Raw genomic sequence first — 72,089 nt, forward strand, 5'->3', positions numbered from 1 at the left:
TTCACAAAACAGTGATATACACAATTCAGTGACATGCAAATGAGATATTCGATGATGTCCTTCACTCAATATTCCTTTTTTGTATTGTTTGAATTTTATAACATTTCATTTTTTACATATTTGACAAGGACCAACTTGACTGAATTATGTAGTATTAAACAATGCTCATTCAACATGTTCAGGGAGGAATTAATCGTTGTTTCACTTGACAATGAGGAGAAAATTAAAATATTTCATATTTTATATAATACAATACAAAAGAAATAGTGAGTGGATGACAACATCAGTCTCCTCATTTGCATACCGACTAGGACGTGCATATAACTGTTTTGTGAAATTAAGCAAAATTTTAAAATGTCATAACTTTCCTTTTTTACATCAGACTTTGTTGAAATTTTCAGTGTTATGCTTGTTGGATTTTTCTGTTTTTATTCAAATCAACTTTTTGTTGGAATGGACTTGTCTTATAAGTGTGTGTTTGATTTATACTTGTTGCCCGTATAATAACGTGGCTTTTTTATGCATGATTAAGGACAATAACAATCACATTTTTAATAAGGCATTTTACCCGAAGTAGATCTACAAAAAATGAATAAGACACATAAAATCACTATATAATTCATTCGGTTACAGCAACAAACACACACACCAAGAAAATACAAGCTTAGCCTTGGATGTCAGCGACTCAACAATATATTCGTTTATTATCGTTGTCAACAGACATTATGAAGCACATCTAATGATGCAACTTTGAATCAACAGGTTACGATACAAATAGTTCGTGGATCATAATTATATACACAAAGATTTCATATGTCTTACATATTTTTTTTCTTTCAACATGACAATTAGCAATAGCATAATATACAAGTTTTACAGTACGAGAGTATTTTTAATAATAGCGACTAGCTTTTAAAGCTATATAGATACAACAATTGAATACAGTGTACCGACACTATGGTCTAAAATGTGGTCGGAGGTCCTTAAGGTTAACGACGATGGGGTGCAATGGAGGGTATAGGCCCGGGGTATAGGTACATTACATCACAAACATAAACATGCGCATTATTTGTTTTATAAAAGTGGTCGACAGCATGAATTCAAAGCTGAGAAAAGGTCGAAAACCCCTACAAAATGACTAAGATCGCAAAAGAAAGAGGCCAATAAATTCCATAGTGTTTCTTCAAAAACTAACTATGGAAGGTCGCGAAGGATTAATTCACCGACGGGCGGCTTTTGGCGCTTTCACTTCTATTCTGGCTACATCCTGCACTCGTTTTAAATTTTACATGCGCACGAGTTAAATACGCATTAGAGTTAAGGCTGTGAAAGCTATCGTGCAAATTCTGATTGTGTATGTAATAGCCCGCAACGAGAGCGGATAGATGGAATAAAGTCTTGTCAATGCCCTTCTTAATAGCAGTACGCGCATCAATCTCTAAACCACACACACCCACGCTAATGCCCACCCACATAAAAATGCACTGGATGGCTGTATGCTATTGCACGAGTTTCAGAAAGAAAAATCGTGCAATATTATTATATTGTCCGCTTACAGCAAACTAGGGCTGAGTACGCTTTTAGAGGATCTAGGAGAGAGTCCTTAATCACAACATCGTTACCATGGTTACAACTTTAAACAACGCATTTACAGAGTATCAATGACCACAAGTTGTACAGTTTACTAATGCTGTAAAAAAAATCAATGACGATACCGGAAATCAAGAAAATGAATAGACAATTGTCTCAATATGGCATACAAATGAAAATTAAAGGGAAAACAAGCGCATGATAACTGATCTGAAGTAGAATATTGAGTGGAAAATGATAGGAAAATAAAAGGCGAGTATTGTTTACCTCATCCGTAAAGAAAACTGATATTCAGTCAAACCTGTCTATCAGGGCATCCAAAGTGAAACAAGTAATGTGGCCTTTATAGACAGATTCGCAGACCGGACAACGGCACTCAGTTTTGGGGTCTCCAAGACCTCAGATGTGACCCAGGAGAGTCCCTACTGGGTCAAATATGACGTCATTTGGGGTCACTTTTCGGACCCAGAACCTTTAGTACCTGGAGCCGACACTTTCCGGATAATATATATATATATAATATATATACGCAAACCTTCATTATGACGGCTGGCACTAGCTAGGGAATTGGAAATATACCACTACACTAAATATCTGATATTATATATATATATATATATATATATATATATATATATATATATTATATATATATATATGAAATTTGTTTTATCGAATACACATTATGTCCACAATGGGAAAAATGACACAATCTAACATTATTTGAGCTTGAATAGAATTCAATTGTCTAAAATGTATTCTAACTTGATAGCCAAAATGCTTTCTCATTTTGTCGTTCAATAATATTTGTTCGGGGAAGGGGGGGGGGGGGTGTTAAGATTTTGTTTGAGTTCTCATATACTTACTAACTAGTGTACATTTATTTTCACCGACAGTTTACTTCATTTCTACTAGAACTATGCTATTCATTCACGTCCAACAATATTTATTTTTAGAGTGAGTCCACTATAAATATTTACATTTATTCAGTATAAACGGGCTTTCCACATTTATTGTTTACAAAGGAGAGAGTGACGAAGCATATACCATTGTCACATGTTTCACAGAGAAAGCAACGACAATTATGTGAATAATAAACAATTAACTTTGATCATAATAAAAAAATAAATTTGCAGCATTATTTATTTTTACCTATGAATTCGATGTTAGCTAACACTATAGAGTCTGCATCATATTTAGACTCATCGAAATTTTCAGCCTCCTAAATTTGCACATTTTTCTACACATAACTTTCTTGACATTATACGAATTAAATGAATTAGGTGCTTATAGCTATCCCCGTCATTTAAATGTACAGCTTATTTGACATTTTCATTTGTACCAGTTAGGACCTCAGCAAGAGATAATAAAACTATTTTACACACGATGTCATGAATATCTGAATTTTGCCTTTTTTCTTACAAAGATTAGTCATCTCTTTCTATTCAAGCTTTGCATCATAATTTTTTTTAAAATGCATTAGGATCAGTACAAACCATCACACATCTTATTCATCTTTATTTAGTACAACTCTTTCTACGAAACCTCCAAGAAAAAATACAATTATTAGTATTACTCCAGCGATAATAAATCCTTGAAGTAAAATTTAGCAAAGCCATATGAATTATTATGAGCCTCTTTTCCAATATATATCAGCATGATTAAATTGGGATTTTTTTAAATAAAGAATTAGAAAACTTAAGTCATAGCGAGAGAAATAACAATTGTGTCACATTCATTACACATAATTGTACAGTAATCAAAGTATGCAGTATTCGAACATTCTTTGAATTAAAATTAATGTTCTTTTCTAAATCATAATCGTTGGATTTATATAGCTCTTTATAAGCGCAACTATTATTACCCAGAATAGCTCGAGCTTTAACTTATTCGTCACCGCTCAGTGCAATCAATGAATTAAGCCTGCCAGGTACCCATTCACCACACCTGGGTTGAGTGCGACACAATGTGGGTAAATTTGTTGCTGAAAGAAAACCCCCGAGGATTCGAACCCACGACCCTCAGTTTGTTTGATAGACGAGAGTCCGAACCACTAGACCGATTCTCCCACAAATACCAAGTTGAAATGCGCTCTCTCTCAAAAATGTTGATTTCAGCTCCCTTTTCTCTCTCCTTGGTAGTGACGCCAAGGATCACTCAATATGGAGTGAACTTAGAGTGATCATAAGTACTAAAACAAACGTTTCACAAAAATAACTTGTTAAAGGATAAAATTCACTAAAAAAGCTATATAGTGGAAGTCCCTCTCAATTTTGTGAATGGTATTCACTCCTTACTATGAGCGAATCATTCAGTCAAGTTTTTAAAGTGGAATGATTTGAATCTAAACTTTTTATTGATCATTTACATTGTTAACTTTATATTGATCGTCATATCAAATAAATACGGGTGCCATAATTTTTATCTGATGATTCCGCTTTTAATATTTATATAAACATAATGTATTATATTAAAAAATAATGCTATATTCCAACAATGCATCAAAATTATATAGTAATAACTACCAAAAAGCTGCAAAGTCAATTTTACTGGCAAGATAACTTAAACGCCTGTTGATGAGTATTCGTTCTTCAGTGCTTTATCTAAATCCACAAAGAACTCGATGAGATTGTTTGGTAGAGCAGACTCGACAAGCGACTGGGGCAACTTCCCACAAAGATCTGACTGTACTATGTTGACCACGTGACTCTTATTGCTCTCCCTATTAAAATATAAAGGAAGAAAATTGAGAAGAAGAAGAAAAAGAAGAAGAAGAAGAAAAGAAGGAGGACGAAAAGAAGTAGAAAATCAGTAGGAGACAAAAATGCAATAAATATTGAATATTAGTCATCTTATAATCAGTTTTGAATCATGATTCGTTGACAACTACGATCATCCAGAAGCCTGCTATAATTATATACATCTGCCACTCTCCACACAGGAATATTAAGGTACCTCTAAAGTTTCCCAATATTAAGACTGATAAAAAGAGGTGAATGTTTTCAACAGTACATTCAAGACCCCCAGCTCTTTACGCTTCATTAATAGCGCCCCCTCTTGTTGACAGAACTTGAATAAAACCCAATTCCTACGACCATACCAAGCTGAATATACCGGTTCGCGTCCCAATAAATTTAAGTGCCATCGATTTGTCGCGATGTCGAAATAATAACGCACCATGCCGACATGGCGAAATACGTAATCTCGCCGAGTTAAGGATGGTTATTTGATACAATCTGTTTGAAAAATGATGTCATGACCATGAGAGCGCGCGGTATGCATCGGTTCTATAACCTTTTATCTCCTTATTATCATATATGACATATAAGGGTGTCACGATGCGATAACAGCTTATATATATATATATATACACTGTTAGAACATTTATCCTTAAAATAAAAGAAGTTCCTGCAGCAGAGTCTCGAGAACACCTGTGATCTTACCAGATTGTGTAATCTTACGTTACTCATGTAAAGTTACAGGAAATTGGTATTTGATGTATGGAACCTTACAAATTTCCTTAAATAAAAGACAATTTCCCCCTTTTTAAACAGACCTGTTCTGTTATATTGTACACAAATTCCTGTTTTATGAATTTACAGAATGATTCTGTTATTGCTTTCTGCAAAATCTGTTTTTTCTGTAAAATCAGGTTTTTTTTAACAGTGTATATATACATGCATACGTGTGTGTGTGTGATTGAATGTAATTAATTACATTACATTCCCTTTCCACAGACCACTTAGCTGGGAGGACATGTACCCCCACCCCCCCCCCTCCCATTTTAAGCCCACCACTGCACATGGGATTTCCCCCCCTAAATCTGAAATATATTTCCGGAATTAACTTTTGCTTCGCCAACACAATCGTCTAGTTCTTTTCGCGTCTACACGATGTACATTTGTATGACTTCAAGTGACACGATATATCATGTAGGCCTGTATAGGTCGTAAACTCTTCGGTCTGTTTTCAGAAGGGCAGAGGTATTTCTGCCTGGGTTCATGTATAAATATAAATCAAGGGTGCTTGCAACATATTGCAGTATGGATTATTATTTTTGTCTTGAGTATCATAACTTACTCCGAGGACAAATATTATTAGGTACGTATGACCCTGCCCGAAGCACATTCCTCCTTCTTTCGATTCGGGGTGGTCGGAGGAGCTTAACAGCTTGTTCCTTCACGCTAAACTTAAAACAAGTCTTTACCTCGATGATTCACACTGTATTTTTGTGAGTTTCCCCTATCGCCCTCGCAGACCCTCCTACTACATCCCGTTTGCGCTAAACCACATGTCATAACAAGGAAGTCGGCACGTTCTTAAGCATGTTCAAGATCGAAGGAAATGCCTTGCTCTCTAATATAAACAGGCTGCGTTCAATTGGCTCTTTTTAAAGTTTGGACACACCGTTTTCAAAGCCGTTCATCTCAATCCACGGTAGAGTTTAAGTCATTTTCGCCGGATCTCTTTTTCGTCGTTTCAACGTCTTTGAAAATGCGTTTACAAACGGAACCGAACACTACCAAAGTATATTAAAATCAATAAAACTCAGCGGGCATCTGAATCACGATTCCGCCACTGGACTCCTTTCGGTTCGGGCTTGACTTCAAGGTACAAAAGCTAATGTAGAACCTTAAGGATTCTAAAAGAAGTCCTGCTTATCTAACAGTAAAAACGTTTTATACAACCTGGTCCCTTACATAACATCATGGTATAAACTGATAAAGTATTGTGTAAGCCTGGAGCTCCATAGTGTAAGTCTCAAACAAAATATTAAATATTTATACAGGAATGTTCAAGGTGTGATATTTATTGCTTCACAGTTGAACAATGTTCTCTCTTTAAACACTCAAGTAAATAGTTTGTTTAATTTCGTTTTTACAGGGATAGGTCAATCGCACGGCATGTGGGCAAAAGAGGAAAGTAGAACAGAGCATATCTGCCGATTGATTGTTTTCAGGCAAGTGCCTTTCTGGTGTCATCCCCCACAAAAAAAAGAAGGGAATAATAAGGCCTACAATTAATTACTTGCTCCCAAGATTACATTGATCACAACGGTTTAATGCATGACCGGTAAGAAATTTGAATATACCGAATTCAAATCCATACAAAAGTTTTGTTATGATCAATAAGACAGCACACTGCTAGAAACCATGAATAGCCCTTTGCGATGTTGCATTGCTATGGTACGACTTAGTACTTGTACACACTTTAGATCAATGTGTGATGATAAGTAAAGGGAAATGTTGGCTAGTCGCAACAAGCAGTGCACTTTAAGCACAAAACCTTCAGATCCCGTGATTTGTCATCGCGAAGACATAGCTATCCGTGCGTAAACTCACATCGTGAGTCAAAGTGAATCAGATTTTGTGGGACGAACGCGCAAACATGAACATGAATGCATATTTGGTGCTATTAGCCCGCTCAAGGACAGATACTTTTTTTTAATTAAGTCGATATTCGCTTTTGGGAGAGAAATCCACAGCAGGAAGCCTAAGCTTTATATCCACTGCCTTCCATTTCATTATCCATCCAAATGCTCCCCTTTTCTCGATAGTACATAGATTTATATCGAAAAGATGTTTGACACTTTATCCCATGATATGGTCCTATCGAAGCCTGATAACTTCATGGTACTTGAAGGGTCGCACTGGGTTGTTTTAACCATTGAAAATGGTTTACAAAACTATTTTATGTAGATTACCACAGGGGCCTATATTGGGACCCTTTCTTTTTACTTGAACGGATTTTAGTGTAATAAACTCTCTTTCAATATTCAATCGATGAAGAAAAAGTGAATTATATGGGAAGAATGAAGCTGATTGTCTATAACCAGCTGCAGTGGCTCTAAAATAGAACATCACACTATACCATACTCATGTTCGCAATGGTCTAAAAACAGGTTAGAGCATTTTTCGGAGCACTGGTTTTTCATGACATGATCCACACTAGCGACTGTTCTGGGAGTAGTGCTCTATGGAATACTAATACCGTGTTTACACAGTGACTCGACTCGGGGTTCGACACGCAAGCCGTACTCAAAACGGCAATTTTATGCTGTGTAAACGCGATCAGTTTGATCCACGAGCCGTGTCGAACACGGCTTTTTTATCCGCCAAACTCGTAGGTTTCAACCCGCGATCCGAGTTAGACTCGCCTATTTTTAGTGTGTAAACAGAAAGCCGTGTCAAACCCGCATGACCTAGGTCAAACACGGCATATCCGTAAACGTTTATTCTACTCCTGTTCGTGATCCGCGGGCCGGGTCGAACTCGCCTTTTTTGTTTCAGTATAAACGAGATCACAGTTGCCCTCTTTACAGCGTTCGGCACTGCTTGAGGATTCAATTCTCGAACCGATCGAGTCCTGTGTAAACACAGTATAAAATGTTTTGTGCATGCAGAAAATATTTCTTGAACTTTTGGAGAGTTGGCAGGGGGAACTTACTCTAAATTGTTTCCATCGTCCTCACTCTTAAGCGGGAAAACCGACAGGAAACGCACCCAAACTGAGATAAGTACCAATCACACAGGTGACATGTCAATGGAGTCTCTGCTCGTATGACTTCAATTATACTGTAAAAATAACCCAAATTTCAGACGAGCCTGACGGGGTTCATTCAATTTCTGCCATGGACTTAGGACGTATTAATTTCGGACGTATATAAAATTATGCCGACGTAATACGTTGTACGATAACATACGTCGTCGGCTCGTTGGTGCTCTCAAATTAAAGGGGGAGATGCTAGAGTTACAAAAAAAGAAACCCACTCCAGACCGAACAAAGCCATTACGTTATTTCGGATGGCACACCAATGGTAGATTTTAGAGACTGTTCGATTCTGTGACTTACAGTAGTATAAGAAACCGATTAAGACGTACCCTTCTATAAGAGCGCAGAAAGTGCCCCCGTGGTAGTTGATCCCTCTGACGCAGTCGTCCTTTGGCGGTATATCTTTCCTTTCGACACTCCGGGAACTGGTAGCTAATATTCCACGATTCTCGTAGTTCCTGACCGTGATCAGATCCACGAAGTCACGTGATGCGATCAGGCCCATGGCGGCTTTGTACGTTGCTGATCGAGCAATGATGAGATGCTATGGGGGATGGGATATCAGGATACAGAAATGAGTGAATGAGATTTTTCAGGGATTGAAAGAATACGAATATGAAGAAAAAAAGTAGAAGGAAAAGAAGAAGATAGACGAAATAACAGCAAGTAGCATAAGGAAAAAAAGAAAATAAGAAAATAAGGATGACGAAGTAAGATTCATTATAGTTGTGTTAGAAGTTATAGTGCATGCGAAGAAAATAAAAAGGTAGGGAAAAGGTGAGAAGGGAAAGGAAAAAAAAAAGGATAATAAAAAGGTATACAGTAAGAGATTGAGGATCATGGTAGAGAGGTAATACGTTGACAGAGAAAAGTGGCAGAAGATATTGGAAGTTATCGTTAGAGAAATTATTGAAGATAATGAAAGAGACAGAGGGTGGGAGACAAAGGAAGAAATAAAATCATGATAATTAATAAAATTGGAAAAGGTATAACAAATGAATTCTGTATAATAATTCACACCACGCAATTCCATTCGGACACATATCGTTATTTTTATTTTTTTAAAGCACACCTAGTTACCAAGAATGCTTATAGAATTTCCATTTATTTGAATGCAAGATAAAGGAGCATTGTCGATTGAATGCCTTGCTCACGGGCATAGGTGCCTCGGCCGGAGATCGAACCCCGGACTTGTATAGTCAGGCGCCTTAGACCACTCGGCCACGGCACCTCTCACTGTTGCAGAACGGATGGGATTAAATCGTAAATTTTGAAAGAGGCAGACATACCTAGAAAAATGAAGAGTTTAGTTGCAAAAGGGCTTAGGTCCACTTTGGACCATTCCGAGAAAAACCATGTTTTTTATTCTCACTTATTGCAATATTTTTATGAGAAACTAAATTGTCATGATGTACTGCCCTATCATGTGAACATAAAATTGGGTATAAAAGAAATCTACCTGTCTTCAATTTTTTCTATATATTTTAAAAAAATTATCATTGTGGACCTAACCCCTTTTGCAAGTAAACTGAAATGAATCCAATCTCTTTTGATTAAAAAAAAATGATTTTTCTTTGCCACTTTCATTCACGTTTGCATTTGAATTTCAAATTGTCTTTGGTATCATCAGAGTGACTAAAAATTTAGAGGTTTAGAGACAAAAACAATAAAATTTATTAAAAATGGACCTAACCCCTTTTGACAAATGAGTTCTTTAGAAGAGTTTAGTTGCAAAAGGGGTTAGGTCCACTACAAGAAAATAATTTCTTCAATTCTCCCATATTGCAATATTCTTATGCGAAACTGAATTTTCACGATACCCTACCATGAGAACATAGAATTGGGTATAAGAGAAATCTACCTGTCTTCATATTTTTTAAGATATTCTTTTCCAAAAAAATTCTGTGTGGACCTAATCCCTTTTGCAACTAAACTGAAATGGGCCTAACCCCTTTTGAAAAAAAAGTGAGTTTTCTTTGCCATTTTAGTTCACTTTTTAATAGGAATTTCAACTTTTCTTTTGTATCATCTTATAGAGCTACTAAAAATCTATACATTAAGACATCAAAATCAAATTTGATGAAAAATTGACCTAATCCCTTTTGCAAGTGAGCTTTTCAAATAAGGATAGCATGCCATCACCAGATAGGTGGATGGATAGATATATATAACAGAGAGATACATGTAGGTGTAGACTGGAAGAATAACAGCAAACAGAATTGAGATCGTATTTCACTGCAGTCCAAGAGTTCAAATCCGTAATCACTTCTATAATTCGTTTAGTGGGAAGGGCAAACCCCTCTGGACCTGTCCTTTATTGGCAACACATAATTGTATCAACACCAACCCTACGAGAGCTTTAAAGTGACATCGACTTAACAAGATGACAATATTTTTCTTTATCGCGCCATGCCGACATATTACCGGTGTGTTGGCTCATTTAGTAGAACGTCCGTCTCACAACCGGGAGGTCCGGAGATCAAGCCCCGGCAACGTCAGACCAAAATACGTTGCTACCTTGTTTGGGGTTCAACAACTCAAATGAAAGGGCTACTTCGATTTGGCGCTGCACAGTGGCTTCCAGACCAACGATCAATTGGAAGAAAATAATTTCGGATTATTTCTTTTTCAGATTTCATTTCGATTAATAAAATATGGATTATCTTGTTATGTTGACATCGCAAGATACGGCCACCATAATTATGTCTCACCATGTTGACATTCAACTGTTTAAAAGTCGACTTGACGAGATACACTATCTCGCCAAGTCGACAGTGATACAGAACTTAGATAACATTTCTCGCCATGTCAACATAAAACTCCAGGAAACCAAAATACAATCTTATCAGAAAGAATAAAATGAGAGGAGCAATCTAAAACTTGTTTTTATCAAAATCAGTTATACAATAAGCGATTTATGGAAGTTTGAAAATTCTTGTTGTACTTTCTATGGGGATCCTCAAATTGGCAAACGTGCTTCAAAATGACTGATTTTGTGGACAACTCTCCAATTGTTTTGTACACAAATTTTCAGATTTTCCTCATTATCTTTCAAAATGCATCTTGCCTCCTTCTGAGCACAACATATGTCATGGGAGATTATAATTCACACCAAATATTTATATGTCAAGGTCAGGAGGAGATAATGTGAAATATGTAAAATAAAGGGGAAAATCTGAAAATGTGTGTACAAAACAAATGGAGAATTGTTAACAAAATCAGCCATTTTGAAGCACGTTTGGCAATTTGAGGATCCCCATAGAAAGTACAACAAGACATTTTAAACGTCCATAACTTGCTTATTTCATAACCAATTTTGTTAAAACTTGTTTTAAATTGTTCGTCTCATTTTACTCTTTCCAATAAGATTGCTTCTCTGCTTGGGTTTAGATTTGCTTTAAGTCGACTCTTCAACTGAAGATATCTCGCATATCTCGCAAACTTGTGGGGTCAATGGCATTTTTAAGCTAACTTCTAAGCGATGACTTTAAAAGTCTACCTCAAACATATGACAGCTTTGCCCATTCAGCTCTTCAATTAGATCACATATAGCTTCCAGCGATACATATGATAGAGGAATGTGGACCCTAAAACATGCATTACACGTGTTAAAGGAATATACGTCACATGCTTTAAGATAGCTTGATGTCTTAATTGGAAGTATTGGCTACGATTCAAATACTGTATCATGATAGAAAAAAATAAACAGTCCATTATCGCTTATGACTTAATTTAAACATAAATGTCACAACAGACACTCTAATGTAGATAAAACAAGAATTATGAGGTAAAACTTGGTCTGATATTTTGCTAAACACGTTCGAGGTAATAGCCACGTTGGTAAAGAACAAACAACAAAACATAACAGGAATTTTCATTCATATTGCCCATTCTAGAATCGTATCTCCTATCAACTTTCTCATTAGTGGCGAACATTGAAAAACTTGTCAATGTACCCCTTCTCCGGAACTGTACGGAAGAATGTTTGCTGAAGTGGGGCTGACTCATCCTTGAGAAGGTGAAAAATGGAGGGAAATTGAAAGGAGAAAGAAAAATGTTTGTACGGGATCTTGACATAAATGTGAGCGTACTTTGCACTGTCTGCGTACTAGATTAGTCTACTACTCAAGGCCAAACCATGGCATCCGTGTCTTAAAAAAGACTTGGGGAAGCATCTCGACATCGAAGATTGCTAATCCAAGCACAAATGCGAGAGATCGGGAGCTTCTTTGCGCACGCAATTAGATTATACGACGAATCCCTAATCTACGAAAATTGATGAAACTAAAAACCATACATCAGAGCTGGTCGAATGAGACGGAGAAAAGGGCAGCTAATGAGAAAGAGAAGGAAGGAGAGGAAGAGGGAGTGACAGATGGGATGAGAAAGAGAAAACATGGCCCCGTCTTATTAAGAGTTACGACAGGTTCATTTAAACTTATTCATATTGGTATCTAAAACCTCCTCCATGTCCTAACTACATAATTCAAATTAATCGCAACGTCAATTTCATTTGAATCTACCGAAATTATTTTATATTCTTTGTAAAACTGGGCCGTGATCGGGCTAAAGATTGAATGAAGGCGGAACTTTTTTTCTTGGGGGGGGGGGGAGAAGGGCAGAAATTGTGGAAGATAAAGGACTGATAAGCAGGTAAAGTAGCGTTCAGGAGGAAAAGAAGCGAAAGAAAAAAGGGGAAAACAACAAAACAGACAGAAAGAGAGAGGGAAAGAAAGCAAGAAACAACAAAAAAGAAAGAAGGAAAGAAACAAAGAAAACAAACAAAGAAATTAGGAAGGAAATAAAGAAAGGGAGGAATAAAAAAAGGAATAAGGAAATAAAAATAGAAGATGGATACTGGAGATAGGAGAGGAATGGCAATAACCCCATCCAAACTACCCTCGCTTTGTGCGATCGATGACATACGCAAGACGTATTTTGGTTTATGAAAATGATATATTACCGCTGGCCTAAATGAGAAGAGCAGCCGCGGCGATGTTCGATGAAAAATCCTTTTTGATTTAATTCAGAAATATTGGGCGAATGCTTTCTGCAGATCATACATGAAATGTCATGTCTGGTGACTCTGGTCATAAGGGTAAATAAAGCAAGGGGGTATTTTTATTACTCCTTTGGCAATCTGTGCTAGCTGTAGTGACTTTTATCTCTAGTCGGGTTCACGGAGTCGTTGGCCGTAGACACAGCTGGCCAACATCGACCCTTCCGGTTGTGCTTTTAGAGTTCAGTAGCTAGGCATTTTCTCTTCATTGTTCTTTCTGGATGACTGCACAATTAATATATTAAAGAAACCACATATGTACTTGAACCCACATCAAGCTCCTTGCGCATACCCTCTCGCTGTACACTCACACCCACACACAAACCCCCCTCCACATTTCCCGCACATTCACAATTGGTTTGATTTTATTTTTCAAAGAGAACTATCGTTAATGTTTTAATTGTAAAATGCTTTGATATACCCTACAATATCCCCTCTTTAAAATAACAATTTTAAAAATGTCATATAGGTTGATCGCAAATTATTACACATTATTTTTTCCGCCCCTGCCCTTAACCCCAAAATTTCGGTTTGCCTCTACTTCAAAGTAAACAAAAATAAATAAATAGACATAAAGCAAAAAAAATCACCCTCCTAAAAAAACAAACAACAAACAAAAACAAACAATAAAGATAAAGAATAGTCATAATTACGTCATTTATACGTTCGATGACTTTTGAAGCTTTGACGTTCTTGTCCCATATGCCTCTCAGACCCTTTGGTAGTTGATGTTCACTTGTTGGAAGTATATATTGGATGATCTTCTCTGGCGTAGCATCTAGCGTACATTCTGCTCTATATCTGAATAGGCGTTATAAAACAAAATAACAGAAATATAATAAAACGAGAAAAACATTCTAGACTCTCAACAGAAAAATACAGTGGTATATCGTTTATGCATTAATACAAATTTTACATCTTTGAAAAATATATTTTGCAGTTGCGCCTAATGGATTCATTTATCTGACAATTTTTTTTCTTCAAAATTCTTAGAATCCCAAGCTTAATATCGCCTCTATGCATAAAGTGAATCATATGTTTAAACAAAACAATGTCTGGCCTTGCCAAACTCCTCAGTTGTCTAAATCCAGAATTGATACTTTAATTCCCACGTCTATTCTCCATTAACAAAGCTCGTAAAACAGCAATTAAATATCCCTGAAATGGCTATTCACCTCGCCAATTTCTTTTCCAACGCGCTCGCAATAGAAAGCTTACATCAGATGTTGTTTATTCCTAATTTATCATACTAAATTAGCCTTGTACTTGAGAGGAGCATCGCCAATGAACTATAAAACGGTAACGCTTTTGGAATCGCCTTTAATGAAAAGCAAGGCTATACTATTCAAAGGTATATTGTCATTATGATGGTAGCGAGGGCCTAATTGTTATAATTCAGCGTTTTGTAAGAAAATGGATGGTAGAGTACGATTAGGCAAGCGTGAAGGTTAACGATCTACTTATTGAAGAATAATATCGCATGCATCACTTGTCAAATGTCTTCAGACAGTTGTGGTGCTAAACGAATGGCGAGGCAGTGGTGCCGTTCATGTGTACACATCGCATAGATTTGTACAAGTTCATCTGGATAATAAAGTTGTGCGTTCGGCTTTCCAGAACCCCTTTAGCCATGTAAGTGTCCTACAATGATACCGTAATATAGATTACTGTTCTTGCTATAAAATTTGTCAACACAGATTACCTCACGGTGTAATGCTTACATTTCTATTAAAACTCATTATTCGAACACAGTACTAAGTCACCAACTTTGGTTAAATAAAGACTACAAACTCGGCCTAAGCTTATTGGCATATTAAATTGTTGGTGGCCTTCACCATGCTATGGTTTAATGAGAGAAACGAAAACAAATTGTCAATCATTCTATTTCATTATAATTATGTAATCAAAAATCTAGTTTATATATGAAAGATGCATTTTATAGAGCTTTCATAGATCCCTATCTTTGATTCACGAGAAAACATATTCAGGAAAAGAACAGGGGACAAAGAAATTGTGTTCGTTTAAAGCAATGTTTCCATTTCAACAATATCAATTTGACAAATTAATTTTCGCTAGTTACCTACCATAGCAACGAAAATGGTTGACAGAAGGCTTAATGCATACCTGATCAACACCAAAACAAAGTGTTGGATATGCATGACAATGCCAACTCTGATTATGGTTGCGGCCAAGCAGTCATATCTTATTTGTTTCATGATTTAAAGAAAATGTTACCACTTTTGAGATCTCATCGGTGAGGAAAAGTTAAACTGATGGATTATACACCGATGGAAAGATAATAACCTATATTATACAACAATTCGAATCTTATACCGTGGAAATTTTACCACCTGAATATTTGCTCCAGAAACACTGAAATTCGTAAGCCTCGGACATTGGCTTTCTCATGCCAATAATACTGTACTACACGCAGTTCGGGATTCTAGGACGTCACCATTTTATGTTTGTGTGTCGAAAATTTGCCATTTTTCAGATTAAAAATTAAAAAAATTGAAAACAATTTAGAAAGAATGGTGTAATTAGAAAAAAAACGCAGGGAAGGGAGAAAATCTACAATTCTAGGTATTCATTTTAAATTCCTTGTTCGCCTCCGATTTGCTCTTAGAACACAATGTCTTAAATGTGAACTCCATTTTCTCATTCCTAGAATTTGGATGGAGCCGGCTCAGAAGCGAATAATCCAGTTTCAATGATAAAAACAAATTTAACAGAAACATTAACAATCACCATGATCACTGCGAGCCATTTTTTCATTATCTAAAATGATAATGGTCATCAAACGAAACATCCTTTTCGAAACATACACTTTCGTGACATTTTGAGAATGTTCTGGAATAGTAATCCGCGGATGATTATGTAGGTACGATAGAAATAATCTAGGATTTGAAAGCATACGTTAATCGGGATTAGTGCAGTATCGTGATAGATACTCCCAGACGAGAAAATTAAAAAGTGTACCCTTGACATTCGACGGATCACGTTGATCGTGGGATTAGTTAACCTTGCCTACAAATTTGATTTTTATTACATTGGGATAAACATTTGTAAGTCGGGTAAATTTGCTTTTTCCTCATTCCGGCACAGTTTTCTATTATTTTCATTTTTTTTACATAAATACCCTATGTTAATAATTTCTGTTCTTTTATTTTACTCATGGAAGCACATACATTTTCTTCTTATTTTATTCCCATAGAATCATATTGTGGTTACAAATATCAAAGATAACCGTTATCCCATATATACAATTATTCTTTTTTTTTTCAACATAATAAACAATGATTTTATTAATTTCACATGTTACTTTTATATGATTATTGATATTGTATATATTTCATATTTTACTTTGTAAAAAAATTCACAAATTCAGCCTATGGCTGTGGTGAAATTGTCTAAATTTACTATTTCAATCTACAGAAAATCTATCAAACATTGTTTACAAAAAGGGAATATAATTTTTTGTTTGGTAGGATATCAGGTGAAATACAATAAAATTTGATATTTCTTTTCATTATTTTTTTTCTTTTTGAGAAAGTCTGTCACAAAATGATAAATGGACTCAAACGAATACAAAAAATACAAACATGAATCAAACATCAATATTCTGGACAGGGCATATAATAAAACAAATATTCAACAAACGAAACAGAAAATAAAACATGCAAAGACAAACTGTGTAAAGCAAGAAAATAATAGATAATTTTTTTTCATAATTGTTTATATCAAACTAATTAAAATATTCTATTCTGTCGATGAAAAGGTTTCTTAATTATATCATGGCAATGGTAATTATTTCAATTTATCACAATTTTCATGCAACTGCAATACTTAATACAGAAACTAAAAATACGGGCTTAACATAAGATGGAATTTCGTTTAAAAATGTCAGCATAATTACTTGAATCATGTGAATTGTAGCCAGGAGTGGAAACACGATTTCAAAATTTAGAGGCAAAATAATCTAACCACTCTCTCACGAATCTTCTGTCTATTAATTTAGAATAATTATCCACTGAAATAGACGTGATGATTATTGACTATAAACATTCAAAAGCAATCACACCCACCCACACACGCAACGTTTTATATCAAACGGAAAGACAGGATTTACATTTTTTATTCAGTGGAGCGTGCCCCTTGCAAGCCAATCCTTCATCTTTACCGGAAATTAGCAAATACTTTTATTTTTCCAACATTTACATACCCTGATCAAGTGGTTGAGAAGAGCGTTTTATCTCATAACTTTGCTACTCAAGCAAACACCTTTTGGGGCTTTGCTTGTAATTGTGATCTTTTACTTTACAAATGACTAACCTTGCCCTAGCCACAAGTTAATGTAATTGCAAAAGTCAAGGCATGTATAAATTAACATGCTCAGTCTTTCCCGCAGAGACAAAGAAAAACATAGAGAAAAGGACAGAAGAAATAAAAGTTTGTTGCTGTTACATCATGCAAATGGAAGAATGGCGCCTCCGTCGCGGCGCCACCGCAATCCAAGCACAAAAAACAAATGCACATGAACTTGAAACATAACAAGAAGAATTAGATGTACTTTACAACTGTCATCAGTTTTTTGTTTTGATACGTGGCTATGGTGAATTTTAATTATTATTAGACTTGTTAAAGCTGACGGGTCCTTGTTTAGAAGTAAAACACATCATGAACTGTAGTTGGTTTCTGGTTTTCACGGTTCCACGGTGCACTGCTTTAAATGTATAAACTTGTGTGTGTGTGTGTGGGGGGGGGGGTGTGTCTGTGGAGAGAGAGAGAGATGGGGGTTGTGAGGATGTGTGTGTAGGTGCGCGTGCGTGGGCGTTCCTTTTTGCATAACTATGGGGGCATGAGCGTATATTTTTTGGTAATTTAAGAGAGACATTGTAAGAACCCGAACGAGGTCTAACCAGCGCGAACTAATGCTGCTGCACTTTTATAGACTGACTCCTGTCTTGATACACTTTTCAGTGTTCTCCTTTTTCGTAAATGTCATGTCCACCCCACCGAAAATGATGTTAAGGTCTTAATTCCAGAATTGCTTGAACATGTGGACTACTATCAACATTCTGAGAGGAGGTGGGAGGTTCAACTTTGCAGCTTTAAAAGGTTCAACCTGATGCGACACAGGGAGCAATTTTAAATGGACGGTGCAACTTTGAACCTTCCCGGTCTTGAAGCACCTTCATTTTAGGTGCAACTTTGCACCCATGAAAGATGTCTCTGGTGTGCCATTGCTGAAAGTGCTAAGTTGAACCAAGGAACCTGTTCCTTTCTTCGAGTATATAGTTGTATTTTTGTTGGTTGTGAGTGAATTAAGATATTATTTCGGAAGGGGACGTCTATACTCTAGATGAAAGCCCTGAACATTGCATTGGGAATTTATTCTTCTCTGAAATTGATTAAAGGACAAGTCCACCCAAACAAAATGTTGATTTGAATAAAAAGACAAAAATCCAACAATCTTAACATTGAAAATTTCATCAAAATCGGATATAAAATAAGAAAGTTATGACATTATAAAGCTTTGCTTAATTTCAAATGAGGAGACTGATGACGTCATCCACTCACTATTTCTTTTGTATTTTGAAATAGGGAATAATTTATTTTTCTCCTCATTGTCAAGTGAAAGGACGTTTAATACTATATGATTCAGTCAAGTTGGTCCTTATCGTCAAATCTATAAAAAATGAAATATTGTATAATTCAAACAATGAAAAACAAAAGAAATTGTGAGTGAGGGACATCATCAACTTTCTCATTTGAGTTGTGCGTATCACTGTTTTGTGAAAAATAAGCAAAATTTTAAAGCGTTTTGCTAGTTTGATTTATCTTTATTTATTCAAATCAATATTTTTCTGGGGTGGACTTGACCTTAAACAATTAAATTAATTTAGGATTTATCAAGAATGGTTCATGATTTCACATCTGTATTTCCAGATGTCGTTTTTTAGCCTGCATATTGCAGAATTTACCAGCACTATGGGTGATTTCAAGTTCAGTGTTGACCTTTTGGTGTTGGTGTTAGGTCAATTTTTACACGATTATAACACCAACATAAAATTATGATGGTCCAGAAAAGTCACTCACTAGTTGTTGAGATGTCCATAATGTGATCTGGATCAGTTTTACAAACTCTGAAAAGGTTTTGGAGCTAGGGGAAACAATCCAAATACAACACAAACACCAAGGCCAACACCGGACCCGAAATCACCCTATATGCGCGCTCATTAATAACTCATTGATCTTAATAGGAGTTGAGCGCAGGAGCAACTCTGTACATGCTTGTTCCAGAGGATCAGTTCACAAGACAGAGCTAAAACTGAAGTATTGACAACAAAACCAATGGGCGATCATTTGAGCAAATATTAATGGACTTGAATAAAAAAAAATCAACAATCAATCACCTTCTAAAGATTGTTCAATAAGACAGGAATCACTAAGAATAATCTGAAGAAAAAAAAAGCCGGATATAATATTATGACAATACATTGCGCCCATATCCAGGATATCAACTTAATTGCTATGCGGGTGTAAACGCTTAATTGTTTCTCAATAGGCGGCACAATGTAAATGCCTTTTGGTTATTACTTTATCATCATAGGCTCTCATATTTTTTGAAAAGTTGAAAAATAAGTAAAATTTTGCGTGTATTTTGTTCGTTAAAAAAAAAAAAAGAAAAATCTGATCTTTTTATTGATTAGGTTGAGCATACTATTCATATTTTTAACATTTGGTGTTCATAACAAGTTGGTTTTAAACAAGATCTTGGAAATGTTATCGATTATTTGGGTTTGCCAATTACTTTCAACATTCATTAATTGTGGCCTCATGGTCGCCAATAGGCCTATAGGTTGGCGGTAAACCCCATACTTGCGCTTAAAAAGCGAGCAGCAGGCAGTGTTTATCACCAACTGTATGTTCCGAAGCATTGAAGGGATTTCATACTTGATTAAGCCTGTGGCTGAGTCATCGGATTCATCAAGAAGCCTCGCCAGATTTTTTGTTAGAAATGCCATGTAGGCCCATGCAGAATTCACTGCAGGATAATGAGCATGCGAGGTTATATACGAATAGGCCTTTGATTTGTTTTGATGAACAGAGATGAAAAGGAGAAAGGATTGCGAAGATCTTTTATACGAAAATACCATCCCATTCTCTGCCCCCTGTTTTTCTCTCCAGTCCGTCCATTTCCTTTTATCTTCCCATATATCTATTAAATATGTATTCCTAATGATGTATCTCTATTAATTCATACTATATAACGGGCCTATATGATAAGTATATGGAAAATACCCATGATGAAAAATGCCACTGCTTTTGTTTCAACTTCGTTACAGCTAATGTAGGTTTTTGTTTGTTTTCTCAGGCATCTCTGTAGATATCTATACACTTATCCTTATATCTTTCAATCTAAAATTGATCCATCTAGTCAGTTTCTGTCTTCATGTGAATATATATTTCTATCTGCATATCCATCTGACCCTTATCTATATCTCTTCATGTACTGAATGTCTAAAGTTGGGTCGTATGCGGATCCTAAGCTTAAAAAAAGACTTGGTACACAATGTGAATGTATAAACGGAAAAAAAAGAATAAAAAAAGATATACGAATTTCGATGAATGCAGAGATAGGAAGACTGTTGGCTTTCTAGGTAACCCAGTTTACGTGACCTTACGATAGCACTCCACGCGAAATCAACTCGATTCAATCCACCATGATCCACGTAATGATGTATTACGAACACTGTAAAAACGTTGTTTAAAATTTTAAGTACGTTGTTTAAGCCCATCATTCTAGCAACTATTGTTTAAACTTTTACAAAAAAGTTTAAACAACTTGTTGTTAGAGTGACAGGCTTAAACAATGTGCTATTTTTTTTTCTGTGTATTTTTAATACGTGTTTGGTAGCACCAATCTGAAAGTCTTAAATCGGCATGCTTACAATGAAGTACATTATGTTACAGGTCGTTTTAATAATAATACATGTAACATATAAAAAATAATGCATGCAATGCAAATTTGAAAAATCAATTGCATCTGCCCAGAATATTGGAATGTGCTTATTGCATTTCAATTTCATTGTTTAAAAAACAATTAATCTAACAGTTTCTGTATATTTCTGAAACCCGTTTCCAATACATATTTAAAGTAAAGGTGGATTTGTGGCAAAAGCAACTTTTCTTTCTTCTTAGTTTTAAGTTCATATGATTGTCAGAGGACCAATTGACTATGCATGATATAGCTGACGTTGCAACACGGATATAATATGTTTATAAAGGAATAACAAGTGCCGACATATTTTTGAGGTAAAAAATATATCGATATATTTAAAAGATGGTAAAAAATTATTTTGGCATGCATCATTGAACATATCCAGAACTAATATTGGGCCTACCTGTGTGCCTTGAGGCACTTCAGCATGATATGAAATGTAAGGAGTCATTTAGAGGATTATAAACAATTATTTGAACTCACTTATACAAAGTATGGCAGTAAATTAAATTAATTTCGAATCGGAATATTGTGGTCAAAGAAATCGAAAGAAATGGAAAAGTCAATGCAACCAATACCTGTATTGAAATGGTAAATCGGCAGAGTGGGTAAAACAATGAAGGCTCATTAAGAAGCGGAGGTTGATTTTGGTTACATATTTCATACGTCATGTACGTCGAACTATTGTGAGACATCGTAATCATCATTCCCAATTTCTCTTTTATGTTTAAACTGATTCGGATACAAGTCTATTCAGTATAAACACTACATAAGAATGTAACTAACAATGTTAGAGTAGACTGAGATAATTGTCAAATTAAAAAAAGCAATCTCAAGATTAACAGACAAAAAAGAGCTGACAGACGGCTTCCACATGTAAGCAGGCAAGACGGGGGAAATCTTTTTACTTAGACAGGTCACCCCTTCAATCTGTGGAAATCTGAGGACAGACAGATGTTATGAAAATTCCCAGGATATTATGAGCCCGTATGGATTAAAATAAACGTAATACAAACAATTTATTTCGAAGAAATTGGGATTTCACTTTCCCTCCTAGATTATCAACCTCAGTATCTAAATCAATTATGATAACTTCTCATTAAGTTTATAACAGCTTGTCGAGGAAGCAAAATCTTTTCACAGAAAAGCACGGAATTTGATAGCATATTTGATTAACTTTAATGTTTAAATTCGCACACTTTTCATGGTTTTCCAATCTCATATTTTTGCACGATCATTGTTTTCCGAGAACTCGAGAAGAGAAACGAAAGCTTGCCAAATTCATGATCCGACCAGGCACGTTTTGAAGGATTACCTGATCATGTATGTATGCTTAACAAATGTATCCATCATAATATTCACAATATGAAACTATCATCGTGATTATGGTGGGAGCTAGAGGCTAGAGACCCGTAACATTCTCAGAGGAATTTGATTTTTACTTATTACTTGTGTAATATAATTATGCTTGATATAACTTTATATGTCAAATTAATGAAATAACAAATTATTCCCTGAAAACCTCCGTTTTTATCCTTTGTTTTTAATTGCTAATTGTGTCGTTCTCTCACAAAATTTAAATATAAAGGACTAAATCTAAATATTAGTCTCCCTAGAAAAAAGAAATGTTTTTGCCTCATTGCGTCACTGAAAACGTTATATAATTATTATCAATGATACTAGTTCAACAATATTAAGGTATATGAATTAAGTTAGTTCTAAAAGTACACAGGCTTCTGGTCATTCAAACGAATTTCGCAAAATTTTAAATTGTCAAGCATGTCAGTTCCTCAAAACGGATTACATTTTTAGAAATAAAAACGATATCAAACTTCCGAGTAGAAAATACAGAAACGTTTCCAATACAGTAATACTATTGTTGATGCAGAGAAATATTACTGTAAGATAGCAATACGGATTGGTTTACAAAACTTTCCTGCATGTTAACAAAGGAAAAACCTCGAGTATTACTACGACACATTCCATGCTGCAATACTCGAAGCACGTGATCATAAACTTTCTTCCAATCTTCTGACATCAACAGAATATATCAAATTATCATGGTTATATGTTATATAAAACATAATTGATTGTTCATAAGTATTATTGACGATAAGACATCTACATGTTTTGGAAAGAGAACGTGACGAGTCAATATCCCGAAAACATCTCCCATTTCGACACGACATTTGCTCCTGCGACTTTTGCTACTGTCTTAATATATCAGAGGACATAGGGCTAAAGTTAGGATTGTAATAGTTTTTGTTCAGAATAATGCAAAGATAAGAATTCGGGTTTATTTAGTCATGGAAGTTAGGTTTTATGGCTTAACATGCAGATTTTCCATCGGAGCAATTGTCGCCGGAGCCAATGTCATGGAATCCTGATTTCAATGTCAACCGCGTCAATAGTCCCATTGTCTCACTATTTACGACTAGTCCGTCCCGGACTATTCTTTGAGATATGAATATATTTGCCATCTCGCATTTGATCCGTTTTACGAGTACTTCACTCAAATTATTGCAAACTAGCCCTTCGAACATAATACGGCTTCATTAATCCCCGCTGTCCGTCTGGCTGCCTGCATCGGATGCTGTTGTATTATGCGCCAATAGGATTAATTAGTTAGCATAGAGCTGTCTGATTAATTCTGCGATGATGTCATGCACGGGAAAGTGTGATCTGTCCTCGCCTCACACGCCGGTTCGAAATCATGTGACGTGTATCTGATTAGCCGAGCCATGTCTGCTGAATGGCGTTTTGCTTTAAAAGTACACTGCTCATACTTAAAGGCATGTGTTCGTCATCTTGTGCGGGGTTTGGATTATATTGAAAAGAAATATAAAAACACTTCCATAAAATTCCAGCAATAATGGAGCTAAGTAATTTGCTATCCCAGCAAAGTACAATGTCGGCGAGTGTAGATCATAACAAATTCCAAGAATAATGAAAAGAATTAGAAAACCCGTGTCAAAAATTGCAGTAATAATGGAGCTAGGTAATTCGCTTTCCAGGCGTAAGACATTCTTCACATCATTTTGGAACATTGTCGATCATTGAGATCAAATAATTCCTTTGTAATGTAAGTGGAATATATTACGTTGCATATAGCATGTTTGCCATAGAATTCATTCCATCCTTAATTGGTGATAAACATCACCCGTTTGTGGGTAAGCATCATGACACTCAACTGTATCGCGATTGTACACACACGAGACATTTTTTCTACCAAAACTGCTCCTTTTCGAATGTTTGGATTTTCATCACTCTAAAAACGCTCTAAGCGCATCGCGTTTCCACGGCCATGGCCCACGATTCCCTGATAATGGCCTTCTTAATATATGGCATTTTGGTAACTATCCCCAATTGTATTAAAATATTGAAAAGTGCCCTTTGGAAAAGCGGCCCTGCCCTCTCGAAATTTAAGTGTCGTGTCCAAACCCGTTTTAATACGTTTTTTGGTCGTGCGTTTGTCATGTTCGTATACAGGGAGCATTACTGCAGGGTAACACTGAACAAACTTACGAAGAAATAAACAATACTTACACGTGACCTTCAAACTCGGAAGACTTCTTGTACATGACTTTTACTTCTTTCTGAAATACAATCATACCGGAAAATTTATCAGTTTGGGAAGCCAACAAAATATTTCAATCAAATATTCACTGCAAAAACACCTGTGTTAATTTAACTATTTAACTACTAGTATTTCCTATTTCGGAAAACACAAGAGAAGTGCTTAAACAACCACAGTTAAGAATCAAACCAACGTGGCTTTAACACTTACTGGTATCGTTTAAAGTCATTTCCGGTTTTAGCAAAAAGCAAAATTGGTGCTGTTTCAACAGCTCTGGTGTTTTACTGTATTAGACATGATAGATGTAAGGACTGGTGTTACATTGCGATCGGCGTTTGAACAGTGTTGAATCTTGCCTTCCACTTTTAAGCATGTACTTTTATATTACTTTCTGAAATATAAGTTGCTTTACATAAGGATGCAAAATATTGATTAAGAAATATCATATAAATATCAACGCTATCGTTCAGTGTTATGTGTATACATACACATATATACTTTCCCCGTAAAATGTAATGCAATAGCGAGATTTTGCGATTGCAATGGTGACGGATTCTACAACAGAGTGAATCTCTTGAAAATGCACACCATATTACAATGGAAAGCTTAGAGGTCTTTGTCGAAAAATGATGAACCCGGACAGCTGATCGTGGTCATGGTGGGTATGATTCTGAGCTGACGAAAAATTGCAAATATGTCGTTTGTCCAAAGTCCAAGACGAAACTGCTGTTTTGTTTTATCGATTTTCGACAAAGACTGCATTGTCATGAAGGACTTTTGACAATAAATTTTCTATGTTATAAAATCCGTCCCCGTCGCAGTGTCAAAAAGCTCCTAAATACTGGTGCGTTCGAACATTTGGTTCTCGCGAAAGAAAAACAAAACATTCTGATATCGGTGACGAAAGCATGTCATTTACTCATCAGTCCTTTAAAAAACACATGAAATATTTCGTGGGAGATCATTTCAGTCATTGATTATGTAACGCAAAAATAATAATAAGTATTTGATATTGGAAAAAGACGAGAGAATTGAATTAATCGAAACTTCAATTACTAATCAACATGATCAAGCATTGAATTGACTCAAAACAAAGGCGCGGTGCCACACAAATTGCAGGTCCTAATTTGCATTCACTAGCTTCACTGGAACATTTGAATATGAAAATTGCAAAAACAAAAATAAATGGCTGTATAAATGAATCCTCAATGTTTATTTAACTTAACAAACAGGAATAAAACAAAATAAAATGTGAACACTTAAAATAGTTTTTTTTAAGAAAACGTTAAAACAACGACCGCGGTTGTGGGATATTCATAAATGAACAAATTGACTATGAAAATTAAATAAATAAACATCTTACTACTAGTTACATTGAATAAATACGTGGAGAGCTGTCAAGAACACATACGTATACATATAAAGTATACAAATAAAAACGTTAAAATGTATTCAGAACACTTGTTTGGGAGCAATGACATTTTGCAAAGGAGATTGCGACACACTTTGACATTAATAATTTGTGATACAAAAGTCGAAGACACTTAAAAAAGTAAAATAGTTAGTAAACAATTTGAGCACGAATGGCGGATTTGCAAACTTTCTTTTCAATTTCCTGAACATGCAACATCTTCACTCCCACGGAGGATATGTGCAAGGCATCAGAAGGACGAAAGATTAAATAAAAATAAAGTTTGCATAGGATTGTAGGAATACGGAAGTTACATCATTGTGCCACATAAAATGAAAATAATGAAAATCATGCAAGAAAAATAAAGATGATGAGGAATATTGTACACAACAATCTCTTATCGAGTTACCTTGAAGTCCTCAATTGTGCATTCCTCCTTGTGTAATGATTAGGTACAAAAACAACAACAACAATAAATGAGAGATGTAATTTTGAATTGCGACATCTAAATTCCATGAATTTGTCATCGCAAACTTTTCAAGCCAGGGGATTACTCTGATAATCAAAAGTGATGACGCAATAATTGATAATTTTGAACAGGATACCTTTATGTAAAATGAAAGGGCAACACGGTCAATATTATCAAAGAATTAGACTGCTGCTTATTTTGTTTCAATCAAATTAAATGGACAGGAACAAGAATTGTGCCTTTGGGAGGATTGAAGAACATGTACCGTCTAGAATTTTTACCTATGTCACCCAACAAGAATCAACTTGGTTTTATACGCCACTGACAAAATGACTGCAGTTTACAGTAGTTGTTTAACACTTAAATCAACCATGCTTAATCTATTGAGAATTTAATATTGAAAGTTAACATTGTTGTTTAAGATTTTAAACAGCTAGTGTAAACTGCTGCCATTGTTATAGTAAACAGCGTTGGATAAGAAAAAAATGAAACAGTTTTTACTGCGTAGAGCAAAAAACGAAAAAAGAAGAAGACCGGAGCTTCAGACAATTTTGAAAAAAAGGTCCAGTTGGAAGCTTTACTACAATCACAAGCTCACCTGTCGATAAAAAAGTTTGATCGCACAGTCAAACACACAATACACCTAACAAACACTAAATCATCCTATTATCACAATCCAAAATACATAAACACGCAAGCACTCCCGAACCCGAAATATCCCGAACTTCTGAAGATTGACGAACTTGAAGGGATGGTCCGGGCTGAAAATATTTTTATCTAAATACATAGAGTAGAATTCACTGAGCAAAAATGCCGAAAATTTCATCAAAATCGGCTAACAAATAATAAAGTTATTGAAGTTTAAAGTTTAGCAATATTTTGTGAAGACAGTCGTCATGAATATTCATTAGGAGGGCTGATGACGTCACATCTCCACTTTCCCTTTTCTTATGTTATTAAATAAAATCATAATTTTTTCATTATTTCATACTTGTGTGAATAATATGTCTCCCTTATAATGAAATAAGTTGCAGCAATAAATATATAATGCACTAAATCAGTTGTCAATCCAATTTTTCTAGTTCTTGGAGGAAAAAAATAAGTAAACCTAATTTCATATAATAAAATACAAAATAACAAGTGGAGATATGACATCATCAGTCCACCTAATGAATATTCATGACGACTGTTTTCACAAAATATTGTTAAACTTTAAAATTCAATAACTTTGTTATTTGTTATCCGATTTCGATGAAATTTTCAGCATTTTGCTCAGTGAATTCTACTCTATTTATTAAGCTATAAATACTTTCAGCCCGGACCATCCCTTTAAGGCACCTGAGGAATAGAACTGTGTTTTCGAGTCCAAATTCATAACATAATTATGATAATATGTTAGGACACCCTAACGCTTGCGCGCGCGCGCACACACAAACACACACACTCCACTTCTGTGGGCGTCAAGCCATCTAGACAGAAAACAAATAGAAATAAATAAAAGTGTGAGTACCACAGATATCCATTCTCAAAACCAACCACCAGTCATGTTTATCACATCATGATCAAAGAACATGGACAAAGCATATTACCATGATTACTTCAGATTTTGACAAACACTCTATGATATGGTAATAGCTATATGCAAGCTTAGAACCAATGCCAGGTAGTGCAGTATTGTTGGACACCATGCATGTGGCTCATGAATTTCTGTATCAGACATGTCACAGGCAGGATGTAATCCCAATTAGAAGAAATCGATATTTGAAAATTCATGACTCAGTGGAGCATTTCGACCCTACATTTTCAAACAGATTATATATTTGTGATACATACAATTCAATCATTTCATTCCAAGGTAAAGATGGTATAGTTCCAACCTATCTAATAATATTTCGAGTATGAAATATTTTCATGGATAACCAGGATATACTTTATATACTCCATGTAATCACCACAACAGTTGAATAATATTCAGTGGCCCATTGTCAATTGGTCAATTGATTTTATCATCGATCCGACCACATGACCGTTTTGAAGGGGTTTTTCTCAAGAAAGCAATACATTTGAACACATTCGCCTAATTCCTTATTCATTACTTCATGAAAGAAATTTCTTTGTCGAGAATCTTTTCCACATTTTATTGCGACATGCCACCTTAATTGTTTTTTTTTTGTAGGTCAGAGCTGCTTAACGTACATGTCAGTAATCGCTCTCGTCAAACTCCACGAACTCCAGCTAATCATCAATCAAGGTCTGCAATGCATCCAGACAGTCCTGTGGGGGCGGGAAGCTGAGATGTCAAGGAATTCTATTGATTCACAGCCGTGGGAAGCGAGTGTGTGTGGAGGTGTGTGTTGGAGGGGGTGTGCGCGCGCGCGTGTTTGTGTGAGTTAAGAAAAGATGGAATGGATGAAATGTGATCCGGGCCTCCGTCTTACAACGGCTAGCCACAGATCCACGGTGTGATTTACCTGAAATACCCAACTCTTGACTAAACCTATCTATATAGATCAATCGCATGTTGAGTTTGATTTGAGTCAATCGCAACTCTTCGTGTGACGGGGCTCACGTAATCGGAGAACTGCGATCAGATGATTGCCAAATAATAAATGTTTTAAAGAGTAAAGCATTGCAAGGTCCTCCTATCTTGCTGGGAGATCTCGCAGTTAACGGAAATTTCCTCTACCGCTTTTCACATCACAGTCAACCAGACGTACAGAAGCAGAAGGTAACGCAGTTGGAGCACACTTCCCTAACTCTCGCTTCAACTAGGTGATGAGGGATGGAATACTTGGTCGGTTGCGGCATGGACCTACTGTGACGACGTTTCTTAAAGAACCTTGGTCGCTTATGGCGACTTCCATAGACGTAGAACCCAATCTTTACAAAACTAGTCTATGGTTACTGCAGAAACGGCAGTGTTGATTAAATACCATCCCGATATACGAGAACACCAGAGAAGTATTCGAAACAACACCTCTTAGATAGGTGTTTAAAACACTAGTCAGTGTCAAAATAACAACGGTTTCATTATAAACTGCTAAACCGGGCCCCGTAACACAAAGGTTAGAGATTAATCGTACGCTTGAAATTAGCACCGGTGTTCTTGCAGTATGTTTATTATTTGATTATTAACAAATATCGAATATATCGAAACCAGAGCATTTCGAAATCTCGATGGTTTTGCTGCATTGACATTGAACGAGGCCTGACTCCGTAGGAAACCCATTTGACCTTTTTGAAGAGTCCTAATCGCCATGCTAAGGACTCATTTGACATATTCATAGGTCTCTTTTTCATCAGAAGTGGAAATAATGAACGAAAAAAAAGTCTTTCTTGTTGATCTGAATTCTTGAATTACTTGAAAGTGGTTGTCCTTAAAATATGATACTTCTTTAAATATATAAAATATAGTGTTTTTTTTTTAATAAAGTAAAATCTGATATGCTGTTTCATATAAAGAGAGAGATTTACAAGGGAAGTGGGGACGACTCTTTCCCAGTATACGGTATATTAATTTTGTACAAGCTTGATTGCCCCAAATTCGTTACAATTTGTCGAATCATCTGTGGGATTTGTCTCCATTTTGAAATTGGTAGTTGATCGCTAGAGTCTCTTAACAACCCTCATTACTCACTATCTCTCCCCATTGATAGATGTACCGTATCTATGCCTTAAGGCAACACGGTGAAACAATCATCGATCGTTTAGCAGCCACTTTCATGAATCCCTGGTGTAACGAGTCGAGGGCGCGACGACGGCTCATGAATATTCATGATTGTCTCGCCATTGTCTGCGACGGAAACCGTTCACTCCATCTGCTTCGATCGAGTGACAAGATTCTCTGTCATGAAGATGAAGCACGAAACTCTCACCAGATATATATTTAGTTTTGTCCGGACCACTCAGGAACTGTTTCAAACAGCACGATCCCTGTTCCGACATAATATAGGAACTGTAAAACAAATGAAGATGATGAAAACATACAGCTGACTTCAGTTGAAAATTAAATCTTTTTGAGAGAGGAAGTCACAGCTATACCATGATATTCCATAATGACAAAGTCGCAATAGTTGAAACTCTTTATGAAATGGGCCACAAGATCGACCACTTAACGTGCTGAAGTTTTCAGTCATCTCACGTGAGCACTCTACAAAGTGGCCACTATATCGTGTGTCACTCAGCAAATAAAAAGTGGGACAAATGGCGCTTCTGCGTTCTCAGAGGAATGAATAAAACGTAGATGACATTAGACAAATCATGGTCTTACTGTTTTCATACTATGTGCATTCCCAAGCTAGCAACGGTGAGTAAAAGTTAAATCAATTGAATGAGTTAGGTGTACATCATCTTGCAGTATATAAACTTTCATAAAACATTCTTTATATAAATAAATGAAGAAATTAAGGGAAACAAACAGAAACCCCAAGGAAGTACAATTGGACTGCTATCTTCAGTAGATAGTAACATACTAAACCACAAACATATCGTGAAAATATATTTTTTTAAATTCTTATTAATGGATGGTGGTGATACTGAAACTTGTATCGCTTTAAACAGTCACATTTACCGTGACAAATCGGGTAACATGAGCCCCATCTATCATGTCTATAATCAGATAATCGATTCGATGTGTATTTCGTACCAGATCCTGGGATACATCGTATTTATTCAACAAATTGTTGACGACGAATATATATTGTTCTTGAAGTTTAAATCATAATAACACGTATAAGATACACGTATATTTATCCTAATTCCGATAATTAAAACATGCATAACTGTGTCTATAGTTCGGGTAACGATTTCTCAGGGATCATAACTATATCGAGGGCTGTTAATTATGTAGGTAGACTGTCTGGTTCTAAAAGTCAAGTGCTTCTAAAACGACCTTAAAAATTACAACATTCCTAGTCGTTAACATTGGCCTAATACTGCCATTTGTCATCAGTATCAACATCTTAACCGACGACGCAACTGGGGCAAGGTGCATAATAGACTGATAGAACTCGGTCACGTAAAGGGGGCAAGACTGATAAAGACTGCAAAAAGTGGAAAGAATGTAGAAAGAAAATGAAGTATCTTTAAAAGGGGTAAATATTAAACCCTTAACCAGCTGCCAAAATTTACATTGGTTTTCAAAGATCTTTCTCAATTGGAGCAGAAACCATATATTAATATAGTAAGTATTGTAACATTGCCAACGGCATAGCTGTGATCAAAGTTCACAAACCCTTTAGCAGCATTTCGCATGCTAAATGATGAATGATTTGATGACATATCTTATTTACAATCACATTTAACAGGGTTTAAAAAATGTATGATTGCCTATTGAGCATTATGAATCACTCCAGTAAATTTGTTATCATGTTGGTGTAAGGGCAGGCCAATATCAAGACTAGAGGACATGGAGGAAGGTCGATATTAACTGATTAATGCTTCTCGTTTACAGACCAGGTGAAGTAGGATTCACCATTCACTAAGAATTCCCGATATAGTTATCTTTAGAAATACTTCTTTTTCACGTAATATAGTCTGCTGGTGCAATTATGGATTACATCACGGCTAATGTTTTTAGCAATGTTCCAGAATTAAAGAAGATGTGGTTTGATTTGGTTTTATGTGCACAAATAATATGAGAATGTTCGCATCTAAATATCTTCGAATGAGTTTGTACTTTCAGAGGTCCGACTTATTAATGATCCTGATGATATTAAATATGCACTGAAAAGGTTACCCAGGAAATAGCTAGGGCATCTTTATCAAATTGTGCTATATAAGACAGTCCTGATATGTCGCAATTGTTTAACTCTACATAATTAACAAAAAAGTTATCTCAGTTCACCAAAGAAGTTGGCGAATAAATGTAACACATCAGGCCATCACACTCTAAAGATGCATTTTATAAACTTCCGGAAGAGAAGGATGTGCATTTTATGTTCGCAGCGCACTTAATATTCAGCGCTCCCGTGACAATTGCTTATCGTTTAATCTCACATTCATCAAGCATGCAATGTAGACCTATCACTTATCATCAGGAGGGCACATTATTCACACATTTGGTTACCTCATCTAACATCATTCCTCTTCCAGTCTTCCGACAATCTCTTGCTCGTCTGGCCCTAGTAATCTAGGAGGACGGTTGAAGCGTGCGAGACGTCGATCGGGACAACTGGAAAACTCCTCAGCCACTGAAGAGATGTAATTCGCATGGAGTGCGTGGGAAGTACCATCTACTTCACTCGCCATTCGCCGTATCAAACCCTACTCATGAACCAACAATGGCGCTCTCATCCTGCTCATCAAGAATTCGTCTCACCATAAATGAGGTTGATCATTCCACTTACAGAGCAAATTGTTTGCACCTGATCAGCAAGCCAGAGACATCTTTTTCACGTGTACTTGAAATGTTTGAAGTGCAGCAATACAGCATGTACAAGAAGCGACGATCATCATTAGACAAGGGTTAAACTGTTAAAGGCAGAGTGCAACAAGAAGTTGCTCTCTGCCTTCTACCATCTTGATTGACTGATTGAAGAGGAAGAATAATCATCATAATCAAGGTGCATTATTAAAAAGACACTGAGTGATTTTAGTATCAGGGTTGGCATGTCGCGTTGGTGTTGCGCCTATTTCAACTCCATCAGCTACACCAAACTTGAAAGGGATCTGGTGCTGAGCCGACGTTACTTGTTGAGCTATTGCTTCGTATCACTTTCATCGGGAATCAGCATTTGATGTTGGAGATAGAGACCTTTCCAACATGAACATTTACACTAATACAAATACTGAACTCTAGATCAATCCCTTCTGTCAATATGATGCGTTCTTTAACGAACACCCCATGACGAAAGGGAAACTTTCACAAAGATTTCGAACTTATTGGATAATGCCAATGACGAGCAGTAACTTTTTAACATCCATCATTATTAAGATTCGAAATGTTGTGAAGGCCGATTTCCTCACTATGATCCGTTGCTAAGATGGGTTTAATTTTTTTTTATGGGAAGGGGGGGGGGGGGTGAGGGGTGAATTTCTAACAAATATAAACTCAGTTCAACATCCTGTCAGGAGTCATCCCCACCCATCCATAAGGTGCGCTATTGTGTGTGGATATGGGTGAGGTTGTGCGTATGGGGTGTGTGTGTTAGGCGTGTGTCTTTGAAAGAAAACGACGAGACAAAAAGTAGAGAGGGGGAAACGATACCCAGTAAGGTGACACGGCACTTGCTCCTGCGACAATTGCTCCGGGCGTAATTTCGTCTAAGATGTAGGGTTAGGGTTGCAATAGGCATAATAGGGTTTTATGTTAGGTTTAGCATGTTTAAGGTAAGATTTATGGTAGGGAATCAAACCCAGGGTTGGTTATTCCATTAGTGTGTGGGATTTAGAGCGGAGCAATCGTCGCCGGAGAGAATGACATGGAACCACCAAGTAAATGTGACTTTAAAAAAGAACGTAGAAAGGCGATGGACGATGGATTATAAAATACAGCTTTCCATTAAAAAGATAAATCAAATAAAAGTCACGGAATGGAAGAAAAGAAACAATAGCCAACAGAATTGAAGAAAAATATGGAAAGGAAAAAGGAGAAGACTCGGAAAAGCAAAGCCGATGGGCATGGTAATTAATTGGGCACAAGTAGTCACATACACGCCACTTGTGTAATAAGTATTCAAGACACGGGTGTGAACATTCAGCTGCTTATTACCGTGAATTATGGATGAAACGATCACCAAGACATACGATCGCCAAATAATTGCCTTTTAAATACACACGTGCACAGGGGATTACTAACATGGTTTTAAAGACAAATTCCAACTTTGGTAACAATCACGAAGTTATTTCTACAAGAAGCAGCAAGACATTACAGGTATTTGCAGATATATTTATATAAATGGCAGATAAAGATACTAATTCATTAATTAGCATGATTACTATGACATTCGTTCACTACGCGAGTCTTTAATCCAAGCTTGGACCTACTAAGGTCAATGCTCCAAGGCATGAAAATATGTTCAAGAGATTTCGAGTGCTATTTCTAATTCTGCTAGCGTGTCCTTTTTACTATGATATTGTGACACCACGAATGTTGAAGACAATTTTCTCTCGAAATCTTTACTCACTTCAACGAGGTTCTTCGCTCTTAAATGAAAGATTTTCACTTACCAATCTACAACAATGAGAAGAAATGAAAGGAAAACGAGTAGAATTATTTCAAACCTGTCCCGAAATGAATGGATTTTCGTTTTCATACTTGTTTTTTAAATAGATTTTAGTCATTTTTGTTTATTGCTCATTTTTGTCTTCTTTCCCTTGTTTTCCCTCCCCCCTTTCTTCCTTTCGTCTCCATTTTCTTTGTCGTTCGTTCGTTCCTCCTATTTTTATTCTATTGATTTCTTACGTCTTTTCTTTCATTCTTCCCCCTTTTTTGTAAGCCCACCCCCCCCCCTCTCATCCCGCACCCTCTCTTTCCTTTTCCCCCTTTTTTCTATCAATTTCCGAACGGAATGGGAAGCATTTTATCTTCGTCAAACAAGGAACATCAGGGCAGACGAGAACGTGAAAGCGATCACCGATAGGGTGTTTATGATCGAGGTAATCGAGAATGTTGTCTTCCTCCGGGCGATCAAAACATTAAGAATCGCAAGCCGCTTGGGTAGATGACCGACTTTCTTCTTCTGCCCATGCGCAGACAAATAGTTCAATGCTAAATTTAAACCAAGACTCAAGATAACTAAAAGCGTAACTTGAGATGTGCTCATGGAAAATTTACTCCTCGGGGGAAAGTATGTTGAATGATTAGGTGAGCGAGCACAGCGCCTGAGCTTATCACGAGAGCATTTTTTTTAATCACGATCTTGGTGCTGGTTATTCAAAGGACAGATCCACCTTAACAAAAAGATGATTTTAATAAAAAGAGAAAAATACAACAAGCATAACACTGAAAATTTCACCAAAATCAGTTGTAAAATAAGAAAGTTATGACATTTTAAACTTTCGCTTAATTTCACAAAACAGTTATAGGCACATCCTGGTCGGTATACAAATGAGGAGACTGATGACGTCATCCACTCACTATTTCTTTTGTATTTTATTATATGAAATATTCTCATTTGCTCCTCATTAACAAGTGAAACAATGATTAATTCCTCCTGAACATGTGGAATTAGCATTGTTACTATATGATTCAGTCAAGTTGGTCCTTGTCGTCAAATCGGTTAAAAATGAAATATTGTGTAATTCAAACAATAAGAAACAAAATAAATTGTGAGTGAGGGACATCATCGTCTGTCTAATATGCATGTCACTGAGTTGTGCATATCACTATTTTAAGAAAAATAAGCAACACTTTAAAATGTCATAGCTTTCTTAGTTTTCATCCGATTTTGCTAAAATTTTCAGTGTTATGCTAGTTTGATTTTTGCCTATTTATTCAAATCAACATTTTTTCTGGGGTGGACTTGACCTTTAATTTGGAAAGCTAAGAGGACAAAGGGTAAGATCAATAATTTGAACCACATAATTCAAACTGTCTGACCCAACCCTTCTCTCTCCCTCTCTCTCTTTCGGATCATAAATACCCAAACTACAAAGGAAATTACTATGGGTGGTACTAGTATTCTGATAGCAATGGTTTAGTTAAACCTGAGTTAACTTAGACCACACTCTTATGGAGTGCCAGTTGTCAACTTAAGAATACTGCTGCAAACATAATGTAAATAATTTAATTAATTGGTACATTATTATTGCCAGGAATATGGAAGAAATATCAGTTAAACCAGCACCGAGTTCCCTAGGATTTATTTCATTTTTTTTGCTTCTAAGTTGAAGAATCGAAGAACCATGAAGAGTGTAAGTTATTTGGTTTTCTCCCCCCCCCCCTCTCTTGCTTTCTCCCGATCCCTCCGTCCATCTCCCTCTCTCCCTATATATGACTCTGAATATTAATTTTGTTGCAAAATTTTCTTCATTTTATCTCTTATGTGGGTGTATGTATGCATGTGAGGGTATAAGAGTGTGCAGGGGAGGGTGTGTGTGTTCACCCCCTCCCCCGTCTCTCTCTCTTCACCATCTCACTCTCGAGCTGTATCCCGTCCACTTTCATCTTCTCTTTCCATTTTCGTGCGGTAAGATCTGAGAAAGATCAGATTTATCCGGATCAATGTGTTTTTTTAGAGACATGTGCGCTACAAACAAAACAAAGTTGTGGTCAACACAATTTACCAATGAGTTAATTACATTTTCACTCGCTCCGAGTATATGAATAAATGAGATAAATCAAATTTCTCATGGACACGTAATCTATAAGTGTTATAATTAAAAGAAATCATATCGTCAAGATTAATTTCATTAGCTTATCACATTTGGAAATACGAAATGTCATTTGTTTTTTTTTAATACTTTTTTTGCATTCGTAGTTAGATACATATTGATATATAATGTGGTTTTGCATTGTGGTATTGTATGAAATAATGTTCATAGATTTTAAAACCAAAATGCGGAGGCGTAGGATCGCATGAAGAATACATTAATAAGAACTATTAGAATGTAACATTAAGAAATTTCGAATGCATCAGAAGTAAAATAAAAATTATAATAATAATTGAAGTTCGGATACCAAAAAGACGAATTTCAGTGTTCGGTTACGTTAACCATGAACCTGCATTAAAATGTTAAACAGATATGGTTTAAATTAATACAGAGTTTTAAAGGCGAACTCCACATGATATGGTTACGTAAAGAAAAATTCAAATAATTCAATTTATTTATTTGACATCCTTTAGAAATACACAAGCATATATATGTACAAGTATAATATGATACAACAACAAGAGAGTAAAATAATTTAGATTACAGTATAAGCAATAAAAAATGGTAGAAATATAAAAGAAATACAGAAATTAAAAAAAACACAGAAATATTTATTATTGGTGAAGGGAAACCAAACAATAACATGAGTTATATTTTGTTTTTTAGTTTTTTTAATTTTTAAACGTCGAGCAGCCCCATCCCTTGACATTCAATATTTTCCCGGACGAGAAATCAATTATTTGTCTAAATGACTCAATAATTGCAGTTTTCACAACAGAACAAATTCATGAAATATAGAATAACTCTAAAAAGAGAATTTCAACCTGAAGATAAGTTAGTTGTAATAAAGCAGAAAAATTAGACAAAATACTGGTTATGATTTTGATGTATATCCATATAAAAATTACGGACTTATGAATGTATATAAACATTTGATTTTGTAAAAAAAAAAGTGATATCACGGATTAGCGACCCTCCATATATCGTGTGAAATAAAAAAAAATGCATTTCTGACAAAAACAAAAAATAAAAGTGACATTACTTGTGGAATGGATATCAGATACATCAATTCATACCCATTTCTATAAGGAAAATACATTAATTCATTATGTTTCATTAAATAGATGGACTTTACATTCCCTGGTATATGGGGGACTGAGCTGCTCGCATATGACGTCACAAATAAAAAAAAAATGAATATTCCATATCTCTGTTATTCTTTGGTGGGTTTTCACCAATTCTTCATTGATAATGTTACTCTGATTTTGCTGCCTATGTAAAAAAAAAAACTTGACGTCACAATGGATTTTCCATAGAAACCCGGTTTGTTAAAAGGGTTAATGAACTGTGCAGTTTATGCCCGGTCAAGATTTTTAATGCACTACATCTCTCCCCCCCCCCCCCCATTTCTCCTTCTGCACTCTGCGTTCTTTCTCTATCTCTCACTCTCTCTCTCGTTATCTTTCTGTCTCCGCGTATTACTCTTTAAAACTCTTCTCTCATTTTCAAAGGACCAAAAACTAGCAAATATTGAACATTCGGAATACTTTGCCCAAAGCAATTCAAGTATAATCCCAGCTGCAGACTGAATAATCATCGCGCGAAAGACTTAACAGATGTGAAAAGAAACATTGACATGAATATTTAAGAAAAGAACATTTGTGCGCGCAAAGTACGTCCTCGGGCTAATGAGGGTCTTATGATGGAAACCAAAGCAACAAGGTATACGTTGGTTAGAAGTTTGTTCGGCTAAGGCGTATAATCCTTTGTTTTAAAGACAAGCTCCACCCAAACAAACTGATTTGACAATATGTATATCGCACTAGGATTTTTTAATATCAAAATAGGTTGTTTGTTATACGTTTTACAAACCAATGTACATATCTCAGGCAGTACGCAAAATGGAGAACTCGATGATGTCACAAACCATACATTAAAGCTTTTTATATCATGACATTTCAGACATTTAAAATTTTGCTCAAATAAAGTTAATACATGGTTTGAATCGTCAAGGGACTATCAAAAGTAAAATGATTAGCATATTGTGTACTTCTTAGATTTAAAGGGTTATCCTTAGTAGTAAAATCAAAATTTTTACTTTAAAAAATCAACAAAACAAAGAAATTCAACGACGCATTTCAAGGGCTGGTATATCATATTCCAGACCTGTATTCTACTGGCTTTGATATCAGTATTTAAATACAGAAACGGGGTTTATATAGCCATACATCATCTCATCATATTCCAACACAAGTAAGGGTACAGACAACTCTTCCCCGGTTCAAAATGTCAAGTTCCCGATTGAACTCCGCCTCTCCATTGTATTGACACTTCAATGATGTCGGACCGTCGGGACCATCTCAACTTACACGTGCGTGTCTGCCTATTAAATCGAACCTGCATCTTCCGATTGGCTGTGACAAGTCTGCATAACACAATTACTCAATTGAGTAACACTGTGTCATGTTAGATAAAACATTACGACTAGAATGACAAGTAGTTTGCTGGTTTCTGGAGAGCGTTTCATTAACAATTTCATCCGACAAATTGTCAGATCTGACAACTTTCCTGGATTTTGATTGAACGAGAAGCAATGTTAGGGCCTACTACGGTACCTGTCGGATACACTGTCTGGCAAGTCCTTTCGTGAAACGCTCCCCATATTTCACAAATTTCCCGGCCCTAATTGTCTTACAATAGGAAACGTCTTTCTTACAATAGGAGCAGTGGTTTCACAAATCGAGGACCAGGGTTCGACTCTCATTCCTCGCAAAGGAGTTGAAGCCTTCTCGATTTACTTTAAAGCGTTCATGCGTTCTCACCAATCAGGTAAAATCGCCATCACTTCATTCCTATAGGCCTGTAGTTCTATTCATTAGCTGCGTGTTTCCTTTGCGTCTCGGAAATGCACAAAAAATGAAAGTTATAAGCGAGTGTGACGGAACTAGTTATATTCAGGTTAGACTGAATTTGACTTTGGAAGCAAAGATATTAAAACACTGGTTTGAAGATATTATTGATATACATTTTATTTGGAATATCTTTACTCCAACAAATCATTTTCGGAAATTCAAGGCAAATAGCAGACTATTGTGATTATTGCTTTTCACATTTCTCGGGAACAATTTGATCTCCATTTTGTAGTGGAAGCCTTTCTTTCTGTCTTTTTTTTTTGCTTTTCAAATGTACATCAGCACCCCCCAGTCAAAAACGCTCCTAGCACCATCATGATCATGAGCCGACTATTCTTTTATTGTTCCTTATGTTTCTATTGCTGATCTTCTACTGATATCTTTTCTAAATTTCTGATATATTCCTTTTTCAGTGCGTAATTTTGTCTCCATTATGTTCTTTTGAATATATTTCCAGTATAAATGAAAGTCAAGTTCACCATAAACAGTATAATAAGGCGACATTTTTCGTGGCGGCATCATCCGCCTGGATCTCGGCCATTATCACCCTTTCCACCAGACAATATCGGCTTCAAAGACAATAAAACTCGATCCATAATAAGTATGTCGGGTGCTTGTTAGTAGTGGATCAATGTCGGCGGGTTCATCGTTTCACACGCATTGTTTACATTGAATGGGCGAATAAAAAAAGTGGGTTGAGTTGAGATCGTCTTTCATGTCGAGTTAGATCGAACTACTCGAGCGACGCGCCATCCGTCTGGCCCGCCCGCCATGCACGATCTCGCATCCCGTCGCGACTATGACATTGATCTTCAGGTTGGCCACACTTGAGCATCTCGAAGGAGAACATGCATGTCAGTATTTTGCTGGGACGCAGACCTTTGAGGGAGACTGGGGATCCCCCCTACCAAGATCTACTGAAAAGAATGACCGACACAGGTCGACCCATCCCGACCCGTCCGGATTTGTGAAAATGACGAGGACGCGTGGATCTTTATCATTCAGATAGAGCATTCGGGGGGGGGGGGGGTCTATAAACATAAGGGTGTGGGGGTAGTGACATCCAGCTACGCCCGTCCTTTAACATTTCTTAAAATGATGTATAAGCTTCGGTAATTCATCCATCCCGGTGTTTACATTGAATGTAAACTACGTCGTCTGCTTATTTTTCAAAAACATTCAGACAATTTAGAACTGACACCAGAGTACAAACTGTGAGGAGACTTTTTCAACTCCATTCTCGTTTCATCTACGATGTTTAATAGTCATACACAGTCTCAGTAATCAACATTGTCAACGCCCGGCAATAAATGAAAAGAGTTAACGAATTCATGTATCAATAGAAGCATAAAAGGGTAAGTAACAGTATCGCCAAAACTTGAATTGGTGATTTTGATCATGAACAAAATAAATGTTGCCCAATGGTAGACATGAAAACATTTCTTGAGTTTACGCTGCTAAGAATGATACAGTATTTCGTTAATGTGTGACTTTATATACGACAGGGATATGAAGTGTCAAGATATTTGTATTCAAAGGATTCTTTTTTTACATTTTGTCATTTTTCCTTTAAAAAAAAATTCTGTTCGAAAAATACAAAAGTTACAAATTGCCATATTCAGATAAAATAACTTATAAAGCTAAGAATAATTACACTCGCAGTGAGTGGTAATTTCAAGAGAAAATATTTTTTTTAATAACGATTGTCATGACTGCATACCGTGCTGGTCTAGCAAACTTTAATTAACCAAATGATGAGAAACAATGGGATCTCGGCTGAACACGAAAACGCTGAAAATCACAGGCACAGACTGTACATGCGGGAACGTATCAAAAACTTATCATTATTTTTAAAAAGGCACATGCAGCTAAACCAAAATTAATGTCATGCTTATTTAGCTCACTTTCCCCGACAATCACGTTCTAACTCTTTGGTACATTTTTTAGTCATATATTTGCAAACGATAAAGTGTTCATTTTTTAAAGATTCTATTCAATTTAATCTTATTGTCGTTGGCCACGATTTGAATATAAGTCATTTAAAAGTAAGCCTACGATCATAACGATTGTTTAACACTGAAAATAAAAATGGCCATAAAGATTGGCCTCATTCAAGTTTAGCCATTGCAATTAAAATCCATGAAATTATTGAGAACCCCTTTGGTTCGCTCCATTCAGCATGCATGTTTGGGACTGGTCGTTCGTGGATAGTGGGTAGTGGGTAACTTTCCAGTGTCTTCATGAAACGTAAACACCCCACCCCTGTCATACTACCCGACAGTGAACGGGACGTCGTCGGCAGGATGTGGAACGAAATAACGAAAATGTTCCAAGGTCGGAGCAGTCTCCAGCTGCGAACATCAACTTATATCTTTCACCGTCCAATTAGTTAAGTTCCAAGATGTAGGTTAAATATTCTTGCTTCATGTGTAAGATGACCCAAAGCTCTACGCCTCCTTCAGACTTGAATTCTTTAACATCTACTAAAGATCATTGATCGCATGCTTCGTCAGATTGGCGTAACCCGATCCCGGAACACCCATGGCAGTCGGTATTCGATGGCATTCACCTATTGTTTTTCCGTTGTGCAACTCGCCCAGCTTGACTGCGCTCGCAGGCGCTGCAGACAAACGTCATGAGCGCAATGAAAACTCCTGACATTGCGCGCAGCGGTGCATGTCCGTGCATCATGCGGTTTATGGTTGGAGCGATATTTGAGAGCCTCCTATGAATCCAGTCAACTTAAAGCAGACATATGTAGCAGTCTGCCTTGATCATGTTACAACCCGCCTATCTCAAACGTTTACATAATCTCGTCTGGGCTCGAGCTCGGCAGGCGATAATTTGCGGCCAAGTCTGGCATTTGAACGAGCGCTAATTTCGCTGCCGTGGAGCACAACAAGAGAGCGGCGCCCGTCAGCCGCGGAAAACCCGGAGAGGTGGCATGTCTCACAAGACTCTACGATGACCCCGCTACGTGCTTCAAACCAAGTTTGGAAAGTATTGTACTCTTCGTGGTTTTGTCTCTTTCGATTTTCATCAAATGGATTATTCTTCTCAATAAGCATGACAAGATGAACCAAAGATAGTCATGTAAGAACAAACAACACATGATGCACTTCAACGCCGCCGACTGATAATTACGTGTCATCCAATATTCTTTTCATGCGAGATGATTCAAATCGACATGTGCAAAATTCACGTTATCCATTAACACCAATCCGACAATCAATTTACATCAACATTATGGCTTTGGTTAAAGATAAATGTCGGTTGTGGTAACAATTTCAAAATGTGTTCGTAGGATTTTCATCAAAGGACCATCCAGGAGTCTGTAGGAATAAATACAAAAATATGTGCCAAAGATTCTGGAAGAAACTGTATGATTGCTGAGAAATTAGCGAAGCAAGCATGAAATTAGAAAACGATGTCGGTATTCTTCTAAACAATACACAGTCCAATAAGCATGATAAGTGCTTATCTGTGTTAGTGATCTTCAGCGTGACCGGGGTTTTTTTTTCAGCTTAGATTTCATGATTTTACAAAGTTCAGTTAATGTAACTGTACACTATCTATAGATCTACGATAGCGACGTAATCAACATTGTTTAAAAAAAGACTTTCTCATGAAATCGGTGCTTATCGGTATTCCGTAACACACATATATGATTGTGTGGGGGTGGGTGTGTCTGTGTGTGTCTATACTCTGAAAACAATAGGCCTACTTTACTGAATAGAATGGTCATAATAATAATAGTCAGTTCTTGTATAGCGCATAACACATTATGAATAACGTCTCTATGCGCTTCCAAAGGACTTGGATATTATTACCCTGGCTGTAGCTCAAGCAGCTTTTACGCGCTTGGCATTTCAAGAAATAAATTCCTGTCAGGTACCCATTCACCTCGCCTGGGTTGAGTGCAGCACAATGTGGATTAATTTCTTGCTGAAGGAAACTACGCTATGGCTGTGATTTGAACCCACGACCCTCTGTTTCAAAGTCCGGAGACTAATCCACTGGGTATTACCACTATAGTAAATTATGGCAGAGTGGATATATGTCTGGACTTTGAAACAGAAGGCCGTGGGTTCAAATTCCAGTCATGACGCAATTTCATTCAGCAAGAACTTGTTGCACATTGTGCTACACCCAATCCAGGTGCAGTTTGCAGATTTCCCGAATTTCTAAGAGAGGTGATAAAAGTTAGACGAAAGCTTCATAATCATGATAAAAAGTCGGTCACTTGCCTCTTATTTATTATTAACGTTAAATAACTATCGATTGGCAAATCGATGCTGCTTATTTAACGGGCATACTACTTACAATCATGGCAATCAAAATTATAATTTGAGTTGATCTCTTACTATAAAGAAATGCCAAAATTGTTTTTTTTTTTCTTTTACAGCAAGGAGGTATTAATCATAAGAGATGAAATGAGATATTGTCACTGAACAAGATATGCAAATAAGCAGGGGGCGGATCCAGCTTTCATCAATAGGGAGGCTGCGTATTTTTCACCCATATTTCTCCCGATCGGCCACTCTGAGTTGATTTTTTTTTCTTTGAAGGCCTGGGGTAGTCCTAACAGTCACGTCCAAGCTTTATTCATACAAAACAACAAATATACACTAATCTCATAAGCCCTATTTAAATAATGCGAGTGCGGAGCGCGATCTAATTTATTTTGTTGAAAATTCATGTACTTTGTCCTGAGAATTGGACATTCTCGGCAATGTTTGTGGTCTTGAACAACATGCGTATGTAACTAATAACTGCGAGCCCGAAGCACAAACAGAAACGTTCTGGACTGATCGAAAAGGGCCCTGTTGAGGACTGTTTGCAGTTAGGCATGAAGACGATACATATCTCAACAATCAAATAATGCAAGCGCGAAGCGCGAGTTCAAAATTTTGACATTCCGAGATTTGCCTGTGAATAAGTATCTGTAATTAATTTGTAACTGTTGATGTTGATTTATATATTCAATAAATATTCAAAGATAAAAAGATATGCAAATGAGGGACTTGACTTCTCGCAGTCACATCATGTAGGTCCATGGGCACACACGTATATTTGGCAGAAATCAATAATGATTATGCAACAATTTGGTGATTCCACATGTTCAAGGAAACAAAGCATTATTAACACTTGAGGACAAATTTTATATCTCATAATTTATCAAATGAAATACGTCATAAATAGCAAGTGTGTGATGTCATCAATTCCACCATTTGCATACCTTCCATGAAATAAAATAACCCTTTTACGTAATGTTTTACATCCAATTTCGATAGAAAAATTATCTTTGAGCTAGTTTGATTTTGCTAAATTTATTTACATCAGACCAATAAGTTGGGGTTGGTGGCTTGGCCTTTAACTGTTTTATTCGGTCTGCTTTCTCAGTCGAGGAAATACTATTACGTAATACACACATCAAGAGGAAATAGCAATGTCCTACTCTACAGGGAAACCCCCTTGCCACACGTAAAATATGTGTCGTCGACAAACTCCTTTACATTTAACTGATTTACGCATTTTCTTAAAGGGGTACTACGGGCTGAGAATAATAATATCGGAATAATAGAACATACAAAATAGATATAAAAATTCCATCAAAATCTGATGAAAAATAATGGACTTAATGTGTGGCAATATTTTGTGAAAACGGGTAACCCTGCCATCATAAATATGCAAAAGTTGGGCTGATAAACTCATGTCCGCCTTTTCATTATTCTTTTATTTTATGAAAAGAAATCAAAATTTCATATTTCCCGACATGTGTGTAAAAAACCCATGTCTCCCGTGTAACTAGGTATATTTAAAGTTCAAAGGAAAATCTCACCGATACGTCAATTTGGTTGTAATAGGTGAGAGAATGAGCTAAATGTAACGATGATATACAGTGCGTCCCAGAAAAAACGAAACCGAGATTAAGAGAAGATTTATCATAACTTAATCACAAATACAATAGACAAATGACCTACCAATGTAAAGCTTAGAATCTCCTCTTTCATCTGATATTACTTAGATTATTCCCCATTCACGCATGAGTGAGCAAAACCAATTTGAAGAAAGGATACCAAAAACTCATTCGGCGGGGGTATCTAAATTTTAAAAAGAAAATCACATGCATAAAAAGTTCAATATCTGCTCTTTTATTTGATACCTTAATCACAAAAAATGGTCAAGAAGTAAAAAAGTTATGTTCCCTCGAAACAATGCTTGTATTTCCATAATTTCATTAAATAAACGTGTTTTCACCGGTTTCCCACAGAAGCTATCGCATGGTTAACAAAAGACTTAATGCATGGCTGATGGTCAACAAAACGGAGTGTCAAGTGAGTTTGAACGCTAGCCTGGAGAACCTCTTAATCTTTATGAAATTATTGAAATTCAAGCCTTATTTCAAATAACCAGAACTTTGTTATTTCTTGACCATTTTCTGTAATTGAGGTATCATATTAAAGAGCAGATATTGAACTTTTTAAAAATGCGGTTTTCTTTTTGAAACCCAGATACAGCCCGCCAAATGACTTTTTGGTATCCCCCTCTTCAAATTGTTTTTGCTCACTCATCCGTGAATGAGAAATAATCTAAGTAATTTCAGATGAAAGAGGAGATTCTAAGCTTGACAATGGTAGGTCATTTGTCTATTGTATTTGTGATTAAGTTATGATAAATCATTGATTCAGCTCGGTTTCGTTTTTTGTGGGACGCACTGTATAGCAGTCAAGGAAGATTAGATTGAAATTAAAAGAAAAAATAACTAAGTTAGGGTGTTTGTGACGTCGCATTAGAGCAGCTCCCTCATATCTTGGAATTTCAATGTTAATATTGAGGTACATGTAATAATAATTGCGTATAACTACAGTTTCCCTTGCAGAACTGTCCTACCCTTTTTTTACATTTTGTGAAGGTCGAAAATAATTGGTCGATTCCTTTCGCACATAAATATTTATTTCCGTTACAATTCAGTTGCCAAAGCATCATTGTGTCAAATTGAATAAGGACTGATCTTTTAAATCGCATTCAACTTTCTAAGAAAATTGCATTATTTTTATCATAAAATAATTATGTATCACATGTGGGGACACTGCTTACACTGATGTCACGATAACAAAGCTATGTGACGTCACAAATTAATACTTTTTACATTCATGTGAAAACTATGTGTTTTGTGCATTTATCAAAAATAACTTTTCCGTTGTTTTACCAAGATATATGATGCAAAATCAAATTGATAAATGTTACGTTTATATAAAACACAAATAGGCGAAACTAAAAAAAAAAGGCCTGAAAAGTGTACATGACCTAAAAAAGGGCAATCACTATTTTTCAACGGCACAAATCACTAGTAATTATTTTACTAATGGATACCACATGACTTTTTGTCAATCCTGCGTTTACCATGAGTAGCATATGACGTTGAACTGTTTTTGTAGTCAATAACTCCTCTTCTATTATTTTTCTAGTATATTTCAGCCAATACATGACACATGCAAATACATCCAGGCTGTTTCATTATTTGCCCTCCGGTCAATTATGACGGGTACCAAGCCACTTATCTGACCAAAAACCTACATTTACTCAATAAAAGAAATGCCATACATCATCCCAATTTTGACGCAATGCGTGAAGAATACCACAAAGCAACGTGTGTTTCTTTCATTGTACAATCACTTGTATACTACTCCAATTTGCTTGTTCATTACACCTCAGTACGCTGCGCTCGGTCGATTTTGTGTAGGATTATCATTTCTTTTGTCGTTTTGAGAGGGGCTCGTTAATGCTTAATTGAACACATAGCAGGTGAGACAGGGGTACAAGACACACCCCCATTCACCAATCGCCACCGCCTGAGGGTAAAGGACACACCCCTATTACCAACACCTGCGTAGAAAGTATAGATGGTGGAGAGGTGTACCTGAAACAGGGATGAGGTCATGAGGATGGGGCATGCATTTGCTTTCATCGACAGGCAAGTCTTTACATTTAAATCATGTAAATAGAATCATACTGCCGTGATAGGTACATAGGACACGGAACTACGGACTGAGGAGGCTCCACACTCCCACACACATACACTTTTTTATTAATTGTAGGAAAACGCAAAATGAAAATAAAAATGAAAATTGTTTGAAATACAAATCTGAAATAAATAAAAATACTCCGAAAATTATTTTTGCCTAATTGATCATGGGCCAGGCAGCCACTGTGCAGCGCCAGATCGACGAAGCTCTATCCCTTAAATGTTGGAGCAGCAACCCACATTTTTGTTACGTCTTCTGGCCAGCATTTGAACACTCGACCTCCTGGTTGTGAGACGGACGCTCTACCAACTGAAACAATTCACCGGCAAATTACCATCCTACTGTTATATTTGTATGATAGCCCCCCTCCCCCCTCCTCCATCACTTTCATAACCGTTCCGCATACAGCCTCTGTCAAAATATAACAAATGCTTTGTATCATACAAACTATAACCTCAAACAATATCTATATTGAAATCATTAATAAAATGGCCTATAAGTAACTGGACTGGCCAGGATCAAATTAAAAGATTTTTTAAGCACACCCCACTTACCTTGGTAAAATATAATAATCACATCTTTAAACATGACCCATTTTATATAAGGATTACGCCTACCCCTGTTCTATTTTCATCTTCAACTGATAAATCATTACTATAATTGATTCTAAATAAGACTGCCTTTGCGTGCATTGACCTCCGAATAATTTTGGACTTGTGAAAATGGTATCATAAGATTCAATTGCAGCAGACAGTGACTGAGCCAAGTGAACAGACAAGAAGCAATACACGATTACCGAGTTTACAGGGTAGATAAACTAAGAAGGCAATATTTAATCACTCAAAAAATTCACATTATTATTGTGTAAATAGCGTTAACATTTCTTTACAAGGTAAACATGTCATCATTATCTAAAAAAACAAAACCGGTGTTTGCTTTTGAAGTCCCACAAGGTGCTTACATATTCATATAGTACTGTCCAAGGGGGTTAAACTTATCACGAAGTCTCAGCGTAATTCTACTATGCCGAAACGATCTGTAGTTCACACTGTTTACCTGAGTTGTATGCAAGTCACTTTCTTGCAAGTACAAGTCAAGTCTCAAGTCATTTGGGCATTAACAAGGCAAGTCTCAAGTCAGCAAAACAGCGACTCGATTCACGACTCGAGTCTGATACTCAGCCTTTTTTACCACATAAAAACTAGATATTTTGACAAAGTGAACAGATAACAAGGCCTGCGAAAGATAAGCCATAATAGATAAACCCTATCTATTTCGAAATGTGTTTTTTCTGTTAAATATGTGACATTTGGCTCGACCGTCCCCACTCCGTACGGTTTTTCAAGTAGTGAAAATTGAGACGAGAAAATGGTATGGGAAGAGCGGGGTGAACTATACATTACCACTGTAAATAAACTGTGAAAATAGCTTGTCTGCCCCCCCCCCCCTTCCCCAAAATATCCTGGCACCATCCCTGGACGCATGGGTGTCGATCAGTTTACTTGGTTGGGGGGGATGATTGACACAAAAGTTCTTGTGGATGGGGATCTTTCAACATTACCCCCACTAAAATCACAAGTTAGGACATTTGGGAGTGATTGATATGCATGGTGTTCTTGGAAATTCCTTCATTGTTGTAGTGTACTGTACTTATATATTTTTTTTTTAATTCAATTTGTGTTACAAGTAAGCCTATTCTAAACTCATACGAAAGAAAAAATGACAAACATTATCTGGAACATGTACATAGTGATCTGTTGATTGAGCATGATGTATACACATGGGCATCGATCCATTTTTCAGATTGGGGGGGGGGGGGGCAAGATCATGAATCAACGTTCCAAAGACGCTCGATCATATAAAACGAACAAACTCACCCACACACCCCTACACCCCCACACATAGGCCTATATTATATATATATATAAATCATGAGAAAGAGACACATATCTCAACCTCACCAACAATGCGAACGCGAAGCACGAGCTGAAAATTTTTAGTATGACATGAAAACAGGAAAAATGTACCTGTTTAGGTTTGCTTGTAGTAACTCATGAGGAGCATAGATACATGTATCTCACTAGAGAGCGAGCTAAAATTTCTTTATATTCTGACGTGAAAGCTTGATATTCTAAGCACTTTTGGTACCAATGATTAAAGCCCCTTTCACAATTGACGTACGACCTGTTTACGACCACCTGCAACAGTTTTTTCTTGTTGTTGCACGATCGATCCCTTGGTGTCTTGCGAGCACTCGCAGTCGTTGTAGACGATCGCACAAACTCGAGGTGGTCGGAGGTGATCGTGACTGGTCGCATCTGAACTTTGAACATGTTCAAAATCCAAACGCGATCAAATACGATTGATTCACTCGCAACAGGTCGTACCATCGGTCGGGCGATCATCGTGTGAATGTTGTTCAACGTTGTACGACTTGGTGCGAGAGGTGGCACAACTAAGTATAGTCGCATTTAGTCGACTGGAGGTCGTACAACACTTGCACATGTGCTGGAGACCTACAGAGACCAGTCTTGCGACTGGGTGCGATAATATGAGACTGTTGCAAGACCGATCGAAATTACGGCTTACTACATTCCACTACCGTTGCATTCGCATGTATACGACCGTTCAGCCCCTTTCACAATTGACGTCCGACCAGTTTACGACTGCCTGCAACAGTTTTTTCTTGTTGTTGCACGATCGATCTCTTGGTGTCTTGCGAGCACTCGCAGTCGTTGTAGACGGTCGCACGAACTCGAGGTGGTCGTGACTGGTCACATCTGAACTTTGAACATGTTCAAAATCCGAACGCGATCAAATACGATCGATTCACTCGCATCAGGCCGTACCCGGGGTCGTACCATCGGTCGGGCGATCATCGTGCGAGTGTTGTTCAACGTTGTACGACTTGGTGCGAGAGGTGGCACAACTAAGTAGTCGCAATAACTTGACTGGAGGTCGTGCAACACTTGCACATGTGCAAGCGACGTACATGTACAGAGACCTGTCTTGCGACTGGTTGCGATAATAATATGGGCCATAAGACTGTTGCAAGACCGATCGCAACGGCTTACAACATTGCACTACCGTTTCATTCGCATGTATGCGACCGTTCCACTCGCAATCCCTCGTGCAACACTCGCATGTGATCGCACGAGCACAATAAGAGCATATGCGACTTACTCGTGCAACGGGGTTTACTGGTTGTTTTTGTTGTACGACGGCTGTTGCAACTGTGAAAGCCTCTGTGCGATCTTATGAGATGACTAGCGATTGATGCCTGTTGCAGCCTGTCGCACGACCAAAAGGTCGCAAATGGTCGTACGTCAATTGTGAAAGGGGCTTTAGATGGGTATCTAGAAGAACAATAGATGCGAGCGCAAAGCGTCAGCTGAAAATTTTAATATTTCGATCTGGACAAAAAGACAATTTAATGGACGCTTTTAATAAAGAACAAGATATATATCCAACAAAAGATTATTGCAAATCGAAGCGGGAGTTCTTTTGAGGTATAGAACTGAAAACGGGACATTCTATTCACCTATTTAATCATGAAAAGTATGGGGTTTTGGTACAGAAATGATGCGAGCGCGAAGCGCGAGCTGAAAAATTTTATATTCCGATCTGAAAAGCAGACATTTTGAGCACGATTTTAGATTAAAATCGAGTTGGTATCTTAATCCCGCTTGCTGGTTTCAGTGTAGCATTACAATCTTATTTTATTTTTAGTTGCACATGCGGAATTATTGGGAGGGGGGCAAAACGATATGTTCCCCCCAAATATTTTCATTGGTGGGGCTATTACTCTAATAGCTATATGGTCATTCCTTAGACGATTTATCTTGCCACCCTTTTACTCCCGTTTGTTTTTCCACCCTTTTGAATTAATTGATTTATTAAAATTCATTCATTCACCACTGGTGGGATGGAACACCCTATCAACAAATTAAGTTGTTTTTCGTTGGGGTCCTTTTATGTCATGTGTTAAAAAATATCATATACATAAACATTTCATTCTTTTTCATCTTGAACTTCCACCCATCTGTTTAATAGTCCTGAAAAAGAATGTTTTCATTTAATAACAATATACACAAATTGCGAGGGAAACAAACTGATTGATGGCATACTATAATCATCACTTATCATCATGATCAAACTTTTCATTTTTTCATCATCATTATTATAATTTTTCTACCCTAAATTATTGGGGGGGGATGATAATACAGGCCATCCCCCCCCCCACTTGAAATATTGGGGGGGGGGGATATATCCCCCCCATCCCCCCCCCCCCCCCCGTGATCGACACCCATGCCTGGACGCATACCTTTACGATTTTACCAAATCATCCTTTCTCTAAATGCTCACCCCTATCCTTCACAGTGCTTATATTTTAATGTATTTACGTATGAAGTTTAACAATTCGCGGGACAATTCGACACCTTGCAGATAATTATGTTATATCGATGTATCATTATGTTGATGTCTCGTCATATTAATGTCTCGTTATATTGGTGTCTCGTTCTATTGACGTCTCTATATTATTTAGTCGTAAGGTCAATGTTAAGTACCAATTCTCTTGATTTATGATAATTTGAATAATACTACATACAACGGATCATGCAAGTAACAGCGATCTGCATTACTGCTGGGTTCTATACACTGAGTTAACATCTGGTACTAGCTTAACTCAAATCCTCAACAAATGGGTCACCGTTGCATTCCACAACTGGTAGCAATTGTTGACAAAAATCCGAACGATATAATATTCCTGCCCGCCAGACAGAACTGCCAAGATCTTACGCGTCTTGGTACAGCATCCTCCATCGTGTCTATACTGCACCGGCACACGCTCATAGTTCAAGCCAGTCAAAAGTAAACCAACCATTCTTTCATTCAATATGACAGAGAGAGAGAGAGAGAGAAAGGAGTTGGCCTGATTTTGAACTGGGGCTAATAAAGTATTGCTAACGCTGGAAACCATGCATTCCGGTAATGAAATTCGGTACGTTCCAACCGGAGTTTCTTTTGTCGTAACCCTTGATGTTGCTCGTAAACCAATACGACAAGAATTGCTTAATCTTACCACCGGTCATGTCAATGTCCTGTACTACTACAAGTGAAATGAACTTCTTGTGAGACCGTGGTTCTCCGACAAAAGGCTATTTAAAGTGGTGGATTCTACTCCGTTCATTTTCTTCCCTGACCCACATTTTCTTTCAACCCTAAACATGCTGAACTGTACATAACCTTAAACATTATTTGAAGAAAGTGATAGACGTTCCCAACGAAATAAGCCAAAGTTTTTTACGTATACTCCATTATTAAGCTCATTCCTATTAAGAAAAGTGATTACACGTGTCAACACCGAGTATTGCATAAAGCGTGTGTTTGCAATGGTGTCCCACACTCACAATTGTTTTTGTGTTTTACTTTGAAATTTCAAATGTATTGATTTTCGGTCCGAGAGAATTCATATGGTTTGACTCCCGATGGACCATTAAAACCCAGTTTTACATACCATTCATCATTCAAGACTTCTTAAGATAATCTATAAAATACACAGAAAACAAATGACATATCATGAGGTTTAATAGATTATCTGCCATCCTGGTGGTATACAATATAACGACCATGATTAAAAAAACGCAGTTTAATGAAAATATTGTTTGATCACATGAAATTTCTAAAACACTTCAACCGACTTTAACACTTTAAACTTAACATGGATATAATTTTCCGCGTTATGGTTGCAGCGTCTCCCTCGTTAATTAAAACAACTTAATGTTGATTTGATGTTGTTTTAATACCCGAATGCACAGATTACCAACGTATTAGCAGACGTACATGTATGATTTCTTTCTTTTTTCCCCTTTTCTCTTACAGAATGACCGGACGAGGCGTCAATCATACGACACTGGGGGAGCAGTTTGTGTGACCTATAACCTGGATGTTTTTGGCTCCCAACCTGATTCGCCTTTCACTTTCTGATCACTCTCACAAAACTTAAGGAAGATGGATCGACACACCTGGTTGATAAAACAACATGTTTTCATGTGATTTTCTTTCACCTTCAAGTACAAGATCACTCAGACGTTAGGATAAACCCAAATGAACAAGGCGATAATATAATCAACATTATACTTACAGGTCAAGTCCACCCCAGGAAAATGATGATGTGAATAAATAGAGAAAAATCAAACTAGCATAGTGCTGAAAATTTCATCAAAATCGGATGTAAAATAAGAAAGTTATGACATTTTAAAGTTTCACTTATTTTTCACAAAACAGTGATATGCACAACTCAGTGACATGCAAATCAGACAGTCGATGATGTTCATCACTCACTATTTCTTTTGTTTTTTATTGTTTGAATTATACAATATTTCATTTTTTTATTGATTTGACAATAAGGACCAACTTGACTGAACCATATAGTATTAAACAGTGCTAATTCCACTTGTTCAGGGAGGAATTAATCGTTAATCACTTGACAATGAGGAGAAAATTTGAATATTTCATATTTCATATAATAAAATACAAAAGAAATAGTGAGTGGATGACGTCATAGTCTCCTCATTTGCATACCAGCCAGGATGTGCATAGAACTGTTTTGTGAAATTAAGCGAAACTTTAAAATGTCATAACTTTCTTATTTTACATCCGATTTTGATGAAATTTTCAGTGTTATGCTTGTTGGATTTTTCTCTTTTTATTCAAATCAACTTTTTGTTGGGGTGGACTTGTCCTTTAATGATCGTTTAATGGCCGATTCAAACCTTCTGAACCTTCTGAAGTTTGCACCGGCAGGGCAGTAGACTGCAAATCGCCAGCGTGCTGCTCACGTGTGGGTTAGAGTGTTGCTCTAAAACTTTCTACTGATGTTTTGTTTTTTATATAAGGATTCAAGTCATTCCCAGCTCTGATTGTTCTTGGAAAGAATGAGTTTTTGTAAGTTTCTGTCCGGGCAAATGGCACTTCTATGCGAGTACCACTATTCTTTCTCGTCTGATCGTCTCCCTTGTCGAAATCAAGTTAATGTATTCCTCTTTGTTTATTTCAACATTATTATTCTGGATTTTGTACATCATTGTCAGTCTGCTCTTTTCCCTTCTACTTTCCAGTAAATAAATGTTTATTTGATTTGATTGACTGATTTCCGTTTCCCAGTTGTACATAATAAGATGAACGTAACATAAGCAAATACAAGTCATGTATATAACAAAACACAACAAAGTCATAGATTCAAGAAATCTATCAGTTCGAATTTGTTCGAAATTACCAGTGCAGGGACGTACTTCTTCAGTTTAAAATCATCATGAATATTATCATAACCTGTATTACTACACCATAGAGAGTGGGGTAATTAGCCTTAAGTTTAAATCAACAGTTATGAAAACAAGGAAAAACAACCCAAAGACCATGTCTTGCAGTGGCGTAATCTTATTTTGCGACTGATTCTTACGTATCGCATCTCATATTTTACCCTTTTCCCTTCATTTACTCTCTCTTTTTCTAATCTCGGGCATGAAACTTTGGGAGGGGCAGTCCTCTCCCTTTTTGTTCGTTAATCATGCTAATGGTGTATTGTTTACGAATTCAAATAATCAAGTAAACAAAATATAGAATAAATAAAAACAATTACTCATCTCCGAGTCTTTCATACTAATATTTACGACCAGTCTCCTTTAGTTCATACTTTTTAAATTTATCATATCATCTCTAGATTTATGACCCATGGTCACAGCAAAAACAACTTTTATTTTCCTCTTAATCCTCTCGTCGTAACCCTGCAAAACAAAACATAACTCATTCCATGACATTTAAAAAAATGAGACGAACATGGTCAACAGCGACCAGAGGTGTTATCTGATAAATGCTGATGGAGCCTGGAAGATACAAAGTTAAAAGTCCGTGATCCTTTATTAACAAAAACATTCATTTCGTAAATATCATTTTCAGGATATTCGTGATCCTAGCAGATCGTCGTCATTTTTGCAAGTTTTTTTTTCAATTTGTGCCATTATCCTTACGTCAACAGTTCGTAGTCCTCGTGACATATTACTAGGATATGCATTGCTGTTAAGTTTAATGAAATAATACGGGTGTATCAAAATGTCTCACCCTAATTCAACAATTTGACTCATTCATAGTATACTCTCATTTGTTTTTAGTCATTTAACAAAAGTAAAAATGTTCATCCTCCAAAACCACTGAACATGGATTTCGATATTATTGATTTGAATATCTTATACATAGGAATCAAATAAAGCTCTTTTAACAAAACATCACTATAACAATATACTGGGAAAACAATGCGACCTTTAATTCTGTGACTCAGCGGTACATTTTGGTTCTATCACAATACTATCATTTTAGCCCGTGAAATATGAAATAATAATCACATGGAAGGTGCGCAGTCACCTAATAATCGTTATCATTCGGAAGGGATGTGACGTCATAATTTCCTGATATTGTTTTAGTATTTCATTTTTCGACCCTTTCTTTGTTCAATTTCAAGCAATCTTGTGGATGACGGTAATCTAAATTCCCAGAAACACGGGAAGTTACTAAAATGTGGCAAGGAGAACGTCACATTCAGACCTGCGGATGTACGGATTTACACAAAAAGAAAACAAAACATAAAAATTATCCAATAATCATAATGTCTAGATATAAAGGTTAGTCTGAATTCCGATTCGCCAGTTTCCCCTTTAAGACAAACCAACTGCGTCAAACACAATCAAGGGCACAATGTGCTTAAATTATCCGTAATAATTTAAAACGTACAAAGGGAACCATCAAAACACACACACATTGGCACAATTTGAAGGGGGGGGGGGATAATGATTAAAATAAACTTAATACAATTTTCTGTATTTACAATAATGTGTAGAATACTGGAATTCTCGTAAAAACTAATGATCTTCTTTTAGATTTGACTCAATTTTCGGATTCCAACATGCCTTGTCATAATATTGATTCATGTTAAGATTGTATTATTTATACCAACATTTATTTCACTGAAATGTTGTTGTTCGTGCAAGAGTAGTCGTCCTATATTATGTAATTTCTAAAATAAAAATGCTAATGGACATAGGGCCTATCCTACTCATCTGGCGGTCTTGACCAGGGGCGGCACCTGGGTAACGAAAATGTGTATCTGCCTTGCCACGATGCAAATGTTAACAAATCAGTTCAGATGTGATCAGGCGGGGAAACATATCTTCAAATCAAGTTCACTCTTCGAAATCTCAAACTGCCACTGACATTTTTGTAATCTTAGACATCTGTACGTGAGAGGTTCTTCTATTTTTGCCCGATCCCTTGTTGAATTTTGGAAAGAATTCGATTTTAGTTTCGTGCTCTGAAACGCTCTGTTAAAGTGTAAAAACCTAAAGAAAGAATGAAAAGAATACCGAGGAATATGAGGTAGGTAGGGGTAAATGTTTGCAAGTTGAAAGGTTAATCGAAGATCAACTTTAGGTTTGCCAGTGGCTAAACAATTACCAAGTTCGCCCCTCACAATTCTAGACGTTTGACCCCTTTTAAACGTGGAGGCACGACCACAGTCATTGAGAATTAATTGACGATTAGATTTTTATTTCATTTTCATGAATTTATTTACCTCTGAAACAATATTTAGACAAATTATCATTCAACTTATACAGCGATGGAGAACAAAAATCAATAAAATCAATAAGAGTGGTTCCATACAAAAATTAAAAACTAACGTTTATAAAATGATAATTGATGACGGTATACGAAAGTAACAGAAGATGTTTCTTTTCAAGAAAATCATATTAATTATCGTGCTGTGTCCAAATATCACACGGCAGCATAACCAGGTGAACATAGTTAAAAGAGAACTTCTGACTTCATGTCATTTTGATAAACTTTAGTCCATTATAACCAGACCAGAAGTTCACCAGCGCTACTAGGAAATTTTAAAAGACATCTAAATGTAAGCATCACAAATGTTGGTCTCTTTCACAACAGATGCACGAGTAAGTATCAAATACAACCTCAAATCCTTAAACTGGCAAGAAGCATTGCAGTGCCACTGTAGTCAACTTTCAGAACAGAACTGAGTAAGGGGTAATAATGATCTTTGGCCTCCTACCCACATCGTTGTACTCACGAAAATTCCCTCGCTCCAGATTTTATATTTGCAGATTTTAAGAGAAGAAAACGTCTTAAGCAAACATGTCACCCCGATGTATGTCAGTAACCCTTCGGAGCATGCAGACATTTTTACCGGTCAATCATGTCCCGATCACAACAATCCACCGATTCCTAACCGAGCAACCGTTGACTACTGGTATGGCATTCGATCTGCTGTCGATCAAGTATCGGCAAGTTTAATGTGACTCGGGAATCCACACAGTATGCTGTATTGGCCTGGGCTATTTAGGTAATACTATATATTGATTGACATAAATTGATGCAAATTGACAACTGCGACGCTAATGACTTCACAATTATGTTCCTCATGTTATCGTCATTTTACCGTATTGGTTTACCCAACGTTTATCATCTCAAATCAAAAAGAGGATCTGGCGCGAACTTCACATGGATTTTGTGACTAATTGCAAGAAAAAAGTAATTTTTACAAAATGCAGGGTGAAAAGTGCCAGCTCTACCCAAATGGTCACATTTATGGGACTTATAATTTAGTATTGCTTGCCAAGAGAATAAAATACCGATTTCTGACCAACTCCTATACTAGTCCCTTTAAAGGACAAGGAGATCCTTCTGAGACATCATCTCAAGACCTGCTTTGATGACGTCATACAAATGGGAAACGGCACGGAACCTTGACCTTGAGTTGCACGTGCGTGGATGGTCATCGACGGCTGAGAATTGATTATTAACGAATTAATAGCTCCGTGATCCTCATTCACTGCCACTGGCCTTGGGGTCTCCATCTGCATATATATACATGTATAGGGGCTGTCACACTTGTGTGCAAACGAGCGTATTGGCCGTTTTCCTAATCGCCTTTCTCGACAATTATTTAAGTAAAGAAATTAAATTGTCTATATTTTGTGTTATACATAAAATGCTACATTGATGAACAAACGTTACATGCTTTGACCACATCAAGAAATTCAAATAGGCCTAAAGGAGAAAACAGGCTGGCCATACGAACAGCACGTCTTCTTGGGTTGGTTAACATGTTCAGGGCTCAGTATACGATCAATAATTGGTAATGTATACTAAAAATATACATTCGATTGCAAAATGTCCAGCGTATCTTCACCCCAAGTGTGACCGTTCCTTCACCATAATAGTGGTCAACATCTAGGGTTTCAATGCAGAGAAATGCTTGGATCATGCGGTCCGATGAAACATGGAATTGCACTCACCATGCTCACTGTTTGACAAGAGTGGGTGGCATAGAATAATATCTCTTATTGAAATCATGCTCCAAAGTATTGTGCGCTGTTGTTTGGGATCGAATAATTATCGACTCTTTTGCAAATTAAGACGGATATTCATGGATAATTTGGGGCGAATCCCTTCAACTCCTCACCCCCCCCCCCTCCCCCACAAAATTGGAATGCCCCTTTTTTATCTTGATTGTCGAATATTTTTTTCTCTACTTCTTGGTACACCATCATTCATACCTGCCAAATAATATACCTTCTCAATTCTCATGCCTTTCAATTTACTTCTCCTCGGTTCTTCTTATCCTCTCGCATCGCATTCATCAGTGGAATCCAACGCAATGGTTGGTTTCGACCTTGGATTGCACCATGTCACGTGATGAGAGAAGGCCAGACGACAGCCACGTTCGTGTGCAGACGTACCATGTTTGTGGGCTCTTTTCGTTTTGATGCGAATCTCCATCTTCATGTCATTCTAAATGCTACTTTCACTCAGGGATTACTCCCCGTTTCACCTCACCTGCAAATGTTGTAGTAATACCCTGACTTGCCATATATCATGTATACATTGCCACAGTTACACAATGAACTACATGTCCACATTACAAAATGTACTATAATGGCTTATGTATGGAAGTGAGTTTTTATTGACTTTATGGTACATGAATTGAAATATTTTCATTAGACAATTTTCATTAACGTGTCTAGATTTGTTTTTTTTTTCATACCGAAATCACGGCCACATTTGAATGATTCAGAACAAAACGCCGCAACATCATAGAAACTTAATTTACCAAAAGAATCAACGATTCGTGTAGCAGACGATATGACACCATCTCTAAGGTTCGTTTAAACAGCAAAATAAAATGATTTTATGAGAGCTGGATCAATGTTAAAAGCCTAAAATCTGTACAAGAGCGTCGAATGTTTCGACACGATTGGGAGACTTCAGATTCAGTCTACATATAATTTCATGATTGAAACATGCGCGTAAAGTTCTTACATGAATGATTTAAGGTCATCCAAAATATAGAGGCCATCATTCCCCCAAAACAAATATATATAACAATTCAAATATTCATGATGTTGCAAACAGTATAACAACTCTGTAAAGACTCTGGACTCCCTACTTTAACATGGAAGTGTATACGTTCCAGAAATTCATAATGCCTATTAAAATCATAGCTCTTTATCAAACCATGTCTGTCGCCCTTACTTCACCCCCCCCCCCCCCTCTTCCCGAATCTATTTTTCTATCTCTATTTTGCTCCCTTCTTCCTCTTCTCTCTCATTCTCTCATAATCAGATCTGTGCAGTTGGGGATCACCCGAAAGATCGTAGACCCAATTAACAACCCCAGACACAAAGACAGGGTAAGGACCAGCATCATTCTATAAAAAATAATAAAAAAGATATAATCATTTCCCCGTGGATTGACTAGACCAATTAGAGAACCGCATGCTTGATTAAGATGTCATTAGTTTTACGGTGATGTCAAAACACCATGGTACGTGGATGGTAGATCGGCCCCAAGTTCCCCTTTCACTGGGTGCATGTGCGGTTACAAAGGACAGAGTGATAGAAAGGTATAATGTGCTCGGCATGGCGTTTTTTTAATCTGTACATTTTTATTACAAACAGAAACAAAAATTGTGTTTAATTGTTATTAACTGGATTATATTACGATAGAACCTTTCCGTATTGGAGCACAGATAATTTCTATTGCTTTGTCCCCCTGAATATTTGAATATTACATTTTACAAAGATGGGCGAAAGCGAAGGCATATTTGATTTAATACTTATGATAGCCAAAAATAATTGTGAGGCAAGGTTGTAACTAATTTATTTCAAAATGAAGAGGAAAAACCGTTTGCTGGAATGACTGAGGAGAGGAGTGTTGTAAGGAGGTAAAGGAAAGAGAACACATATATTTCTTTACATGTACGATGTAACGGATAGGGTGGAAACGTTTATATTTTGGGAAACGAAGGAGACTATTCACTGGGAATAGTATGAATCCTGGTAAGTGTGAAATATAAAGGACTCTGTTGAAAGTCTACTCACATAGAGTATTTTCATTTTATAATCAGTATGGAACTTTTCCTTTTCAATTATAAATCTACGGTATTTCTTTTGAGTTTGTACACAATGTCTTCACCGTCATTATGTTATTTATTCGAGATAAACCCTTTTACGAGACAGACAAGACATCAGATCATCACCCAATCTGAGATTTAATATCGTTATCTTCTTAATGTCGATCTCTTTCAAAGGCAGGAATTTCCCTCTCTTCTATATGACAAATGTGATTGGGAAACGGTAGCGTTAAATAAAACACTGTAATAGCTTCATGCATGGGCGACGATGCAGGGGGCGAGGGAGTGCCCCCCCCCCCCCCCCTCGAATTCCAAATAACAGCATGCAGACTATACGGGAGAGGGTGGTCTCGTTCCTCTCTCCAAGAGGGTCCAAAATCTCACGAAATTCCCTCGCATGGATCATGACTTGTGAATAAATTAATCAAAGAACGATGTATTTTCCAAAAAAAAAGCAGGTTCCATCTCTTCATACTTCAGAGTCTCAAATTTTAGATATGGTATCGACTCAGGAACAGTCTCACTCCTCCAAGAGGGATTATGTAACATAATATATTTAAGAAAAAAAATCCGATGATAAATGACAGATTTGAGTTTTGACATACTATTAAGAAAATTATTGATATCATATTTGACCCTTTTCCCTCCCCTTTCTGTCTTTTTTTTTCTCTCTCTCTCTTTCCTTAGTCGTGAATCTTTTAGGTGGAACATGCCCCCACGGCCCCGCCCATCTTTACGTCAGTGAAACAAACAATCAAAAAAGACATACTACACTCGACGCCAATCAGAGTGAATATAACTAGCCTTTCTTGATAAAAAAAAATGCAAACTGTCTTTTGCAACAATCGTCATTTTTACTAGAAATAAGAATCGATATATTCCTGGTTATATCTTCAAGTTAACCACATCAATACTTATATTTCATAAGAGATACCAGTTCTAGAAGCATCCATGGAGACATCGGTGCCATTACAGCAAATTGCCTTAAAACTCACCGACAAATAGCTCACAACATGCAGGGATACTGTATTTCAATATCATGACCATGGATCGTACTATGCACTCCCTACTACTAAAAATGTTGAGCATTTTGGGCTCAAGTTTCCATCGATCGAGGTCGAGAGCAACGGATCGTCGTTATCATCGCCGTCGTCAATGATCACTCCCCATCACCACCGAATTCGGGATCCATCATGAAAATCACAACCACCAAGGTACAACTCTCAAAGTTTTTCAGTAAACTTCACCACCATCTGCTCAACTTGTGATGTACATGTATATCTTGGGGGGAAATAACCCCTGGAGCAATGCTGAATTCGTAAACCCTCCAAACTTCTTCTACCAATCATGAACCATATACCACCAATGTCCAATCATGGACCTACTAGCAAGTAGGTCCATGGTCCAATTACCCGCTCAAATCATGGGCCTAGGTCCACGGACATTTGCTCTTGTTCTTCGAGAGAGTGGATATCTAAGGGGTTCCCCCTTTTTGCGCTCGAAAACGGAAATTGCCCCCATTAATCATCACCACCGGCACCCCTTAGCATTCACCCATCACCACGAAAACTTGCTCGATACCACTGACCATCACACCACTCACTAGCTAAATTTGGCCCATTGAAGTTATATTTATCTACACCACCATCATCACAAAACCGTAATCAACATCATCATCATCTCCATCCTCACACCACCACCATTACATCCATCACCATCATTCTCACACCAGCACCATCACAACTATCATCATATCGACTTCATCATTCTTCCACCACCATCACAATCATCACCATCATTTTTATCATCATTATCTATATCATCATCATTAAAATCGCCATCATCACACCAGGCATCAAACTTATCATCTACATCATCACAATCATCATCATCCTCGTGATCATCTTCAAATCACCACTATACATGCTCCTTTGCCAATATTCGTGTTTTTGATAAGGAGGACCCTACATTGTAATGAAGACAAAAAATTAAGTGTCGCGAATAATTCCCAGGGGGTTACATTGCAACTCTATTTGGTTACGACCAATTTGCGACACAATACTTATCGAGATACTTGCACACATTGAAAAGTAGGTCAATGTGGATCTAAAAATATATTATTACAAGATTGCAATTGTTATAAACAAAACTATATTTAAAGAAGTGTTCATAACCTTTTTTTACTGTTATAAAATAAAGCCTTGACTTACTGCTGTTCGAATCAAGATCCAGTCCTTGGCATCATATAATTCCAAGGCCTTCTCGGCGACCTTATCGGCTAATGCATTGTAGTCCATCTCTGAGGATTGCAATATCTCCATCCCGTCACCCGATGGGGCCGCCGAGATACCACTTCCACCAGTCTTGTCTCCCGAAGTGTGAGGCAGCGAATGCGGATTGTGATTAGAGTGCTGGCTGGAGGAAGACTCGTCTGTCTGGTCCGTACCGCGCCGCTGGTGGTGCACTATACCAGCCGTGGCAGCGCACAGCCCCGTCAGCGCGCCAGCAGACATACGGGCGAGCATAATTTATGACGATGAAAAAAAATACGAGCGCGATTTTAGGAAGCCTTGTGGGGTTTCGGACGTAATATTTGGTTACAGCTAGGAGGTTGCAATAGCTGGTGCACAGTCCGAAGCAAGCGATGCAGACAAAACGTTCCCCCTTTGACTTGTATGTCTCTGTCCTCTTCACGCGAACAAAACACATGTGCTCTACTGATCAATCAAAGCATGAACAAAATGAAAGTCGTCTCTATTCAATCACTGCGTGTCCAGCATAAAGGGGAGTCAATAGCTAAACTGACCGTTAGTGAAAGCCTTCACACCTCTCTCGCACGGCCAGCAAAGATAATCACTGGCTCGTATCCCATTCCCCGATTCACTCTCTTCCCTTTCGACACCCCTGGATAAGAGCCATGACAAGAGGCACAGTATTTCCAGACGATTTACAAACGGAAGCTAATCGAGTTATCCGTTTCCATGGAAATTAAGTTCCTTGGGGACAAATGTCACATATTTTGGCGAGCCCACGGTCAACCGAGGACTCGGTCTCTATTGTTTTGACGGCTGTCAAATTTCTTCCCGTGACCTCGCGCCTGGGAAATATAGTTCAGGACGATAATTGGGTGCTGGCCTCGCGGTTTGTTTAGACCATGAAATACCTCCGTGTTTGGCCCGAACTTGATTTATGACATAAATGTTTGAAGGTAGACGTTAACTGATTGATGAAGAAGAAGAAGAAGAAGAAGTGGAGGAGGAGGGAGAAGAAGAAGAAGAAGAAGGTAAAATAGAAGAATAGATGATGATGATGATGATGATGCATGATAATGAAAAAGAAGAAGAGGAAGAAGAAGAAGTAGAAAAGTAAGCAGAAAAAAGGAAAATGAATAAAATAATGGGGATAACTAAAACTAAATATAAGTTTCATGTCAGAAATTCCAAATGAAAATTCTTCTCGCGCTTTGCGAAATATAAAATCATGTCCATTGAAATATCACGATTTAAGATCAATGTACACACAGTATTTAGATCGCAATCCGCATTTTGTAATGTGTTTTAGAGAGATATGCATCCTGTTTATGATTTTATAAAATACGTTATTGATCTTTAACCAAAGATCATCTAAACTCAATTCTTTCACTTCTCTTCCATGTCTTACAGATTCTGTTTTCTACATTTACCGTCACACTCAGCATTATATCCAAGCGAGAGTGAACATGGTGAAAAATACTTTCAATTCAACCTGCAACTTTCTTTTATGCCATTTGCTCATGCGATTGCTCCTCTTAAAATGCACACTTTAAATGCAAACAAACCAAAGCTTCAAGCCTTGCCATAACCTTATGTCATGATGTATGGTATAGGCCTGCAGGGCCAGCTGGGAGAACAGTTTAGGCCTACAAGCATGACAAGAGCTGATAAAAAGAGGTGATGTGGATACATTGGGTAATTGATATTTATAATAATGATAATAATTAGGCCTATGTTATTATTATTATCATTATTACATTTATTAACAAGTCAAGTGTTGATTAAAGAAAAAAGAATCATTACCGTGCTTTTAGGAATATTCCTTGACATCTTCAGGATTTCCGCATTGTTATCATTATCATCATTATTATCAATATTATCATTATTGTTATGATAATAATAATAATAATGATAATAATAATAATAATAATAATAATAATAACGGCATATTTACCCAGGGTAGCCACTTCAGTTCCGAAAACTGTTCTCCCAGCGGGCCCTGCTATTATTACCCCGGCTTTAGCACGGCTACCTTGATCGGGCGCACGAGCATTTTTCCTACTATTATCATAATCAACATCATCATCATCATTATTGTTGTTGTTGTTGTTATTTTATTAAAGTGTTTAGCAAGTCTCCTGTCCTTGAAACAGGGGGTCGTGGATCCATACTATGCTGCACTCAAACCAGGTAAGGTGAATGGGTAATGGCAGGAAATTATTCCTTAAACATGTTAAAAATGCTTCCGGGGAGTTAAAGGCTGCAGGCAGAGGTAGAACTGCTTGGTTATTATCATGATGCGATATTAATATTATCGTGAATTTTCAAAAGTTCATGATTTCTCAATTTTTTATTAATTAGGGTTGTAGAATTTTCCTCCCCAATTCCTCCCCAATTCTTTATAATATGGTAATCTCATTTGATACAAGAATTTTAATTTATTTCGAGACTGGTACCTTCTAATAACAAACTAAACACACGGCATATCTCGAGTGGAAAGTATACTGAAACCGAAATCCGCTGACAGTGTGTAAGGAATCGGACGTGCGTGGCGCAATGTTACATTGCAGGTACAATTACATTGATTCGAGGTGTAAGCATGAAAGGCGAGCAGAGATTGAATATGCCGGTAAAAGCCCTGCCACACCGCCAGAACTTTGCTGGAGCGTTCCTGGAGCGGTGAACAAAAAAAATCATCGCTGCTCGTTACCGTTCACCACCCACGTTATTAGGCAACGCCGTATACGCTCGGCTACGTCTGCCGCTGATGGTCCCTCCTATCCACTGGCGTAAATCCCGGGGGGATGGGGGGGATATATCCCCCCCACTTTTCGAGGAGGGGGGGATGGCTTGTACAAACATCCCCCCCCCCCCCACTTTTTACGAAAGAAATGAAGAAAAAAAACATCACAAGAGATAATTGTTTTTTTGGTGAAAATTCTTCCTGAAATACCGCTTAACAAATAAAACAATATTATTGAATCATAACATGCAAATAAAGAGCCAGTTCACCATTTCCAAACGAAATACTTCTGTCCTTATCATAACATTGAAGAGAAACTCCCGTCTCTTCCAATTCATCAATGTTGGTGTCTTTGGGAAGGGATTAAGATGGAATGTCAATTCTTTTTAATGTAATCTCTAATAAAACCATTAAACCATCATGGGGTAAAAAAGATGATAATATTGGAGGGGTATTTGCCATATGGACATACAGTGGCGTAACTACGGGGGGTGGGGCATGGGGGGCACGTGCCCTCCCAATCGGCTGACAAAAAAAACGGGGAAAAGGGGAAAGGAGAAAAGAGGGAGAAAGGAAAAGAAGCGTATAGTGGGAAAGAAGAAAATATTATTCATTATAATGTTATATTATAATTATGTTATGTTGCATTACATAATAAAATTTTTTATCATAACTTCATGAAACATAATTTGCCCAGGGCCTACGTCTTCATTGTTCCTGGTGCTTGTATTGTCTGCTAACGAGATATATAATCCTGTTGTACTGAAACATCCCGTTTTCAAGTCAATATAAACAAAATATATTTCCTAGCACTTGAGTTATCACTGTTTTATGTAGTGACATATGCTTCTTTTTCATGACTCAAAAATTGATTGCCCCATGTTAAGGTCTTCTTATATATGAAACATTTCCTGTCCGTGATTACGTTCGCATTAGTGGATTGGTGAAATATGTCTGCTCTTCATGAATTCCTAAAATCAGTCCTTAAAATGTCCCTTCTGATCTGAATATCAAAAATTTTCAGCTCGCGCTTCGCGCTCGCATCATTTGGATATTGAATTACGGATGGTCCTAGTTAATTCCTACAAAGAAACCTTAGAATGCCCCACTTCAGGTCTGAATTATATAAATTTTCAGCTCGCGCTTCGCGCTCGCAATATTTGATTAGTGAGATGCGTATGATAATCATGATTGCAATGACTACAAAAAGTGTTTCATGTGTTCAGATGTAATTCTTATAAACCAGCAAGCGCTTGGCACTCGCATTAGATGACTATGGTGAGATATGCATACTCTTAATGGATTCCTAAAATATATTCCTCAAAATCTCGCTGTTTGGGGTAAAAAAATATACGAAAACTTCAGCTCGCGCTTCGCGCTCGTATTGTTTAGCGAGACAGGTACCTATCATGATTACACAAATTTGATTATAATGTCTCTTTTTAGGTGTGAATATAAAAAAAATTCAGCTCGCGCTTCGCGCTCGCATTATTTGATCAGTGAGATGCATATCCGTTTAATGACATTGTCCAGAAAATGTCTCTATTAGGTCAGTATAACTGGCAACTGAGCGCGCTCACTCAGTGATTCAAACATTTTGCTGGTGCCCCCTCCCCAATGCCGTGACCCACGGTACGCCACTGTGGACATATCAATGACAATTCCTTGCATATCTAAAAACATGACTGCAAAACAAAAAGCCAAAATATTTCAGTCATCCCCCCCACCCATCAACACGGATTTACGCCAGTGGCCATTTCATAAAGCTGTTCATAAGTTAAGAGCGACTGGTGAACCCTTCTTACGCGATAAACCATCGCCAATGTATATACCATTTACCACAAGAAAGGATCACCAATCGTTCTTAAAGTCGCTCTTAACTTACGAACAGCTTTATAAAACACCCACCTGTTTTGTGAAAAATAAGCGAAACTTTAAAATGTTATAACTATTTTACATCCGATTTTGATGTAGTTTCCAGCGTTATTCTTGTTTGATTTTTCTCTATTTTTATTCAATTAAACTTTTTTTCTGGGTTGGATATGACCTTTAAATCAATGATTTGAAAAAATGTTCACGGTGATTTAAATCGCGATTTAAATCACGATTAAAATCAACGTGATTTAAATCAGCCAATCCTGCTGAATGAACTGAATATGAAAACAATTAGCTTTGTCAACACATGCAATGTCGATGCCAAAGATGTGAAAGTTGCATATTGTTATGCCCGGGAGCTATATAGAGGCTGTTCTCACTACGTTCCTAAAACTAGTTTACTGGAAACTAGTTTAGTGGAAACTGGTTTAACGCGTAGTGAGAACGGTCGAAGCGGTCTTGGAAGCGATCTTCCAAACCAGTTTGGAAAACCACCTCGCGATGTAGTTTTCAAGATCGCTTTACCTCGTTAAACTGGTTTTAGCGTAAGTGAGGACACAACCGTTCTTCGGGAAGCGATCTTCGCACATTTTGAGCGCGCTACTCCACACGACAGGTGTAGAATGTCTATGCTGCGGTTTCGAATTTCGCGCGAAACGTGTCACCCCACTGAGAGCGTTTCCATAGCAACAAGAGCGCTTTACGTGAAGTGATTTTGAAAACCACTTTCGTGTGATCAAGTGGGAACACTAGCAAAGCGATCTTCCAAAGCGGTTTCCTGAATCGGTTTCCAGTAAACTAGTTTTAGGAAGCGTAATGAGAACGGCCTCTTAACTGCTTACATATATGTGCCCCATTGCTTTGAAGGATAATTATTTTGTTTCAAAATGTTAATTTGTTGGATCTGAATTGTGGAAAGTAGGTATTTTTTTTGTTGTCTGTTAAATATGTGCTTACCAGTTGTATTGGCTGTAGTGTATGCTACTTCTTCAAAAAAAATGTATTTCATATCATTTCATAGGCGGATCCAGGGTGGGCCCGAGGTGTCCGGTGTGATGATGAACAGTGTATATTTCAGGGGCCGTGGAATGGTTTTCAAAGTGGGGGCTGATGACGCAAAAAATCACAATCATACGGTAATTTTTACGATTATGTACACGGCTTTGGAAGTGGGGACACCCCCCCCCCCCCCGCTTCCGCGGCCCCTGTATTTCATGTGCAGTGGGGATGTCTGAATCTCATCTGTAAATTAAGTATATATATAATTTATCTTTATTTGATATTAGCAATAAAACAAAACATCAAAACATTCAATAGGCTAAATGAAGAAGGAAAACATTGAAGTCGAAAGAATAGAATTATAAAGAAAATGTGAAACTAAATGCTAATGGCAGGGCAAACAAAACTTAATTTATTAACATGTAAGAAGAAGGAAGGGAAAAGAAGAAAAGAGACAAAGAGAAAGAGAAAGAAAGAAAATATAACAATTAAGTAAGAATTAAGGAAAGGAAGAGGAAGAAATAAAGAGGGTAAGAAAGGAGAACAAGTCATATCTTATGTGAGTAGTACATAAGGTTAATGTTGCACACTAAATTTTCATATAATTTCTTATTTTGTACTTTAGAAAACGGTTTGGTTCATTAATCAATCAGTTCCATTATATTGTAGAAATTATAAAGATACACGTAGGATGATAAATAACATTAAAAGAAACAGGACATTGCGGAAAGGAAGAAGAATGAGAGAGCAAATTAAAGAAAAATGAAAATAAAATAAAAAATAAGAAAGGAGGAGGAAGGGAAAGAAAGAAAGAGAGAGAGAGAGAGAAAGAGATAAAAATGAAAAAGGAAGGAAAAAATGAATGAATGAATGAAAGAAAGAAAAAGGAAGAAAGGAAAGGAAGATATAAAGAGGAAAAGAAGAAGAGAGAAAAAAGAAAGAAAACAAAAGAGAAGAAAAGAGGAAAAAATCAAGAAGAATGAAAAGAGGAAAGAAAAAGAGGAAAGAAAGGAAGAGAAAGAAAGAAAAAGACAAGGTTTATTTCATGTCACTTATAAAAGACCCCGGGGGGGGGGGGGGGTGATCAGGGTATCTTCTACACATTCATATACTGTTTCAATTCCATACACATTCCTTGCTGTAACAAAGATATTTCAAAATATGCCCTATGCTATTATAACCATGGAGCTATTACAGACTTTGGTATCATCATGGACCTATCATCCAAACCATTCCATCTTCTTACACTCATATATGTATCTATGCATGTATATGGATCCAATTAGTGTATGTAGCAAGCCCCAAAAGTGAAAGAGAATAGAAGTATACCCTATTTGTTTACATTCCACAAGATAAGAATAAAATTATAAAATTTATAAAAATTATATCATATTAAAGCTTAGATCTTCAGCTTTATCATGATTTAAAAATCATTTGTGCCCAAACAGAAATTAAGTGTGAAAACAACAACTTTTGTTGCATGAAAAAAATATTTTGTTTCATGTTTTAGATCAAAAGTTTTTCCTATATTACAACATTCTTTTGAAAATCCAAACACTTGACCTAAAAGAATGATTCTTCTTCTTTACAAAGATACCAAAAACATGAAATTTGGTCAATATTTAGAGCAGCAATGGCCGAATAAAAAGAGGTGTTTTGGTTCGCACCAAGCTCATTAACTATGCAAAAACCCTCTTGTCATGAATATCACTTGGATAAAACATGGACCTATGAAGAGATGGACTATCAACGCGAGCATTTCTTTGGTCCAATGATAGTCACCGTCGCTTGGTTATGCACATCTTAATGAGAACATACAGGTGTTGTAACAATAGCAATTACCATGACTACCAAGGCGTATCTGATTACCAAAAGACGGAACAGTTACCCGGTCTTGATTTTTGTTGGCTGATACCCTGTTTTAGCATGAGCCTTTCAGTCAACATGCTTCATATTTGGAGCGGCAAACTTGAGAAGCAGACGATCTTTGTGACATAAAATATGATATCATAGATCCGCTAACTACCGCTCACACATAAGGACCTCAATAACATTGAGAGATACACGATCTATATATGTTATGTACCACGTATATCTGGAATATTATGGAGAAACTTGGGAAAATTAAATTTCAAATGGTGAACAATCAATCACAATATTGCCTCTATATTAAAATATGCAGACATTTCTCCCAAATAAAACATATGGAACTAAGATTACCAAAGGTAAAAAAGAACTGCACATCGATTTTCCATGATTTAAGTGATTTGTTGTCTATTGCGCATATAATTTGTGAAATATAAATGTCCAGTCACGAACTGCTTCTCACGGTGACGATCATTGAACCAAAGAAGACTAGTACGAAGAGAATGTTATTCAGAGGACAATTACAGTCACCTGTTAGTGAATTCATTAGGTAAGCGATGAATGTCCATCTCTTCATAGGTCCATGGATAAAAGAAGCTACTTTTTCAGGGCTTGCGGACTGACTGTATACATCAGGTATCTTTCCTTGCATGCACACATGGACACACCCCCTGCATACACTGAAATATCAGGGAGACGGGAGGGAACCCACTCTATCTGGTATGCACATGATTCATGTAATGATATAAGCATGATGAGAGAGGAATGAGGCAAATTATTATCTGAACATCCGATCATCGTGAATGTAGGCCTACAAAACATGCATGCTAAATGACTACGGGACCAGCCAGATTAGTCACCGTTTCCCCTTTTCTGCACTTAACTGTTATTGTGAAGGAAAAGTAAGTGATATTATTATTCATGTGATATTATTAGACAAGTCATGTAAGTT

At 36.9% G+C, this 72,089-nt stretch overlaps 1 protein-coding gene across 1 annotated transcript; it reads right to left on the reverse strand.

Annotated features, from left to right (window-relative positions):
- Window positions 1-677: 677 nt before the first annotated feature.
- On the reverse strand, window positions 678-14,833 carry LOC129261681 (stAR-related lipid transfer protein 5-like). Its single transcript, XM_064099442.1, has 4 exons — window positions 14,778-14,833; window positions 13,855-14,002; window positions 8,472-8,686; window positions 678-4,312 (listed from the first exon to the last, which is right to left on the reverse strand). The coding sequence occupies exons 1-4, from the start codon at window positions 14,831-14,833 to the stop codon at window positions 4,153-4,155; spliced, it is 579 nt and encodes a 192-aa protein (XP_063955512.1). The 3' UTR covers window positions 678-4,152.
- Between the last annotated feature and the right edge of the window lie 57,256 nt (window positions 14,834-72,089).

Source organism: Lytechinus pictus, chromosome 5 (assembly GCF_037042905.1).
Source record: "Lytechinus pictus isolate F3 Inbred chromosome 5, Lp3.0, whole genome shotgun sequence".
Lineage (NCBI taxonomy): Eukaryota > Metazoa > Echinodermata > Echinoidea > Temnopleuroida > Toxopneustidae > Lytechinus > Lytechinus pictus.

Excerpts from the sequence above, each read along its gene's own strand:
- LOC129261681 (XM_064099442.1), bottom strand. The coding sequence starts at position 14,833 with ATGGCTAAAGGGGTTCTGGAAAGCCGAACGCACAACTTTATTATCCAG. Across the intron at positions 8,687-13,854 it reads TCATCGAACGTATAAATGAC|CATCTCATCATTGCTCGATC; the intron begins GTAATTATGACT and ends CATCCCCCATAG. Across the intron at positions 4,313-8,471 it reads TTCTGCGCTCTTATAGAAGG|GGAGAGCAATAAGAGTCACG; the intron begins GTACGTCTTAAT and ends ATATTTTAATAG.